Source organism: Thermobia domestica, chromosome 16 (assembly GCF_964235325.1).
Source record: "Thermobia domestica chromosome 16, izTheDome1.hap1.1, whole genome shotgun sequence".
NCBI lineage: Eukaryota > Metazoa > Arthropoda > Insecta > Zygentoma > Lepismatidae > Thermobia > Thermobia domestica.
The window spans coordinates 55,635,288-55,707,376 of record NC_137469.1 but is presented as its reverse complement, the minus strand read 5'-3'; positions in this window follow the sequence as shown (position 1 = coordinate 55,707,376).

The window sequence follows — 72,089 nt, the reverse complement described above, 5'->3', positions numbered from 1 at the left end:
AATTTAATTATCAATTAATTTGTAAATTTAATTGTTAGCTACAGTTAACAATTGAAGTAAGTAATGGTCAGTTGTTAATTGCAGTTGGCCATTAATAAATGAGAATCAGTTGCAATTAATCAATCAATTGAAAGTAATAGCTGTGGAAATCCAGTCATTCAATTGCAATAGGAATTAATTGACAATTAATTCAATTGCAATTAAGATCCACAACAATGATCAATTGCAATTGATTTTAATTAATTTTACCTAACACTGCCTACCGGCAAGAAATGATGACATCACTATTTAAATTTAAATTCCGAAGCAGACGTTGATTCAAGGGTCTATAGCCCCCTTCGCTTTGGAATCCAAATTTACATGGGACAAAATAACACTTGATGCTACCACTTTACAACTGACAAAGTGACACGTAGATGTGTTTATCCTCCCCCTCCAAACCAAATCCTAGAATCTTACATGAGTGGTCGAATTCTAGCGGAAAAAGGAGGTCCAATGATGTATTGTTCACCTTTGGTGTAAAGTATCCCTGGCTCGATTCCGGGTTATGTGAGATTAAGGTGGACAACATCACGTCCGTAAGTTTTCTCGTGTTTTTCCCGTTTTCTCCCACATTCTTGTTTCCTCTTTTCTTTTAAAATCATTCACTTTCATCAATCATCCGTTTCCTTTAGCCTAGATATATGTAAAACTAGAATATCTTTTAGCCTAAGTAGTAAAACTAGAATCTCTTTTAGCCTAAATATATGTAAAACTAGAATCTCTTTTAGCCTAAATATATGTAAAACTAGAATCTCTTTTAGCCTAAATATATGTAAAACTAGAATCTCTTTTAGCCTAAATATATGTAAAACTAGAATCTCTTTTAGACTAAATATATGTAAAACTAGAATCTCTTTTAGCCTAAGTATATGTAAAACTAGAATCTCTTTTAGACTAAATATATGTAAAACTAGAATCTCTTTTAGACTAAATATATGTAAAACTAGAATCTCTTTTAGACTAAATATATGTAAAACTAGAATCTCTTTTAGACTAAATATATGTAAAACTAGAATCTCTTTTAGACTAAATATATGTAAAACTAGAATCTCTTTTAGCCTAAGTATATGTAAAACTAGAATCTCTTTTAGCCTAAATATATGTAAAACTAGAATCTCTTTTAGCCTAAATAAATGTAAAACTACAATCTCTTTTAGCCTAAATATATGTAAAACTAGAATCTCTTTTAGCCTAAATATATGTAAAACTAGAATCTCTTTTAGCCTAAATATATGTAAAACTACAATCTCTTTTAGCCTAAATATATGTAAAACTACAATCTCTTTTAGCCTAAATATATGCAAAACTAGAATCTCTTTTAGACTAAATATATGTAAAACTAGAATCTCTTTTAGCCTAAATATATGTAAAACTACAATCTCTTTTAGCCTAAATATATGTAAAACTAGAATCTCTTTTAGCCTAAATATATGTAAAACTAGAATCTCTTTTAGCCTAAATATATGTAAAACTAGAATATCTTTTAGCCTAAATATATGTAAAACTAGAATCTCTTTTAGACTAAATATATGTAAAACTAGAATCTCTTTTAGCCTAAGTATATGTAAAACTATAATCTCTTTTAGCCTAAGTATATGTAAAACTAGAATCTCTTTTAGCCTAAATATATGCAAAACTAGAATCTCTTTTAGCCTAAATATATGCAAAACTAGAATCTCTTTTAGCCTAAATATATGTAAAACTAGAATCTCTTTTAGAGTAAATATATGCAAAACTAGAATCTCTTTTAGACTAAATATATGTAAAACTAGAATCTCTTTTAGCCTAAGTATATGTAAAACTAGAATCTCTTTTAGCCTAAGTATATGTAAAACTAGAATCTCTTTTAGCCTAAATATATGCAAAACTAGAATCTCTTTTAGCCTAAATATATGCAAAACTAGAATCTCTTTTAGCCTAAATATATGTAAAACTAGAATCTCTTTTAGCCTAAATATATGTAAAACTAGAATCTCTTTTAGCCTAAATATATGTAAAACTAGAATCTCTTTTAGACTAAATATATGCAAAACTAGAATCTCTTTTAGACTAAATATATGTAAAACTAGAATCTCTTTTATTCTAAATATATGTAAAACTAGAATCTCTTTTAGCCTAAATATATGTAAAACTAGAATCTCTTTTAGCCTAAATATATGTAAAACTAGAATCTCTTTTAGCCTAAATATATGTAAAACTAGAATCTCTTTTAGCCTAAATATATGTAAAACTAGAATCTCTTTTAGCCTAAATATATGCAAAACTAGAATCTCTTTTAGCCTAAATATATGTAAAACTAGAATCTCTTTTAGCCTAAATATATGTAAAACTAGAATCTCTTTTAGCCTAAATATATGTAAAACTAGAATCTCTTTTAGCCTAAATATATGTAAAACTAGAATCTCTTTTAGCCTAAATATATGTAAAACTAGAATCTGTTTTAGACTAAATATATGCAAAACTAGAATCTCTTTTAGCCTAAATAAATGTAAAACTAGAATCTCTTTTAGCCTAAATAAATGTAAAACTAGAATCTCTTTTAGCCTAAATAAATGTAAAACTAGAATCTCTTTTAGACTAAATATATGCAAAACTAGAATCTGTTTTAGACTAAATATATGCAAAACTAGAATCTGTTTTAGACTAAATATATGTAAAACTAGAATCTCTTTTAGCCTAAATAAATGTAAAACTAGAATCTCTTTTAGCCTAAATATATGTAAAACTAGAATCTCTTTTAGCCTAAATATATGTAAAACTAGAATCTCTTTTAGCCTAAATATATGTAAAACTAGAATCTCTTTTAGCCTAAGTATATGTAAAACTAGAATATCTTTTAGACTAAATATATGTAAAACTAGAATATCTTTTAGCCTAAATATATGTAAAACTAGAATATCTTTTATTCTAAATATATGCCAAACTAGAATCTATTTTAGCCTAAATATATGTAAAACTAGAATCTCTTTTAGCCTAAGTATATGTAAAACTGGAAATTTCATTTCATTTCTTTTTCTTTAGCTGGAAACGCCTACAGTAGTATAAATTCTTGATTTTACAGTCATGTTGCTGGAGTAAACATATATTCCGTGTTTATGCACTAAGAGTAACAAATTATATCCTCGCTGCTAGCCTAGTGGTTAGCGCGTGTGTCTTAGTGGGCAGGGTCCCGGTAAGACAGCATTGACAATTAAACGGAATACGGTGGTTCGGATTGGATTTTGAACTGTAGGGCCGCGTCTCATCAAGTCTCCATGTTCAAAAGTGACGATAAATTTCAACATATAATAACAACAGTAACAACAAGAGTTACTGTTGTCCATTCGGATCAGGGGCACACTCATGAGACGGTCCACAAGATTTGAACTCCCTCAAAACTTTGTAAGTCGACTAGTAAACTTTCTTAACAAACTACGTATACTTGTTTAACAGAAAAATGATCAATAACCTAAAGATTTGATTTCACACCTCATCTGTACTCTTCCTTTCCTTACAAAAATAATCCAATTGTATCAGATTTTCTGAGAATATACGTGGTATTTATTAACAATTACTTATCGTATTGTCGATTGAAAAATAACACAGGTTTAACATTACATAGAAGAATTGGACCAAAGGAAAAAACTTTGGACTTCTGCCAACAAAAAATTCTGGATGCGCTCCTGATTCAGACTTAAGATGATCAGCGTATAACAACAATAAAATACTAGCACGAGGCGGGGGGAGGACAAGCTCCTCCCATTCTGTCACTTTGCTGGGAGCCCATAAAAAGTAAATGAATTACGTGTATATAGTCTGAGAAGCATACCTTCTACCTTGTATAAGAAAATATTTGTTATATATTTTATTCAATATCCTTATTTCCCATAATTATATAGGAAAGAAACATACTAAACAAACCATAAAATTAATTTGTATCATAAACATAAAATTTAAGAAAAATAAAACAGAAGAATTTTTCAAGAAAATCATCCAGTAAATAAGTATGTAAAATTCCCTACTCTTTAATTAAAATAAATTCCGAGATGAACTTACAAGAAATTTCTGTTCAATTAAAAGATAATTATTGAATCTTAAAGGAAAGGACACTAATCGCAGAGTCATCCTCTTTTTGATTTCTTTACGACCAAACTTAATGCACATACTATAAACCAGCCCATTCTTGTTTCTTGGAGGTCGTTATATATGTACACACATGACACACGAGATCCGAAGATTTTTTAAAGATGTTATTTTGATCTCATAAAAGTAGTTGCTACTGCAATTAATAATACTAATATACAAATTCGATTTAGTTTACTTTCACTTAATTTTTATTTTATATTCTAAATATAGAATTATGTTGTGTAGTTAATAATTATATATTCAACCTAAATTAATTAGCCAGAATGATTGTAGTTTAATACTGTTATAGACAGTCACATATACGCCGAAGAAAAGTGTCATGCTTAGATTTTGTTTGTCAGAGGGGACATCGCTTGCCAGATTAAATACCTTTATTTTATGAAATACTCATTTTGACTAAATATCCTGGAAAATCTGGCCGAAAGGGCACTAGAGATTATTAAGTACTACGTTTCAATTTCTGCCACTACAAGTATCTACCCTTCCGTGAAATTCTCTGCTGTTAAGTATGTTAACATAAATGAAACAAATTCTATATTACAGTGGTAGAGAATTCAGCTTTGGTGCGTAGGGTCTCTGGTTCGATCCCAGCTCGCGCCAAATGGACTTTGTGGTAGACAAACACTTGTGCATGGGTTTTCTCGGGGTTCCCCCGTTTCCTCCTACTTTATTCATTCCAGCATTGCAATCATTTCTCATCATCACCATCTCCTTTAGCCTAACTGGCATAATCGTGAGACATAAAACTTAAAGAATTCTTTTCATTTTTATCTATTACAGTTTAACTACCAACAGGACAAGACAAGATATTACAGTTTATCTACCAACAGAACAAGACAAGATATTACAGTTTATCTACCGACAGAACAAGACAAGATATTACAGTTTATCTACCAACAGAACAAGACAAGATATTACAGTTTATCTACCGATAGAACAAGACAAGATATTACAGTTTATCTACCAACAGAACAAGACAAGATATTACAGTTTATCTACCAACAGAACAAGACAAGATATTACAGTTTATCTACCAACAGAACAAGACAAGATATTACAGTTTATCTACCGACAGAACAAGACAAGATATTACAGTTTATCTACCAACAGAACAAGACAAGATATTACAGTTTATCTACCAACAGAACAAGACAAGATATTACAGTTTATCTACCGACAGGCTTTCAATTCCTGATGGGCATGGAATTTATTCTTGATCCAAATATAGTTCAAGTGTTGACTTGAGAGGAGTTAGAAATGATGAATAAAGCTCAGAATTCCTTCCTGGGTTGACACCTGGCTTTACTAACGGTGGTTTCTTTATGCTTTATGACCTCATCACCCACACTAGGAATATGCACGAGACAAGATTTAAGGCTGTCTCGTCTCGAAAATGTGGTGTATCAATTCGAAAATTGAATATTTCTGTATTGGAAGAGCTGTGTCTCGACTAGAATTTTTGTTAGGAAAATTCTGTCTCGTCTCATCTGTTGCGCATCCTTAACCGATACCAAACTGAGGATTGAATGGATAATTAGGATAAGTGTGCCTGATTCTGGGGAGACTAATGTCCTCCTACAAGTTAATTACTGACTGAATCAATTTGTGACAAGCTCACAACCATTAACCACGAACAATGAAATAATGACACACCTTAAAGGGACTGCATGACACACCACTGTGTCGCGACACATCGGTTGAGAACCACAGGACTAAAGAAGATGAATGATTAATGAGAGTGAAAGACTAACAAAGAATTGGTTTAATGATAAAATGGGAAGAAATGAGAGAATCTACGGACACGATGTTTTGTCCACGACAAACTCACATGCTCTGGGATTGAACCCAGGACCCTTTACATCAGAAGTAAATGCTCTACCACTGACCCACCGTACTTCTTGAACCTGTACTGAAATTTGGACCTGAAAACTACAAATTAAGAAATTAGTTCACTAAATTTAAAACTGTAATACACTGTTTTGTTCGTTGTGTATGTATGTATATGTGTGTGTGTGTTTGTGTCAGTATGTGTGTTTGTGTCTTTGTATTTATAGTAGATAATTATCATTAATTATACTCAAACTACCAAAACACATTAGAAACCTAACCATGGTTCCTTTTACTATTTTTCAATGCTATTTGTTGTTATTCTGTCCCGTGCATATGTTGGATACACTTGTATCAAAGCAAGGTGGATGAATAACACAACGTCAAGATCTGAGCGCGAATAGTCTCAAAAGTAACCCCGCAAGCGTTGGGAGATTTGAGCGCCTGGTTACCACACCAACTCCCCACAGGGTAGACACGAAGCTCGGATTCGCGTGGCTAAGTACAAAACAGGCACGCGGCAAGCAATAGTCGTACGGAGTAGAAAAAAAGGAGAATGATCATTTTTTGATCTACCCCTCTTCTCTTTTTATCCGGAAGGAAGAACGCCCAAGGGTGACAACACTCCACAACCCAAACTGTTGTTAGTTGTGGGGTATGTAAACCTATATATCCGCAACGTAATAGTCATAGTGTGAGAGTGACAGAGGTAAAACTGGAAATAAGTGGAGTGTGAGGAAAGAAGATCCATTATATCTCGATACGATCCTGCACGCAATTTTTATTCCCTTTTTTTTCCGACCCTTATCTATCAATGCACGTATACAGGTAGGATCTTCGGTTTTTTCCTCTTTCTCTCCCCGTCCACCCATTTGGACGGCGTTTTGTTCCGTCTGCCAGAGCTCTGAAACGATCAGTTAAAGAGATAAAAATGATATAATTGCTGAATTAGCTGTCCTTTTTCTTTCTTTTCCATACCTGATCCTAAAAAATTGCTTCCAAACATATGCTTCTGTTCCCTTTTTGCGCTTTTAAATGTTGTAGTTTAGGTGAAGAACTACACATGCTTAAACAATACAACTGCAAAGATTCAAGAAAAATGTCTCCTGAAGACATTTCTTGTAGTCATAAAGTGTCAGCTTTAATATTTACTGGAAAAATTAGTATTAATTTATACAGTTTAGAACGCTGGCTTCAAATCTAAAAATAGTTGTCGAATGGTGCTATCCAAGTTTTTTGTAAGAGGTTACACTAATCCATTAAGACTGCAAAGAGAGATAGAAATAGTTGAGATACATATCATACACGAACCGTTGATTGATTGATTGAAGTTTAACTTTCCTTTGCAACACTAGTGGAACTTTGTGTGAGATAGGATTCTAGTTTAGCTTTGTGTGAGATAGGATTCTAGTTTAACTTTGTGTTAGATGGAAGTCTAGTTTAACTTTGTGTGAAGTAGGATTCTAGTTTAACTTTGTGTGAGATAGAAGTCTAGTTGAACTTTGTGTTATATTGTATTCTAGTTTAACTTTGTGTGAGATAGGATTTTAGTTTAACTTCGTGTTATATTGTATTTTAGTTTAACTTTGTGTGTGATAGGATTCTAGTATAACTTTTTGTGTGATTGGATTCTAGTTTAGCTTTGTGTGTGATAGGATTCTAGCTTAATTTTGTGTTAGATAAAATTCTAGTTTAACTTTGTGTGAGATAGGATTTTAGTTTAACTTTGTGTGAGATAGGATTCTAGTGTAACTTTGTGTGAGGTAGGGTTCTAGTTTGTGTGAGATAGGATTTTAGTTCAGCTTTTTGTGAGATAGGATTCTAGTTTAACTTTGTGTGAGATAGGAATCTATTTTAAGTTTGAGATAGATTTTAGTTTAACTTTGTGTGAGATATGTTTATAGTTTAACTTTGTGTGAGAAAGGATTGTTGCTTGAAGTGTGATCCGAACCAGCACTAGGGTATGTATGGAACCCAAACCATATGAGTCAGCCACTTTTCGACAAAGAGTCCAAAATGCACTATTGAGAGAGGGTGCAGAAGAGAAACATGTAAAGCTAATGTTCGTACACTTCATAAAGATATTCCTATCCACAAATTTGTTTCATGCAACAAAAAATGTATTTCTAGCAAATGAATTAATATAACAGATTGTTTATTATTATTGTTGTTTTTTGTTGTAGTTGAAGCGTCCCTTTCCAGCAGCGGTGATATACAAGACTTGATTCTACGGTTTAAAGTGGAATCCTAACTATCGCAATGCGTTTCAAATTTGAAGGCTCTCTCAACAAGAATCGAACTCAAAGTTCTGTGCACAAAATTCGCGGAATAGCCACTAGACCAACGATGAGGACATTTATTAATATTGAACACGATGTTAATATAATAATAATAATAATAATAATAATAATAATAATAATAATAATAATAATAATAATAATAATAATAATAATAATACTTTTGCTCCTAGAGATGATTTGCTTCTTAAGTAAAACTAATAATTGATTTACTTAGTTTCTGCATTAGTAAGATAAAACTCAGTTAAATGGTGGCTATTTCCTAAATGGGTGTCCCACACGAAAAACTTTTTCGTACAGAAGTTGTTTCTTTTTCTATGATCCTTTTAATGATGTATCAAATTATACACCTTATTATTTACAATTTTCGGATGTTCTTCCTCGCAGGAACCACATGATGGGATACTTAGTGCGTTAAGCAGAGCGCTTCATTCAACGCACTTTATTATATTTCTGTGTTTCACTTTCTGTTTGATTTTTTTTTTATCTTCAGCCATTAATGATTTATAGCGACTAGATGTTCTATGTGAAAGTGCAAGAACTTACATGTCATAAACAATTACCTATACGAAAAACTTATTCCTTCAGAACTTGGTTCCTTTTTCGTGATCTTTCCAATTATAAACAATTACACACATCTTATTGTTTAAAATTTTAGGGTAACCGTCAGGGTTCTGGGATAGTACTTTAGTCGATGCATCGCATAACATTTTCCTATCTCACTTTCTATTGTGATTTCTAAATACTGGCACACCAAAATCACATGATGGTTATACGAGCCAAATTATCAGTGACATTTTCACAGTGGGGGTTGTCAAATTCATCTCATCATAAATTTGACTTCGGTCCCTGTTCAATGGATGCCAAATTGTAAAGGTTTAAATGTTGATTTGATCAAGTTTAAATTAGATTTTGGGCTTGCCAAAAAAACCATTACCGCAGTATATGCTAATTGAACGTGCATACAAGTTCGTACTATTTCTTTGTGTCGCTTTCCCGAGTGTAAATGTGTGTTTTGACTTCGTATATCGGGCAGTTGGAAAAGATCCTGGGGAGAATTCTAAAAGTATTGAAAAATAAGAGAAAATATTTAAAGTCACACCGTTGTGTTCTTCTGCATAAAAGAGACGGAAGATTAATAAAAATAAATTGTTATGAAACAATTTTTGAAACTAAAATTTGAGAGAAAACGAGATAAGGGAACTTCGAGAATACTCACGAGCATGATGTTACCCACCACAAACTCTCATGATCTGGGAACGAACCAAGGATCTCTCACACCGGAGAGAGGGCTCTACACCAATTATCCTTCATGAAGTATTGTATTATCATCGAAAATAAGCATGTAATGCAACATTTAACGATAATATAAGTAGTTCTTTGAAAGACAAAAGCAAGAGTAAAAAGTTTGGTTTAGACAGAAGGAAGAGTTTAAAATAAAGTTGTCTAAAATGTTAAAAAAAAAAGACAGTGTAATACAATCAATACCGATAGATGACACAAATGTCAATTAATATAATCACGTTAAGCTGAACAAAATCACATGCTTCACGTTAAATTCTTCTGTGGCTAATATCAAGAAAATCAAGTTGTTTATTATTGTTTCTATTCTGCTAACAGTGAATCACATACTATTTATGGTTGTTTATTATTGTCTAAATTCTGCTAACAGTGAATCACATACTGTTTATGGTTGTTTATTATTGTCTAAATTCTGCTAACAGTGAATCACATACTGTTTATGGTTGTTTATTATTGTCTCAATTCTGCTAACAGTGAATCATATACTGTTTATGGTTGTTTATTATTGTCTCAATTCTGCTAACAGTGAATCATATACTGTTTATGGTTGTTTATTATTGTCTCAATTCTGCTAACAGTGAATCACATACTGTTTATAGTTGTTTATTATTGTTTGTATTCTGCTAACAGTGAATCACATACTGGTTATGGTTGTTTATTATTGTCTCAATTCTGCTAACAGTGAATCATATACTGTTTATGGTTGTTTATTATTGTCTCAATTCTGCTAACAGTGAATCATATACTGTTTATGGTTGTTTATTATTGTCTCAATTCTGCTAACATTGAATCACATACTTTTTATAGTTGTTTATTATTGTCTCAATTCTGCTAACAGTGAATCACATACTGTTTATTATTGTCTCAATTCTGCTAACAGTGAATCATATACTGTTTATGGTTGTTTATTATAGTCTCAATTCTGCTAACAGTGAATCATATACTGTTTATGGTTGTTTATTATTGTCTCAATTCTGCTAACAGTGAATCATATACTGTTTATGGTTGTTTATTATTGTCTCAATTCTGCTAACAGTGAATCACATACTGTTTATAGTTGTTTATTATTGTCTCAATTCTGCTAACAGTGAATCATATACTGTTTATGGTTGTTTATTATTGTCTCAATTCTGCTAACAGTGAATCATATACTGTTTATGGTTGTTTATTATTGTCTCAATTCTGCTAACAGTGAATCACATACTGTTTATGATTGTTTATTATTGTCTCAATTCTGCTAACAGTGAATCACATACTGTTTATAGTTGTTTATTATTGTCTCAATTCTGCGAACAGTGAATCATATACTGTTTATGGTTGTTTATTAATGTCTTAATTCTGCTAACAGTGAATCACATACTGTTTATGGTTGTTTATTATTGTTTGTATTCTGCTAACAGTGAATCACATACTGTTTATGGTTGTTTATTATTGTCTCAATTCTGCTAACAGTGAATCACATACTGTTTATAGTTGTTTATTATTGTCTCAATTCTGCTAACAGTGAATCATATACTGTTTATGGTTGTTTATTATTGTCTCAATTCTGCTAACAGTGAATCACATACTTTTTATAGTTGTTTATTATTGTCTCAATTCTGCTAACAGTGAATCATATACTGTTTATGGTTGTTTATTATTGTCTCAATTCTGCTAACAGTGAATCATATACTGTTTATGGTTGTTTATTATTGTCTCAATTCTGCTAACAGTGAATCATATACTGTTTATGGTTGTTTATTATTGTCTCAATTCTGCTAACAGTGAATCATATACTGTTTATGGTTGTTTATTATTGTCTCAATTCTGCTAACAGTGAATCACATACTGTTTATAGTTGTTTATTATTGTCTCAATTCTGCTAACAGTGAATCATATACTGTTTATGGTTGTTTATTATTGTCTCAATTCTGCTAACAGTGAATCATATACTGTTTATGGTTGTTTATTATTGTCTCAGTTCTGCTAACAGTGAATCGTATACTGTTTATAGTTGTTTATTATTGTCTCAATTCTGCTAACAGTGAATCACATACTGTTTATGGTTGTTTATTATTGTTTGTATTCTGCTAACAGGGAAGAACATACTGTTTATAGTTGTTTATTATTGTTTGCATTTTAACAGTGAATTACATACTATTTATAAGTGTTTATTATTGTTTATATTCTTCTAATAGTGAAATAAAAGCTATTCATAGTTGTTTATTACTGTTTGTATCCTTCTGACAGTGAAGGACATTCTGTTTATAGTTGTTCATTATTGTTTCCATACTTTTAACAGTGAATCGCAGTCTGATTATAGTTGTTTATCATTGTATGTGTTCTAATAGTGAACACCTACTGTTTATAGTTGTCTATTATTGTGTGTATTCTACCAGCAGCTAAACGGTTAGAGTACGAGCATTTGGCGTTTAGAGATCCGAGTTCGATTCCCGGTAAAGCTCATGTTTTTCGAATTCCACGTTAATGAGTAGGTCCACGTCTCGTATAACCTCAATGGCTGAACGGGACGTTAAATTCAAAATCAACTCTACTAACAGGGAAGCACATGCTGTTTATAGTTGTTTATTATTATTTGTATTCTGCTAACAGTTCTGTCTAAAAGCACAGATCTTCATTGTACGGTGTATAGATCTTCATTATTGCTTGTATTCAATTAACAGTGAAGCACATTCTATTTATAGTTGTTTATTATATTATTTGTTTTCTACTAACACTGACAGACGCCACTTTTTATGACGTCAACAATGTTTATTCACAGTTTCGGTTCTCCCTTTGCATCTCCCATGCACTGAACGTTCTTTTTTTCTGTCTTCTTTTACATTCACGTTCCATTCAACAACAAAAAAGGAGAAACAAATAGTTAATTAGTTGACTTTGCGCGGTCTTATCTATTCGTTTCCATTAAGCAATCCCGAAGTTGATCACAATTATAAAATGTCTACTTACTATTCCTACCCTACAATTAATTTGAAAAATTTTTACACAGACATTTTGTTGCTTACTCGCTTAACATATTATTTCATCCATTAAGTCATCAATTTTTTTGTTTGTCACAGAGAGCAGAATAATATCAACGTGGTAGGTTGATGAGTTTGTATCACTTCTAAATGAAAGTCGACGTATTCACATGCAAGTCATGTGTGTGTGTCAGACTTCTTCCTTCCCTCATACCCTACCTCCAAGATAGGAATTAGAAAAAAAAGGGTAAAATGAAATTATCACACAGGAACGAAATGCTGTAGAAATTTTAATGATAGAGTACAGAGTTGTATTAAAAAGGGAAAAAAAACATCCATTTTATTCAACTGTTGATCAATCAAGCGAGATGGTGTTCAATTATCTGTAATTAAAGCGTAGATAATTGTTCTTATGAGTGAGTAGTCATGAGTATTTTACCACTTACGAGTACCGGTAACTGAATATGCCCAATGCAAAAGAAAAAAGAATATTTGTATAAGAAAGGAAAGCAAATATTCCTTGGTTTCTCTAGTATATTTTAACTTTATTATATTTATTTTAATTCCTGTACATAAACGTATATAATTCAAGGAAAAGAAAATGGTTGAAAAACGAGTTCAGGGAGATTCTCCAGAAATTCTTCAAGATACGTTAATTACATTTCGGGTTCTTGTAATCGATATAATAACAATTTAAACGGTTTTACGATAAGGCGTAACAAACAAGTCTGAAGGTTGTTTTTAATGGGTATCCAATGAAAATTTTGTATGAACTACATCCGGATATTCTTTGGTGGTCCATGTTTTTGTTTGTGATTCGTCCAGATTTATAGTAGTAATGTCTTATTTGTTGTCTTATGCAAAAACTTAGACACAATCTGTTACTAAACATTGGAAAATTTATATATTATTTATTCTAGCAGAATAACAAATACGAGGTGTGTTTGAAAAGCATCAAAACTTTGATCGGCAAAAATACATTTACTGATTTGGAAATCCAAAAACTCTTCCCCTTCAAAGTAGTCCCCTCGGTAATGCACACACTTCTCCCAGAAATATCGCTACTGTTGGAAACACTTCTGGATCGCAGTTTTTGGAATGGTGAACAACCGTGCCGTCGCATTCCGCATGACGTCTTCTCTTGACTGAAGTCGGGTCCATCTTAGTGGCATTTTCAGATTGGGAAATAACCAAAACTTACACGGAGCCATGTCCGGTGAGTAGGGAGGGTGATTACACATATACCTATCCTATTGATTGGTTTCCGCTTAGGTATTAGGCCACAGCTTTTGGCAAAATTTGATGCAATATCTCTGCTCAAATTTTTCCGTTATTTTACAAAAATAAAATGAAATTCGACGACCGCTCACTACACATTTTCACTCGTTGGCTGACTGTGAGCGACTGCGACGCTTTCTGCGGATGAGAAAAAATCGCCACTGCTCATGAATGCTCCTTCTCTAAAGGAAGTCCCCCTCGCTTTATTAGTCTACGCGGGAAAAAAAATAAGGTTCCATACTTTCTGAATACACCGCGTATTTATTACACCAGATTCCCAAGGAACTACTATTTTTAGTTTCACTACTGATTTTCATAGAGCCAAAACGGTAAGAGATATCGAAAAGCTGTTTGGTATAGATTCCATCTTCTCCGTTGACACTCTATTCAAACCGGAAGTGATTACTGGGAGTATTTCAACATTTATCGCCATTGAACAGAAACAATAATGTATAGTGGGTAATACATTTTTCATGTGGATTCAGTGTCCGAGGAACAGATTGTATATTTGACTAGCCTTTGGCCCCAGACCCCCGAATCTGATCCACCTACGGCCTCGCATTTCTTATCTATCGGCCTTTTCATAAACAGTGAATTTCGTGAAATTGCTCTTCATATTTCCTTAGTCTGCCCATCCGGGGGCTTCGTCCCCACACACTGTTTCTGTTTGGCCTACGGCCTCGCACAAGGATCTTATAAAATAGAGGATCTGCCCATATATATATTCATCCTATTAAATAATGAAGCCAAAAAACAACCGACCATCGGCACGTCTGATTGGGTACTCTTGTTTCCGCTATCGTCTGATTGGCTACTTTTGTCTCTGCCATGTTTGTTGGCTCAAAACTTTGCGATCCTATTGGGTGGAGTGGGCAGAGTAGGGGTGGCGAAACTGTGAAGTATGGCTTCAAGATTTTGTTGTAAGGGCAGATTCTCTATTTTATAAGATCCTTGGTCTCGCACCTCTTGAACCCACAATTCTATTGTTTCATTTACTATTTCAAGATAAGATTTTGTATCTCAAGAAAACGCCCATTTAACTACCATGGGAATTTCTTCATCCCCCTTTATACCCCTAAAAAATTAAAAATATTAACGTTTGACGATTTTCCTGTCGGTTAATCCTGAAAGGCTACAATCATGCCAAATTTCATCATTCTAACATCAGATAAATGTTAGAAAGACAAAAACCATGGTGATTGGAACGAAGAGGTCTGTGCCAAATATAAAAGTGGGAGAGGAGCAAATAGAACAAGTGAATAGTTTTCGATATCTGGGTAGTATTCTTAATAATGACATGAAGTGCGAACGTGAAATAAATGCAAGGATAGGAATGGCGAAAGAATCCTATAGGAGGAAGAAAAGTTTTTTGTGGGTCCTTGAATAGAGAGTTGAGAAAAAGACTCATAAAATGCTTCGTGTGGAGTGTTGTACTGTATGGGGCGGAAACGTGGACATTACGTACAAGTGATGAAAAACGACTGGAAGTATTCGAAATGTAGGTGTGGAGAAGAATGGAAAGAATTAGTTGGGTCGAGCGGAAAACGAATGAGTGGGTGTTAGAAATGATGGGGAGAAAAGAACACTTGTAGATATTGTTAAGAAGAGGAAGAGAAACTGGTTGGGACATTACCTAAGAAGAAATTGTATCATGAGGGACGTCATAGACAGTATGGTGGCGGGAAAGAGAGGCAGAGGGAGAAGGAGACTACAATTAATGAATGATATAAAAACTGAAAGATACATGAAGACGAAGAGGTTAGCGGAGGACCGTGGAGCATGGAAGCTTCTCAGCTGCTGCAAGTGACCTGCCAGTAAGGGCAGAATACCTATGATGATGAATCTTGCCAGAACTGCCTAAACATTTTGGGATGTAGAAGACGGCTCATATAAATAACATGGGAAAGATTTTTCAGTTCTCCATATAACCACTCTACGGTTGGAAATTGTTATTTCTGATGATTCAGTTAGGTAATGATAATGAAAACGTACAAGCATACCGAATTTCAAGTTTTTATTCCAATTCTAAGTACCTAAAGCATGAGATTATAAGTCCAGAAAAAGTCCCATTTGAATAACATGGGGAAATTCTTCATCCCTTCTTTAGACCCTCTAAAAATTAAAAAGATTCACTTTTGGCAATTTTCCTGTGGGTTTGTCCCGAAAAGCTACAATCATGCTAAATTTAATCATTGTAACCCTACAGAAAGTGCTCAATAATTTATGTCAGCTCATGTAGTTTTATATATAGTTAGGATGTTGTTAGTCTATCTCAACCAATAGTTACCCAGTAGCTCAGTAATATAGTACTTACATAAAGTACGTGGGGTCCCTGGTTCGATTTTCGGCCAAGTAAAGTTTGTGGTAGACAACATCGTGCTAGTGGGTTTTCTCGGAGTACTACTGTTTCCTCCGTCTTTCTCGTAAGATCAACTCTTCCATTATCACCCACTTGCTTAAATCATCGTCTCCCTTAGCTAGCAGACATAATCGTAGGACATTAAACTCCAATATTTCATTTCATTTCATTTTTCAACCAATAACTACACATGAAGTACTTCAAGTTTGGGTATTGAATTCCCATAGTTTGAAAGTGTACCGTGGATACTGTGAAACGTAACTAACTTGTTTTTTTTTTTTTCGGTAAACACCAATAATGTTATACAATTTAAAAGCCAATAATTGTAGATTAACACATTAATGATGTAGGAAGATACATAATAATTTGAAATATATTAGGGATGATACGAATTGATAAATATAACATTTTTATTAGTAATCTTGTTGTTTTTAAATTTTACTTTTGAAAGTCTCTGTTTAAATGGTCATAAATAAACTCATAATAATAGGAATATTTAATTATTTAGTGAAATTTAGTTGTTTGATTTTTTTTTTATCTCATTGATTTATATGGCATTGGGAATTATTTTCTTTGAAATAAAATTGGAACTTTCATTTAATTAATTTCTTTTTGAATTCTATTGAAACATAAAATTTTAACTATCTAATAATAATTATATTTAATTTAACACGTTGACTGCCAAGAGTAATTTCGGATTATGGGTGGGTTCAGGCCAAACGTTCATTTTTCTTACTTTTTAAAGTAACAATAAACAAGGGCGCCCATGTTGTAGTTTCCAAGGGGAGCAAGTATAAACGACTTTTCAAATATAGTTTCAAATTTTGCTGTAACTAATGTAAAAATTCTATTGAGTTTTCAATATATCCAAGTAGAATTTCCTCTTAGGGGGGCGAGCGCCCCACCTTGCCCCCCTGATGGGCGCCCTTGACAATAAATATAATTTATTTTGCAAAATTAAGGGATATTTATTTAGAGTTGAAGAAGAAATCAGAAAAAAATCATGATTAAAATTCCAAAACAGAAAAATATTTTTCTATAGAAACTTACATATACATACATAAGTACTCAGCATCGTTCAATACAAGGTACAAAAAATACGTTAATATTATTTGAAAACCAGTTTTGTTTTCTATCAAAACCGGTTTAACTTTCGAAACAGAATCGGATTTCTATCAAAAACCAGTTTTGGTTTTAAAATCAGTCCAGTTTTCTATCAAAAACCTGTTTTAGTTTCTAAAACCGTTTACGATTTTCTATCAAAAACTGGTTTTGATGAGGAATCGAACCGGTCTTTTTTTTCGATTTTCTACAAATTTGGTTTTAAGATTTTATATATTAAAAAAAACACGGTTTCAACCATTCCCAGCAAATATTGGTGTGTCTAATTCATAAGAAGAGGGTTCACCTCGCCACCAACAGATGCGTTTCATCATGTTATTTTTCGTATTAGACCAATGAAGCATTAACGCCCAGGTTGACAAAAGGACATAGAATACTTAATGAGATTACAACACAAGAACAGATGCAGTATTTGAATTTAGCATAAGTACCCAGAAAATATCTTTCGCATATTTTAGGTACTTCACTAATATATCATCATTAATATTCTAGTATCTCAGTATAGGAAGCATTCATAATATTTTGCAAAGAATTCAGGTGAAAATAAAAATTACAAAACGAAGAGAATAAAAATATGACAACAAGGTATACAGCTATTAACAATATATAGTAAATAATAATAATAATAATAATAATAATAATAATAATAATAATAATAATAATAATAATAATAATAATAATAATAATAGAGTTGAATTTAAATTTCTTTGGTTTGCTTCCTTAGGCAACACCATGGTCATGAAGGATTAGACCTACTGTTAACGTGTGCTCTGAACTGAACTTGTGTGATAGCCTGTGCACCCGCCAACTCCATATGATTCAAAGCCCTGCCTATGACTCAGAGTATCTTAAATCCAATGCAGTTGAAAAATGGAGAGGCAATCATACAAGATCAACTTTCACAGTATAAGCCATTCTCTACTATAATTCTCCGTCTCTAAGAGAAATGGACAGTAGATCGCCATATTACTTCTTGTAATACAGCTGCGGAAGAGTTATGATCCGCAAAAGAGCTTTAATGCTTGGATAATATGTATTTATGTCAGCAGATTCTATTATCGTTACATTTCTGGCTTCCTGGCCCTGACTTCGGTACCTCTTAATTAGGATGCGCACGAGACGAGTCGAGACAGGATTTTCCTGACAAAATTCGAGTCGAGACACGGCTCTTCCAATAGAGAAATATATATTTTTCGAGTCGAGACATCACTTTTACGGCAAATTTTCGAGTCGAGACAGCCACAAATCTTGTCTCGTGCGCATCCCTACTCTTAATTCAAGAGACTGTCAACTACCCTATAATGCTGGATTAGCACAGGAAATTTTGCACCCATACCGAGAAGATTGCTCGATCACACACACTCACTCACACCGAAGTCACAAATTTCAACATGAAAATACTTAAATAATTTCCAGATACTATTAACTACATCTTAAGTTCGAAACATTAGTAAAGAAATAGAGAATTCAACTGAAGTTAGTAACTATGATCTACGTAGAGACCACAAGATAAATAGCGTATATGTTGTAATGACTTTTTATACGGAGACACAGTGAATGTAAAGAAAGAGAAAAAAATAGAGGGCAGGTGGAAACACAACCCTTAACAAAAGATCTATCTATCTATCCTTTGATGCTGCGGTGTACAACCCCTCTTGTCGTGCTACTTATCGGCACGTGAACCTAAATGTCCTTCATTAAATTACTGAATCCTTCCTTTATTGTATCATACAATGAATGTAGAGGGGAAAATCATGCCCGGAAGCAGGGACAAAATATGCTTCGTGTTAAAAAAGAAACAAAAAAACTAATTATTATATGTCACCCTAACTGTAAGCTGGAATCGTTAAGGTTAAATAACCGCTACGCTCACTGTATTTGTCTGAATCTAATGCGTTTGTTTATTTACAGAGTTAACGTATAGTTGGAAGGCTAATTTATTATTTAAGAGTATCCAGGGCATATATACTAAATACATCATCACTTTAGCGTTTATCTGGTGGAACTGAAGAAAACCATGGAAAAACGTCAGTTAGGATAATCAACTCCGTCATGATTATATGGTTAGTCTTCATGTCTTATGTATGAGAGTACTGGTTCAATTCTCGATAGGAGTACAAGTGGTTCGAATTCCACATTGATTTGAAGTCCATTTCTCATATGGCCTCTTAGAAAGGGATAGGAAGACTTCCACCATGCATGATATCTTGATTTCGATTCCCGGTGAGAGAATATCGATAGCACTACATTGATTCATATCCTACTTTAAATTATAGGTTTCTTCGGATCGCGCCAGAAACCTAAAGTGCAGAAGTCTTAAATTGTATTTAAGAATCCATGCACAAGTATGGTCCTAGAAACGATCAACAAGCACAAGTCTTCAAATATAATTGAGTAGCACAAGTCCTAAAGTGCAGAAGACCAAATACTTCAGAAAACCTATACAATTCAATACATGTGCTCAAATTTTTAGAACTTCTGCACTTTAGGACTTACGAACGTTAACCAATCTGGAGCTATACAGGGTGGATCAAAAGTCCGGTGCCATATGCTAACTTCATTATGACTAAAGATACGAAACAATGGAAAGAGGAGGAAGATGTTCGAAATAAGTGGTTTCCAAATGTAAAATATTGGAATTTTTTCAATCGTGCCAGCAGTTTGGTCTCCACACTAGTAAGGTGCCCCATGTTGAATGGAAAAGTAACGTTTCCAATTCACTACTATATTCAAAGCGAACGTGAGAGCACACTCAAGACTGACACAGAGAATGTGCACATTGTTGTGGAGGGAACCTAAAATACTTCGATTCTCTTTCCCAACAATTATTATTTTTTTTTTTAAAAAAAAAAAGGTACACATCCAAATTCACAGATTTGAGGGGTGTTATACGAACGATTACAATTTCACTGAAACTGGTATGCATATGCACAGCAGCATTTTCGATTCGTTACGTGATGTAGTACCTTAAGATGATAGTTTACACAGCATTCTGCTAATAGAGCACGGACAACCGAATAGGTAAAAATCACTGTACTATATTGACGTCAAAATCTCCACATGCAAACAGACGACTGTGTTCAGAAGGTTTCGCATGGTAGACCCCCGGCAATAGAAGGCAACTTCTTGCACAAATATATGCGTTCAGGGCATGCTTGTGGGACAGTGATGTCTTTGTACGTCCAATGGAAAACCAAGACACAAGAATACCATATGCATCGTGAATCGAGCAGTGAACCAAAGATGACACACATCTTGTCTGGATGCCTTGACGATCCGCACAGCGTGGTTGAGAGTGATCGCTCAACGGAACGGTTAGATGCGTCTGTAAAACGGGGGAGTGACACCTCGCATTCTTTTGTATCAGATTCCATTGACTTTCAATCACAAATACTTGAATCTACAATGGTAACATGAACATCGTCGCTGACGTACTGACTGTTTTCGAATGAGTCTTCCTTTAACTTATCTTACAATGGTTGCCACATATGACTTAGGTATTACGATGTACATTATAGAAGGTCATAGCGGCCAATGCCAGCTGCGATAGTGTGAGGCATCATTAGAAACAATACACATTACTGCCGCTACGCATTGAGGGTAACCTTACGAGTGATTGATATATAAGAAAAATTCTACAAGTTTTTCCTTCAGATAACGCCGGACACCATATTTCAGCATGACAGAGACCAGCCACACTTAATCTGAAATATGCATCTTCTATAAACAACAAATACCTCTGCTTTCTGGCCTTTGATACTGTATTATGCCATTTTTCAAATGGGTGCATTCATTTTCAATTGGGTTTTATTCACAATATCTTTTTTATTTCTTTTTAAATCGTTGCAGGGTTACCCATGAGGCGCGATGAGACTAACTTGTTGGAATAGAGACGATAAACTTTCCAAGACTAGATATAACTTTTTGAAACATTTTTTGAGACGAAACAACCTCAACTCTTGTCTTGTGGACAACCCTATACTCTTTCTTCAGCCAACAATCAGGAATATTTTTTTAAGAATTATTGAATTATAATTTCCGGGATATTTTTCGAAGGGGTCTTATTTTTACAAAATAAGGAGTGCTTTAAAACTTCTCTTTAGCCAGCTGTAGGTATAAAGAGACTTTTCATAAAAGTAATTATACGCTGTTCAGTAATCAGTGGCGGTTTTTGCATAGGGTGAACTGGGAAATTGCATAACGCTCCGCGCCTCAGAGCAATATTCCTTTAAAAAAAATACTTAAGAGTAACAGGTTATGAAACATAGAATAATATTCTAAAGCGCAGAAAATCCCGAATTGTGAAATTTTATAAGAGCTCCACGCAAGATTCCAGGCAAGTTAGAAGGCTTAGGTTAGGTTAGAATCTCTCAAAGTTCCAGGCAAGCTAGGAGGCTTAGGTTAGGTAAGGATCTCTCAAAGTTCCAGGCAAACTAGGAGGCTTGGGTTAGGTTAGAATCTCTCAAAGTTCCAGGCAATCTAGGAGGCTTAGGTTAGGTTAGAATCTCTCAAAGTTCCAGGCAAGCTAGGAGACTTAGGTTAAGTTAGGATCTCTGGAAGTTCCAGGGAAGCTAGGAGGCTTAGGTTAGGTAAGGCTCTCTCAAAGTTCCAGGCAAGCTAGGAGACTTAGGTTAGGTAAGAATCTCTGAAAGTTCCAGGCAATCTAGGAGGCTTGGGTTAGGTTAGGATCTCTCAAAGTTCCAGGCAAGCTAGAAGACTTAGGTTAGGTTAGAATCTCTCAAAGTTCCAGGCAAGCTAGAAGGCTTGGGTTAGGTTAGGATCTCTCAAAGTTCCAGGCAAGCTAGGAGACTTAGGTTAGGTAAGGATCTCTCAACGTTCCAGGCAAGCTAAGAAAGGATGTTGATCAGCCCAAACTGATGTTGTTTGAGGCGATGCGTGGAGTTTTATACCTTCTTCTGAGTAGCGGTGGCACTGATGTTCCTCTTCTATCACGTGAACAAGTGGTGATGATAATTCCTGTTGTCTGCTTCACGTGGTAACTTCTAGTGGAAGAACACGTAGTCTTGTTTATCACATGTTTATGTTTAATAAATATAAACAGATGCAGGATATTACAGTTTTAGAAAGAATACTTATTAGTCAACGTTTAGTTTCTAGCTTCATACAATATAGCATTCAGGAGTCATCTCGCAGAAAATATTCAATATTAATTTATAAAATTAAAACAAAAAAGTTGTTAAAAACCAAGTATTAGTCCATTATTCTTAGTTGTTCATGAGATATTGCTTATATTAAGGAGCTCTGTCTAATATTGGCATCTGTAAACAAACATCGCTGAAATCGGGAAAATAAATAAATATATATATATATATATATATATATATATATATATATATATATATATATATATACAGAGTGTCTCGAAAGTCCCCTGACATAGGGTAATTCTGTTATTATTAAGGTTACAAGAAATTGTAAGAGGAAAAACCGTCTCCAAATATGACGTTTTCAATCTAAAATGAAGGATTTTTTGGAGATGGTTTCCCCTCTTAATTGTCTTGTGATCGTTGAATTAATATTGAACCACCCTTAAAACTGTCATATACACCTTGAGCTCCGACATTTTGTTGTAACTCTGATAATAACAGTTACCCTATGTCAGGGGACTTTTGAGACACCATATATATGTACGGTATCTTAATAACATAATGTCATCCACACTTTTACTTTTAATATTATGTCATGCAACTGACGAAGGGCCTAACGAAGATTCCTCACCCTAAACCGCCCACAGAGGGTAAGGTCGCCTATGTCAGTAATATATTTATTATATATCACATTCACATATACATATCACATATACTTTCATGGCTTTACCAATATCAGCAGTACTACTGAAACCAAAATACTATAACTATACAATGAGAGTTTTGTAAGATAACATGTATTATTTTACACACATTAGTGCATCATATTGTTTATTGGCACAAATTACCTTGCACCGTAGCGAGTTCCTATAAGGTACTTGGTTACATCTAACATTAATGATGTTACCAAGTATTGCACAAAAACAAAGTATGTATACGTATACATCAATAGTAATAACACAATGTGTTGGTGACGGCAGAAAGCAAAACAAGAAAGAATGGAAAAACAAAAAGCGAAATGGCTACAAAGTTGTTTGTTTAACAACTGCCATCATTATTATGTGCTTCATACACAACACTTTAGTACTCTAAGCTCATAATCATTTGTGAAATGCTTTATTTATTTATTTCTGTGTTTTCTTTTCTTTCTTTGAAAAACAACAATGATGTCAATAGTAAAGAAGAAACAATGTCAGAAACCATTAACAACGTCAAGTTTGTGTTTGTGAACTCATTTTGTATCTTTTATCTGTATAGTTAATAATATGTACGTTATACCATTAAAATGCTCGTTAGCATTTTTATCTGACACTTCTATACGAGCACTGATAACTACGTTCCTCTGGTGACAATTACAGGTCATTTTTATATAGTATCTAATTCCAGTTTTAACAAATGTAACTTTTTTTTATATAAGTTCTTCCCGTCACAGAGTAAGGTATAATCGTGAGAAGTACATATTTTTAGAAAAAAAAAGATATTCCTTTATTTAGATGGAAAAACTGCATCTTTTACTTTTTTGTTGTGGTTGCTCACTATTAAACCCTTAGACTCATCATTATTGTCAAGTTATTTTCAACAAGATGTTAGCAGTTTTACCGACCTGGGAAACGTAATGGTAAAGTAATACATTCAGAAAATATTATTATTCCAGTTAGAGATAATAATATTTTCTTAATGCACTATTTTACCATTTTAGCGGTGGCTCAGGAGGAACTCCCCCTTCCGGAGGTACGAAACTACCCCAAGGACAAATCTCCGATCGTGCTCAGTAAAAGTTACTAGTATTTTTGCAGTACTAGTTTAACCCCCTGCGTATTGAAATTCCCTCCGGTAGAAAATCGTCTGACATCTCACTGATTTCAGTCATAATAGAAAGAAACAGCTCCTGTATTACAAGATACGTTACCTGCTAACAATAAGAAGCAAATGTAACACACGTTATATGTACACATGTAATAAAACTAGGTACAAATAATTGTGTTATAATTAAAGTTATGATATTTAAATGTTCGCCTTTTTCTTTTAGAGCAAAAGAGTTTTTAGGTAGTGGCCAACGTGTCAAATGTTGCCTCCAGACTGGATTAGAGATCATTGAATCATTCACAGAGACCTACTGAACTGTTCCCATAAGCAACCTGTACCAGTCTCAGAGATCACCTGTACCGTTCGTCTCCGTACCGCATTTATCGTAATTTCTTTCTATTGTATTGTATATATTGTTTCATTTATTATAATTCTATTTTAATATTCCAAGACATCTACTATATCATTTTCATATATTATCTAGTCTATTTTCTCAGAAATTTAATCTACCATTTCCAGAAGTCTATTCTACAATTCTCAGAACTCTAATCTACCATTCACATAAGCTTCCTACACTACTCTCAAAAATTTTCTGTACAGCTCATTTGCATTTACTGTATTTTCTCATAACTTCACTATTGTCACACATCTACTGTATCATTCTCATCAATTTACTCTTTTTTCTCAGAAATCTAATCTACTATTTTTAAAAGTCTGTGTACCATTCTCAAAAGCCTAATGTGTCATAAGCTTCCTGTACCATTCTCAGAGATCTTAGGTTCCATTTATATACGTTTACTGTATTTTCTCATAACTTTACTATTGTCACACATCTACTGTATCATTCTCATCCATTTACTCTCTTTTCTCAGAACTCTAATCTACTATTTTTAAAAGTCTGTGTACCATTCTCAAAAGCCTACTGTGTCATAAGCATCCTGTACCATTCTCAGAGATCTTAGGTTCCATTCATATACGTTTACTGTATTTTCTCATAACTTTACTATTGTCACACATCTATTGTATCATTCTCATCCATTTACTCTCTTTTCTCAGAAATCTAATCTACTATTTTTAGAAGTCTGTGTACCATTCTCAAAAGCCTACTGTGTCGTAAGCTTCCTGTACCATTCTCAGAGATCTTATGTTCTATTCATATGCGTTTACTGTATTTTCTCAGAAGCCATCTCTAGCATTCTCACATATTTACTGTATCATTCTCATGCATCTACTCTCTATACTGAGAAATCTAATCTACCATTTTTAGAAGTCTGTTGCACCGTTCTCAAAACCATACTGTCATTTACACAAGCCTCCTGTACCACTCTCGGAGATCTTATGTTTCATTCATATACGTTTACTGTATTTTCTCCGAAGACAACTCTGCTATTCTCAGAAATCTGTTCATGAATCTTCTCTATTTTCTCAGAAACTTAATCTGTCATTTTCAGAAGCTTATTTTGTCTTTCTCTGAACCGTATAATACCATGGTAAAAAGCTACTTATGTTCTCAGAAACCTATTTTGTCATCCTCAGAAACATTTTATATCAGTTTACATATCTTCTATATATTATCTCCTCTCTGGGTTCCTACTGCAATGTTAATTGTAAATGCATATTAAGCAGTAATTATTCAGAAAGTTTATTTGTATCAAGTTCATATCTATTGCAGCTTAGTACAAGATGCCGGAAAATTGCATAAAAATAAGGAATGAACCACACGTTACTTTATTTAATTGCTAAGATGCCATAAAAGGTTTACAATAGCAGCATTCGTTGGTAAGAGGTTTTTCGAGAATGTGTGGTCGACTACGCCTCATGATATAGCCATAACCTAATAAACTGATTATAAGTATCCATGTGAAAAAAAAAAAAGTAACAAATAAAAAAAGAAAGAGAAATACGGAAGCTTGAAATAAAACATAACTACAAGAATTGTGAGAAAATCCTCACTGTTAAGATAAATTTCTGAGGAACAATCAATTAAAAATTTACGTTTTTGAAGCCAAAAACAGGTGCCGATGTTAACACACGTATATATATATATATATATATATATATATATATATATATATATATATATATATATATATATATATATATATATATATATATATATATATATATATATATATAACATTTATAACCTAATTTAATTTAAAAGGGCAGAAATGATCTTTTTTCTTACTATCTGAGCTCAAAGAAAATTATACCTGATTACAAGGCCTAATTGGTCTGAATCTCTTCGTGCAATTCGTGACAACGGTGAAGGTAAAGGGTACTTATCCACTCCACACGAGATGTGTGTGTGTTCTCTTATAACGTAACTAATACCACTACCACATTGAAACACCTGCAACTTTAAATCTAATAGTGAGTGATATCTGAAAGAGAAAAAAGGACATATTACATTACATATAAATAAATAATAATAATAAAAAATGAAAGAAACAAAACATTATTTCGTTTTTTTTTCTTAAATTTAAGAAACAAGAAAAGAAGAACGACGACCGAAGTAAGAATTGAAAACAAAATGGAAGACGTCAGGACGAAATTAGGCAACAGGACATTTCAGTAATTAGACAGGAAATAAAAATATTTCCCTCTCTCATTTTTTTTTCTTCAGAAAACTATTTGATACAAGTTGCACGCTATTCATGCAATTGCTCAATTGTACTTTTTATACTTATTTACGATGTACTTTTGGTCCTGTTAAGTTTGTCCTGCTGATATTTCTCAGAATCAGTTGATGAAAAAAAAAATACAAGCAAAATGGCAGAATATATCCACAATTGTCGTGTTCTATTTATTTTGTTAGATGATTTTTGCAAAGTAGAATGATAATTATAATAAGAGTGCACAACAAACAAGTCTGTGACAAATAAATGAAAATGTGACCTTCAAAGAAGCGGAAATGGCATTCTTTTAAGACTAATGTAAAAATTAAAAAGAAAGAACGCAAACTGATATGCAAATTATACAGTTTTTCAAAGATAATTCTTGTTGTAAATAAGAAGTTTGCGTGTACTCGTCTGGTACATCGAGCAGTTTCAATTCGATTTTCCGAGGATATCTTTGACTACGTACGTACTCTTTCGACTTCAACATCACTTATTGTAGAAATTTTCGACTTCAACATCACAAATTAAACATCCCTAAACATATAGTGGCCAGAGATGGCGTGAGTCAATCAAAACTTGAGCCGTGGTAAACTAACCCACAATCTAATGTAATCCACTTTGACCCACGACCCACCATGACCCACTCTGACCCTTCACCCACTATAAAACATTCTGACCCACCACCCACAAATACCCATTGTCATCAACTCTGATTCATGGTCCACGGTCCGTCTCTGCTGACTAAAGAGTTTAGTCTTGTAATAAAACAAAGCTGTGAAATTACCACTGATCGAAGTTTGAATTTCTAAGATCAATCACTCAAGCATTGCTCTGTTGCAATACCGGTGGATCTGACCTTTATGATATAAAATGGTAAAGTGCTTGTCATGGGCCATATTACGATGAATTTCTAATGATATATGAATTATAATTCTTCCCTTTGAGTTCCTCTCTTTATTATTACAATTTTCATTTGGCTCCTTTTTGATTTGGTCCCTGTCTGGGCGGCAATTGCCGCCTAGCCACCTGGGCCAGTCCGAGCCTGAATGGAAAGAGTTGAGTTGATTTTACTGTAGTTTAGCGTCCCTTTCAGCAGCGAGGTTATATGAGACGTGGACCTACTGATTAACGTGGAATCCGAACCACATGAGCTCCCGCCGGGAATCGAACCCGGGTCTCCCACGCCAAAGGCGCGTACGCTAACCGCTTAGCCACGAAGGAGCTCTGTGAATGGAAAGATATGGATACTCAGAGCTTTTAATGTATCTTTCTCTGGATGTCTGTGTTAACTATTACACACACCTCAGAATCCATATATCTTTATGAGCCTTCTAGAATTGTTATATATATATGACAATTCCTAGATGTAAAAGTAAATATTTTTATTCGCACCTTGTTCTGTTTCTCGCAAAAATTCGCAAAATATCATCTCTCCATGACTTACAGTTCCCGAGATATGGCTCCTTAAATCTCCCAAAATTCGAACTTTTTTTGGCCAATATCTGGAGAACGGTGGCCAGTTGGCCAGTAGCCAGTTGATCAGTGGCCACCGATTACTATTTGGTACCAAAATGTTTACCATCCTCTTATGTATTGATCAACACCAATATGATCTCTCTGTGACTTACGTTTCCCGAGATATGGCTCCTTAAATCTCCCAAAATCGACTACTTTTGGCCAATATCTCGGGAACGGTAAGAGTGCCGCGAAAAATTTAATCACTTTCTCATATAGTTTTTGATGCTCTATCTAATGCAGTGTTCAAAATTGAAAAAAAGATCGCAAACAATAGACACACGGACAGGCAGACAGACACACAGACATAGAGAACTCAGTAACAAACTTTTTAAGTTCGTTGAAAATTGCCAAATAACTCATTTGGCGTTGTAGCTACACGTTAAACAATTATTCATCTATAAGATGAGAAATAAGATGCATATTAAATTTGTACACACCAAATCACACAACATAATCTCGAATGAAATCCATGGATGCAGCTTCTAGAAGTGCAGCATTAGAATTAACACAGACTAACATTAAAATTCAATAAGAATTGAACATTTCTTTCCAATCATAGACGATAAAGTAAAAGCTTTACTCCAACATGAAAAAGGAAAATTAGAACCGATCCGGGTTATTTTTACTGGAATATATCTGATCCACAAGAGTCATAGCCTTGGAGCAAAATATAAAAATGGTGAAGATTTAAAATTATAGATATATCTTAACGAAGCTTAGTCTTCATAGTAAATATAATTAAATCACACAATTCTTCAATGTAAACTCACTACAAAATGTAGAAATTGTTTAATGTAATCTATAAACACCAATCTAACGGCCAGGGGCGGATCCAAGGGGGGCGATTGCTCCCTCCAGAAGAGGAAACTTTCTTATTTTATATATAAATAAAACCCATTCCAGAGTTTGGAGCTCTTAAAAGTAGCTCTAAGTAGCAGTATTACAACCCACCGCCACTCCCCAGAAGTCCACCCTGGATCCGCCCCTGCTAACGACCCATATTGTATCAGAAGTTTATTATTAATAAATAACGGATAAATTAATAAAACACTGATTATGGCTCTTCAATATAACAACGTAAATATATTCTAAATATAAAAACAGTGGGGAAAAATATGTTAAGTTCGGTGGGTGTTAAGGTTCAGATCTACAGGAAAAAAAAACATTTATTACCAACCAACAAGAAAAAAAAATCAGGTGATTCAAACTCTCCGAAGAGAGGCACGGTAGCTCAATAGTAAAGCGCTTACCTCTGGTGCATGAGTTCTCTGGTTCGATCCACGCCTAAGTAAGTTTGTGTGGTGGACAACATCGTGTCTGTGTATTTACTCGCGGTCCTTCCGTTCTCTCCCAGATTCTCATTGCACCAATTCTGATGAACCCTCAAAATAATCTTCTGCATTGTCCACAGCACGTTGCCATCGATGTGAAAGACATCGTATATTATCGGCAGCACCATCCTCTGTACCATGCGTGAAGCGGTTGGTCTGTTGGCGCACAGCATTTTCAATATCCAGGGGCAGGTCGCATATCCTCTACAAGCAGAGGTTTCTTCACCTTGACTTGAGTGAATCCCGCACATTTGACACATTCACAATAAAGAATCGGCATTTGTATATACAACAGAAATTGACCCCTTTTCCCTATTTAAGAGCGGAATTTCATAAAAAATACTGAAACAGAATTTCAGTTATTTTTAATGGGAAGCTCATATGCCATGTTTTATCTCCCTAATGTGAGATACATCTTTCTTCGAAAACGAGATTTGAACCTCCTTTAACCTACCTTATCTTACATATTTTTAAAAATCCTTTCTTATAATTTGTTTTCATGGCAACAGACTTGCCTGTCGAAATGTTGTTTCTAGCTATAGTAGTGTGACTTTATGTTGATGAGTGAGTCATTTATATATAATAGTATACATGTAGATCTGAAAGATAAAAAAATTAAACAGCGTCAACACTTAATAATTACGAACTTCTCAAATGCAATAATTAGTACGATACTGATCAGTGGCATAGCTAGAAATATATCATGGAGACCCCTAATTATTTCTGTAACGAAGAAATTTGCATACACATACACATACACATATCCCAAGCCAGGAGCGGATCCAAGTGGGGAGGGCTATAGGGGCTATAGCCCCCCCCTTGACGCTCAGGTATACACTCGATAAAATGGGCTTCAATCCTGCTTTACACTGGATAAAGCGGCAAACTATGGTTTAGCCCCTCCCTTGATCATATTCTGAATCCACCACTGCCCCAAGTATTACGTGGCGTCACCGGTTGAAACGTGCGCCATCTGGTCGGCCAGAGCACTTAATGGGTTCTTCCCAGACAGCAATTTAAACTTGCTGCAAGTTTGCCCAAACTTGCTGTTGCAGGTCAATTTAGCTTGCCGCAAGCTATATTATGCAAGCGAATTAGCTTGTTACAAGCTTGGGGCAAGCTAGTTAGTTACATCAGGGCAAGGCTTGCTGCAAGCTTGTCTTCACAACTGAAACACAAGTCAAATTATCTCAAACGCAAGCCAAGTATAAGCGAAACTCATTAATGGCAAGCCTGATTAAGGTAAATGCAAGCGAAAGACACGCCAAACAAGCGATATGCAAGCTTGCGCAAGCGAATTTAGATATACTGAAAACTTAATGACAGATGTAAGTAGCGTAGTTTGACTTTGCACTTTGCTTGTCTTTAGCTAATTTAGGCTTGCCTTTGACTAAGATAGGCTTGTCTTTAGCTAACCTAAGCTTGCCTTTGGCTAATGTAGACTTGTCTTTGGCTAAAGTAAACTTGCCTTTGGCTAATGTAGGCTTGTCTTTGGCTAAGGTCAGCTTGCCGTTGGCTAATGTAGGTTTTTCTTTGGCTAAGCTAAGCTTGCCGTTGGTTTAACTACAGTTGTATTAGGCTTGCTTTTGGTTGGGTTAGAACTGCCTTTCGCTTCGTTTAGCTTGCCTTTGGTTTAGTTAGGGTTGTCTTTGGCTAGATTTCGCGTACTTTTGGCCAGGGGCGTACGCAGGTGTGAATCCTAGGGGTCCTGTTCCCCCCAAATCACTTTTCTATAATTTAGCATAAATTTAGGTGTATTTTTACTAATCCTAATATAATTGGACTTCATATTGAACTTGATTCCCCCCGAAAACATTTGAACCCTCTCCAAAATAAATTCCGACATAAAGTTTATTATTTCCTTTCAGTACATAGAGGTGAATGAATTTCAGGTGACAGATAAAGAAGTTAATTGTTTTTGGTTTTCTTTAGTTATACAGTATTGAAATACTGATGAAAATTGCTAATAACTAACAAATTGAACTTCCTGAAGCCACAACCACGAAAGATTATTACCAACCAGATGGCTTATGTTCAACTGAATGATAAGCAGCAGCAGCACATGGTTCCCAGGCGCCATTATTTCTGGCTTTCTGGATCGAAGTTCGTTACCTCTTAATTCATGCAGCTCCCCAATCACCGCACGATGCTAGGTCAATACCAGAAAATTTTAGTGTTCCCAGAGAGAACAGAACCAGGGACTATTCACAACCGAGGTCGCGCACACTAACAATGTGGCTAAACTGGAGCTAAGTAATAATAATAATAAAATCTAAATATCCACTTTGTTTGAATGAAATGGTGGAATGAAGGAAGTGGGAGGAAGTTGGAAAACTCCGAGAAAACCCCACACACGATGTTTGTCCAACACAAAGCTCACTTGGCGCGAGCATTTCTCAATTTAAAATTACCTTCGATGAACATAATTTTCACGTTGCAGACAGTACACTTTAAGTTTGACAATAAACTATACACATATTCTCAACTAATGTTTGACCGAAATAATAGTCACAGCGCAGTCGTTGAAATGGCAAAGTAGCAAACAAGACGTATAAATTAAACATCTATTCATTATAGCGTATCTTAAATCCACAAAAAATAATTTTCAGCAAGTGTTTACACTGTTCAGACAATAACTTTGATTGAAAATTTGCCTAATAAAACGAGTGTTTGGCAAACTGTTAATTAATAACAATGACTTCCTGTGGTGTTTTAACAAACCTACGGAGACCGCAAAAAATACGATATCCTTTTTGTTTGCAGTAAATGATTTGGTGATGAGCCGGAATCATTCTTATCCCATTTGTTCTATTATTCGCATTTGATAGAACGCGCACGTGTCTTTGTTATAAATGCAACTGTCCGGCAATTCCCCATTCTTCTTCCATATGAAAAAAAAATGGGGTTCCATACAATCACAGCGTATATACAGCAGCAGGTGTCACTATCGAACCGTGACCGTGTGAGGTTTGTCGCAACTCTTTTATAGTCGCTATAGGATGTAAACAAAACAAAACCGCTGGCATCGAGCTGTGAAATGATAGGTCGACATATAATCATGTTACAAGCAAGATATATTATATACTGCCAAGTATAGAAGTACAAAAGTGATGCAGTGATGCGTATCTCTCTGTGTAGAATGGGGGAAATATGGTTAAACAGACAAGTTAAACGGCATCTGGGTTGGCTTAGACTCTTTCTCAGCTCTCACATGCATTTGCTCGTTTACAGCACACATGAATCTCCACAAGGATGCGAAGATGTGGTCATGGAGTTAAGTGAATCCCATTTGTGTTAGTTGTTGTTGAACTAACTTTCCGGCCACGAGCAATATTTTCTAAATACTCTCCAATAGTTTCTTTATTTCTTCACGTTTCCAACTTCAATTGTAAAAGTACCTGTTGTATTATATTAGATGGTCAGCAAACTACAAAAGCATTTATCTTTTAGTTCAAACTATGCTGTGAATACCAGGATGGTACCATACAACGGGGCTTCAAGTTTCGCCTGTTCAAGATTCGCCTAATACCTTCTAGCTATGCAAACGTCAATTATAGCATTTCCTGTTGAAACTATTATCGTGCTCTTATTAAATAGTTCAGTATGTAGGACAAAATTTTGACAAACCCAGCAAAAATTAGTAGCTTAATGAAACCTTGTAGGATAATCTCCTTTCGTCAAGTATACAGTAGTTATATCTTAAAAGTTAGTCTCCGAACATCCCTCTTGAGCTTCATCCAATATGGCTGCTGCATCTAATTTGGCCGCCACCGTCTATAGAACAACTATATTTTCCTTGGTTTCTTACTTTAGGTTCAATTCTACGGTCTTGTAACTTATAACAAAATAATTTGTAAATAATATTTCCTTTCTTTGATATATTGTATAATTCATCTCTGTAGGTCAGGTAGATACAAAATTATTAATGATAGAGTAGGCTTGTATCTCTTAATCTTGTAGCTGTGTTTCTTTCAAGCGTATTTTTCTGATTTCCTTGGGACATTGTGCTGTGTTGGGAAATATTTTTTTTTTTAAATGGATAAAATAATTTGTGCTTAAGTAAATTTAAAAAAAAAACAAACTATTAAAATGTTTTTGTTAAAATAACTTAGCTTAAAAAACAAAATTCTTGAGTATTAGTAGACAGTATTCTACGCTGTCATACAATTATTTGGGGATTTGTTTTAATCTTTTCTCTATGGAAGTTAGTATAAGAACCTAATTTAGCAATATATATATATATATATATATAGTCTAAATTTTATTTACATAGAATGAATGATTAAGATATACAAAAAAATGAGAGAACATTCACAAAATATAAATTTTGGTCACAAAACTGATTTTGCAAGGAGACCTAACTTTCTTAGTGCTCAGAGTCTTTTTCAGCTAAGTTTTACAAATAGGAAGTGATCTTACATGAGTGTGTGGAGTCCTCTAACCCACGTGGCAGATGAACTTTTCCACTTGTTATGGCTGCCTCCGTTCCCCTTTGCCAGCTTAAATCCTCCTTATATTTTTAACTTTATTACGCTTTAAACAATTAAAAAGTTTTGCTCATTTGTTAATTTTGTTTTTTAGGCTAAGTTATTTTAACAAAAACATTTTAATAGTTTTTTTTTAAATTTACTTAAGCACAAATTATTTTATCCATTTTTTTCAAAAAAAAAAAAATGTTTCCCAACACAGTACGGAAGTTTCTGTAAATTTACTTAGCAAAATAGCCCGTAGAGGAAACGTTATTTAAGCGAAATTAAGTTTTTTTATAAACGATAGAAATAATTTATAGTACATAAAAGACACAAAAATTAACCCAACCCTGGCACGGGCACTGTTGGGATGGGAAATAAACGATACAATTGGGTTGGATCAGACCCACTGCTGTTTCGGATGAAAAAGGTCATTGAAACAACGAGTTTTAAGGAGAATGTTTATATTTTAATAATTTAGGTTTCATATAATAAACTCTGCTTCTTTCAGAACAGAAAAGGTACCTACTATGCTGGAAAACTAAAAAAAAAAAAAAAAAAAAAAAAAAAAAAAGAGAGAGAGAGAGAGAAAAGGAACTTCGAAAAATTCATAAATGTAACGTATTTTTCGAAGGTAGTTCAACACTAGATAACGCCAACATATCACTTTCATCCTGTTGTTTTATGATTCCCAAAATGTGATTTTCCTACAATTAATGAACATGTCTGGATAAAACAATCTCGAAGATGAACAGTTGGAGTTTTACATAGGAGTTTTACATTTGAAATACATCAACTTCAGAAAGGAGCTTAGTTCTGGCATGTCCAAACAAGTTATTGGGAAGCATTCTTCATTTTCTCCTCCGATCCCCAATCAGTTGGTGGGAATATCTTGCTCAAGCCAAGTTTGATTCTAATGGTACACCTTCAATACAGCTCACAGATGACGAGAAGAACCCTAGAACACGGGTAGCGGGGAAAGGTCAACGACACGGTCAAGTCCATTTTCGGTTTTTGAGGTGTGGTCTATACTTATTTGTCGTCTGCAACTCCGAGTAGTTATGTGTGTGCTATTCCGTGGTGTCATTTGAATCCCCGTGTGAAAAGTGGGCGAGCCCATACCTACGTCACACTGCTTGTGCTAGGATTCTTCTCGTCATCTGTGAGCTGTACGTGTAGTCTGCTCGCACTTGCTCTTATGGGTAAAACTGAGAAATGAGTGAAAAGTATGAAATAAATCTTCTGTATGTGCAATATCGACAGAAAGCCAGTGCGTCACAATCATACGATGCATAAAAGTGTAATTGGAAATGTTATTCCATATTTACTAGTTCTTCAAGATTTGTAGTAGATTTGTTAAATATCTTCACAACCTGTTGCAATTAACTCTCAATCTCTTGTGTAGTTTCTAACAAGACTTTTTTCCCTTTCTGAAACAGAGACAAAGTCTGGTCATTTCCTGTAAAGGTCATGTAAAAACAGTATCAAAATCATCCATGTTTCCTCCTATATTTTCATGTATTTAATAATTTTGGCTGGTTCTGCCTTCTTTATGAAAAAGTTTTCAAAAATCTGAAAAATACGCTTGAAAGAAATGTAGTATTTAGTAAAAATATACTATGATGTGGGAAGCAAATATATTTTGACAAGTATTTCCAAGAATTGAACATCTTTCGAAAATCCAGGGCTGGAAACCGCACCCCTTAGCCCTCCCCGCGGCAGCATGGCTACGGCAGTCTTATTCTAGGGAGCAGTGATGCCAACCTGGAACCTTATAAATCCTATCTTGAACGGCAAAAATTTCCATCTATATATTAACATGCAAGGTTTATATCTTTGTCTAGAAAGAAAACTTTATATGTTTGTCTCCAATCCTTTCGAGAATGAGATCTTGTAAACCACAAGTGCTAGAAACGTGCCATTTTCGCTGGTCGATTCCAAATTTTGTGTAGATTGTTCAGTTGTAATTGAATATTTAAAAGAACATCGCCGTTATCTTTTTTATTACATCTTTGGGGGTACACTGGAAGTGTTGAAATTTTAAAAAAGTAAAGCATCATATTCTATGAGTTATACATTCCAACACAACCATGCATACAAGAGTTGTATATCTCTCAGGCGTTTGTTTCATCACCAAATTATAATAAAAAACGAAGGATAACTATTTCTCCAGTCTAAGATGAATCCTTATTGTTTGAGGTGTTTTGCCCAATGAACACCACATATCATTGACATATAATTAATTGTGCATGTAATGTATTTGCTTATTACATATTGCATGCAAGAAGAAACGAAGTACTGATCATGATTATACATGAATTAAAAACTCCAATCGGAAGTGAGCTCATTCTTTCAAAGGATGCGAGATATTGAAAAATAATCGAAAAAATCTCCCCTTTATGGTACTCTTTGCCGATTTTTATCAAGACGTCTTTCACTTGTGTCTGTAAAGGGACATATACAGGTGTTGTGAGGAATGACAAGGAGATTCATGCTCATATGTAAATAATGCGCTGTGTAGAGAGCGTAGGTTCAGCTAGTTTTGCTCTTAAATTTCCCACGAACTATACTAATGATAAAATACTCAAAATTTACAATATGTATACCTCAGATGGGTTCGAAGTATGTAATTTGAAGCTCATGCTTGCATTGTGGCACATTGTAATAAATTAGCAAATTAAAAGATATAAGTAAAGTTTTCCCCGTAATGTGTTTTTTATATATACCGGTATCAATTTAATTATAAGATTGTATATGTTCTTGACATAACTATTTTGAACAAATATGCAATGTAAAAACTATTTTTCACACTTCTTCTTAATTTTCTTAACAACGAACATCTTCAAACTCTTTTGCTTTTCTCTAAAATTAAATAAAATGCGATGAATTGGCAAGTATTCATTGCCAATTAAATAAAATCAATGATTATTTATATACATCGTGTATAATGTACAAAAACTCAACACTTCAATAAACACAATCGTAATATTCAGAAAATTAAACTTAATGCAATTAAAATAAATCAGAGTTTGTGATACCGTTGGGAACGGTGCATTATAAACAAGGGCACCGATTTTTCTGTAACTTCGGGAGGAGGGATTCAGTTGTGTGTGGGTCTAAGAAGGCATATATGAGGATTTTAAGACAAATAGAATTCAAATTATGCCAAATTCATAAAAAATGCATGGGACCCACATGAGAATTGGGGGTCTGGGCCCCCTCGACCCCCAGGATCGACGCCCTTGATTACAAATCATGTATAATTGGAAAAATATAATTGAATGATAGAATAGTGAATGATTGGAAGATCGGATAATAAGTAATGGATAACCGAATGGTGGATGATTAGATAATGGATAATGGAATGGCCTGATAATGGATAGTGAGATAATTGGATGGTGGACCATTGCACAATGAAAGAATGGATAGTAGATGATGAACAATCGGGTGCTGTATAAATGAATTTAAGTGGATGAATAACAGATGAATGGATGCTAAAATGATGAATAATGGATAATTAAATGTTAAATGAATGAATGAGAGATTATGATTAATTGGGCAGTCAACAGGTAAATGTTTCATTGATAGAATCAGGGGCGGATCCAGGACGGACTTCTGGGGGGCGGTGGGTTGTAATACTGCTACTTAGAGCTACTTTTAAGAGCTCCAAACTTTGAGATGGGTTTTATTTATATATATAAAATAAGAAAGTTTCCTCTTCTGGGGGTGGCGATCGAACCCTGGATCCGCCATTGGATCGAATGGTGGATGTTTGAACGATAAATGGAGAGAGGAAGAGTGATTATATAGTAGGTGATTGAAGGAAGGATAGAGAATGATTGGATGACCGAATAGTAATCCAATTACGTATTTAAATCGTCTATTTGTTAAACCAATTAATCAAAGTTAATTCAAACTCATGTATTGTGAGTCTTTACAAAAAAAAAAAAAACTTTTGTAATATTCGAAAACAAACAAATCCATTTTATAACATAATTTCAAAATAGCAAAAACCAATAATATTATTTATTTCTATAACCTCTTTTCATTTAATATTAAGAAAATAGCAGGTAAAAAGAAGAAATAATCTCGGGTAAAGACAGAAAGAAGAACCACGCAAAAAGTAAAGGAAAAGCTCATTTTTCTTAATCTGTACGGGATTGCTTCCATTAAGGTTACTGTGCCCACCCCCTTGTCCGAGCACTTCGCCTTTTCGCCACCAGATGCTCACTTTTTCATTTAGCAATCACTGCTGGTACCTCTACTGGGAAGAACTGAAAGATCGTACCGCTCACTTTAAATGTGTCCAGGATATCCACAATTGAAGTGGGCGGGGAGAGGAATCCAACAGTTTTTTTTTCCTTCGTGCACCTGCAGTCAGTCAGCAAGCCGTGTTGTTCAGCCGCAGGGCAAAATCTCAACCATTGACGGGTAACAGAAATCTTTTCTTTTTGCAGGTAGGAATAGAGTTTTTGTACGAAAAACGTGAATTAGGTTGCAAAGAGCGTCATTCGCATCGCGTTGACAAATTTTCTTTCGTCCGTTTATCACATGAAGCTCTTTTTTTTTCGATTATTACCAGAATATGAGATAAAAAACCTAAATGGTTCTTTGTATACAGAAAACAAACAATACCAATATTTTCTTACATATCAGTATTATATGATTTTTTTTTTCATGAAGTGTATGATGCTTGAAAAATGGACAGAATGAATTTTAATTTTTCTATTTGTCCCTATCCTTCTGAGTAGAGAGAATGCTGTGGCGCAACTAAAGGGCCTGCAGGGCCCGCAACATTGAGAGGCCCAGAACAGAAAGAGGCCCATTTCAGTTTCGAAGTTAAACTTTATAATGTTAGGATGTTAAAAATTATGTGATGTTTCAACTATATATCATTTTTACCTGTGAAGACGGTAACACCTGAGCGATTATTTAGTAAATTAAATGCCAACAAAACTTATACTGACCAGCAAAAACATTATGACCACTCGCTACTTTTTGAACGAAATCATCGGGCTGAGATAAGAGCTACAAGGCATATCACAACCGCGCGCCAAACACGACAAGAATCTCACTCGATTAGTCAGTGTGGTGCTTGTGCCTTGAATGGGGAAGGACGACGATATATCAGGGTGAGTAAATGGCTGGGAGCTTCATTTCGGAAACAGCGCGACTTGTCGAGTTTTCGCGATCTGCAGTGCTTATGTATTTCAAAGATGGGAAAAGGACAGTGAAACCAGCATCGAACCAAACAACAAAAAGTGGGGCGACTACACCTCATTAAAAATGTCGTAGACTCTCGAGGTTGGTACAGAAGAGTAGACGAAAACTATAGCACAATAATAATAATAATAATAATAATAATAATAATAATAATAATAATAATAATAATAATAATAATAATAATGTGCTTTTTTTTGCATATGAGCAAGTTGTGACTCACTGATAGAACATAGAAAGTCAAAACTGTCTTCTGTAAATTTTACGTGACTCATGGATGTGGATAGAGGGGGTCCGTTTAACATTTTTGCGGGGAGGCCCATTCGTCCTTACTTACGCTACTGAGAGGTAAGGTAAAATAATAACACCAATATATACATATATATAAACTCCTGGCGCAACAGTCCCTTCTGATCTGAGTCTGCAGCGGGCTTATGTTAGTGGTCAGCACAACTACACCCAACGTAGCCGGCTGTCTAGATTGAAGTCCGCTATCTTTTAGTTTCCCAACTTTTCTCTCGATGTTTGGTCAACACAGCAATGTTTGAGTGCCACACCGGGAATTAAACTCTGGACGACGCACACCGTATCACTTTCGCTAATCTTTTGGTAAAATTCAGGTTAGGGTGGTACTGAATTATTTTTGGAATATGCCATTTCTCATAAGGTAAAGTTCAAAAGTATTGTGACATAATTAAAAAGCTCATTATCAACCACGTATTCTTGCCTCTAATATCACTAAAAGTTTTCGAGATGTGTGTCAAAAATGGTTGAAACACTTGACGTTAGTTTAGTAACTTGAAGAAGATAGTGGCCTTATACATACACAATTGCTCCAATTTTTATTTTTATTCTTCTCTCTCGTAAAGAAATACAAAATCATAATTTCAACCATTTTGGTACATTTTTCATAATTTGAAGGGCGAACAGCCGGTTTCTTTCCTTACGTTTTGAACTTGGGATTTATATTCTTCTTGTCACTTATCGTGAAAGTCATATAATGACATAGGTCCCAAAGCTAGAATATATTATGCGACAGAGGTATTGACAATTTCATCTTTAAGATCTATTAAATTTGACATTTATTGAACGATAGCGGTTTTATAATACGAATAAATTTTTAGCAATAAGGTGCATATAGTGGTCGTAAGAAATGACAAAAGCTACCATTGACCTTTATAGATTGACTGATGCTTTTTCGATCATGGTCTTCCCCTTAAATTTTGTAAAGGACAGTATCATTTTAATTATCTTGGCCTAATTTCCTAAAGCCTCTCATTCGTACGCTAAAAGAAAAAATTCTATTTTTTATGTATAAGAATTCAGGGAATGCAAATTTATTCAAAATTCGTTTACAATTAAAGTCGGCTAAACAGATATTCCTTCGAGATTTCTGTATTTTGAAAACAAATTCACGATTTCAGTTCTTTGTCTTTACTTGTTTCCATGTTTTTTTTTATATCAATACTGTATGATCAATTCCAAGAATTATTTTAGTTCCCCGGTACATCCATTTATAACAAGCTCCAAATACTGCTACAATTTTAATGTGGTTTCAGGAGAATCTGCATATCTCATCCTTTTGTTACTCTCTATATATTCATCTACTATGTAAACAAACATCAGTGAAAGAAAGAGGCTGAGAGCTAACACGTGCTCCGTGAGGAACGTTGTCATTCCTTTTACTGACATATCTAGAGAGTCTAGTGTTGCCACGAGACAAGACGAGATTTCTGGCTGTGTCGTCTCGTCTCATATCGAATGGTTCTGTCTCGTCTCGTGGCAACACCAGAAAGGCTGAGACCCACAAAAAGAGCTGTTATACCAAGTGGTTAAAATTACAACTTTTAACCAAGTTTTGTTTGGTAGCACAACACACAACACGACTGCAATCTTCCAGCAACGGCTGCTTAGATTCGACTGAACCAGTAATTACTTCGATAGGAACATTTGTCAATACCGTCAGTACAGTCGAAAGGCAAGATTTCCCCATTTATTCTGATATCCTTTTTTCAGAACCCCTGGCGCCACTTCAACAAATAAGGAGGCCTATGTAACTTTCCCATTTAAAAAATGGTTTAGCTTCGAATAACATCATAAAACAATAAAAAAGATAAATTTTGTTGTCAAATCAGCATCTTTTCAAAACTCAGTATCGAGAAAGGCTGACACGTTTCTGTCTTGGTTCGGAACGAGAAAGACAATGAAACAATAGTTAGTTGCTGATAAAATTGCCACTTCTACTTGTACTTCTATAACAGGATTTTTATACGTAGATATCTCCATCAGCCCCCGGAATAAAATCTTCTGAAACACTGATCTCAATGAACGCTTTACATTTGTATTTGAATCTAGAGCACTATCACAAAATAATTAAACTTGAATCGATTGAAAAATGGAAGTGAAAGCTGTTTGTAAGAATCATTTTTAAAAAATTCTTTAGGTATTCCCTGTTCATTGTAGGATTTGAAACATTGAATGATTTGGATCATTTGAAATAATAAAAGATGGTATACATTTCGAAGGCAAATAATTTATTCCGGGTTAATAAATTTTTAAGCAAATTCAGAAACTGTGTTTGTATTTTTCGAGACACGAGACGAGACATTTCACAAAAAGTGGGCATAGTCACTGATGTGTAGAAGGTGACACAGGCGGAATTTGTTCTTATGGAGCCCTTGGCGAGTTGGAGCCGTGGGGCTCTATTATTTGGATTGGAAACATTGGTTCAAAAATATTTTACATTTAGCATACATATATACACACATATATATACATACATACACACACACACACACGTACATGTGTGTTACATATACTTTAATTAATGTGTGGACCTGCGGACAAGGTATAGTTCGCCCGCCCAAAAAACCGCCTCTGGGGGGTGGGTTCGAAGCGCACTCCTGAAACATAGAATTATGCTAATCGTAATTTTCTGAGATAGACTACCCCCCGAGGAATAAGTAAATAAATAAATAAATAAAAATAGTTTCGTAATGTTTATCTTCCGTATACGAGTAATTGAAAAATTTTAGTGTCTCAACAATGAGAGCTGTATACAGGTGATTCTGGCCCAAATTTTCGGCTCTCTCCCCCACGGATGTTTTAAGAATTTTTATCTATTATCTACTCCCTTGGAGTAACTGTTGCTCTGTATTTTCATGGGCTTGCAACCGTCAGAATGAATATCCTGGCTGCTTTCCCAGCTACTCATTCAGCATGCAATAGATACATGCAATAATAATCAAATCCCACACAAACTACTCTACCCATCAAATATTTTAACATGGAAAATTCTTTTACGCAACGTATTTCGTTTGTTTAAAATGGAATAGACCTAAATACAACTTTTTTTTAATGTTCTTCTGGAAATTCGATAGCAAGATCGCTCACATAAAAAAATAAGATAATTAGTGCTCTGACAATCTGGTAGAAATACAACATGCCATATATACACATTACTGTGATTACATTGCTATTTATTCAATGATTATTTTGCTTAGAGCTTTCTTACTCTCCAGGGTACTCTTCAAGGGTATATAATTACTCTTCACTTATGTCGCGAAAAAATATTCAGCTTGCAAATTTATTTCGAGAACTTCTCATTCCCTAATACATGTTTGTCGGCTGTACGTACAAATTCAGAGAATAAACTTACATAGAATCTCAACAGAGTTCAAATGTGAGGTGTCTGCTGGGAAGCACAGGTCAGTTGTATGGGAGGGGCTTTTAGAGTGCAATTCTAGGAACACTGTGGGCTTTTAGAGTGTAATTCTAGGAACGCTGTAGGAGGCCATCCCGCTCCACCTGAGACAAAAAAAATCTGGAGGCACACAACTAGTTCACACTGGCTATAAACAAGTTCTGGCGCAACAAAGTTCTGAATGAAATATATATATATATATATATATATATATATATATATATATATATATATATATATATATATATTATTTACTATTCCATTTTCCGAACAATAACATTTACCGATGACCTGTTAGCCCCTCCACCACAGCCACCATGAAAACAAATTCAATCGGAATTTGTTCAGCTCGTTTGATCACGAATAATTATCGTTTGATCCCAACGCATACTGATGTATTACACACAATTTGGCTAGAGCTTGTTAGCCCTTGATAATCGACATGTATCATTCCATAGATATTTCAATCGTAAATAGGTAAGCAAAGTTTGCTTAGTTTCTGGTAGCAAGTATGGAAAATAGTTTACTGTTTATTTAAAAATGGAGGCCTCCAACAATGAAACTAACAACAATATGAGAAATCGACATGTACCACTCTAGATATCTGAATTGTAAATATGACAAGTTTGGTCATGGTAAAAAGTATGGAAAATAAAGTGAATCGTTTATTTAAGAATGGTAGTCTCCAACAACGTAATTAAAACAATATGTGAAATCGACATGAACCATAGGATAGATATTTCAATCTTACATAGGTACGCAAAGTTTGGTCAGTTTCTGGCAGAAAGTATGACAGATAAAGTTTATTGTTTATTTAACAATGGTGGCCTCTAACAATGCAACTAACAAAAACAAGTGAAATCGACAAGTACCATTTCATAGATATCTAAATCGTAAAGGAGTGTGCTAAGTTTGGTTAATCTGTGGTAAAAAGTATGGCAGATAAAGTTGATTGTTTATTTAACAATGGAGAAATCCAACAATTATTTATTGAACAATTGTGGCGGCCTTAAACGATAAAACTAACAATAATATGTGAAATCGACAAGTACCATTCCCTAGATATCTCAGTGGTAATCCGATTGGTGTGCCAAGTTTGGTCAGTTTCTGGTACAAAATATAGCAAATAAAGTTGATTCTTTATTTAACAATGGTGGCCTCCAACAATGAAACTAAGAACAATATGTGAAATCAACACGTACTATTTCCTACATATTTCAATCTTAAATGGGTGTGCAAAGTTTGGTTAGTCTGTGGTAGAAAGTATGGCAGATAAAGTTGATCGTTTATTTCACAATGTAGAAATCCAAGGATTGTGTATTTAACAATGGTGGTCTTCAACAATGAAGCTAACAACAATATGAGAAATCGACACATATCTTTCCCTAGATATTTCAATCTTAAATGAGTGTGTAAGGTTTGGTCAGTTTCTGCTAGAAAGTATGGCATATAAAGTTGATTCTTTATTTAATAATGGTGGCCTCTAACAATGAAATTAACAACAATAAGTAAAATCGACACGTACTGTTCCATAGATGTCTCAATTGTAAATGAGTGCGCCAAATTTGGTTAGTTGTGGTAGAAAGAGTGTAAGATAAAGTTGATTGTTTAGGTAACAATTTAGAAATTCAACGATTGTTTATTTAACAATGGTGGCCTTCAACAATGAAAGAACAACAATATGTGAAATCGACACATACCATTCCATAGATATCACAATCGTTCATGAGTGTGCAAAGTTTGCTTAGTTTGTGGTAGAAAGTATGGCAGATAAAGTTGATCGTTTATTTAACAATGGAGAAATCCAACGAATGTTTATTTAACAATGGTGATCTTTACAATGAAACTAACAACAATATGAGAAATCGACACATATGTTTCCCTAGATATTTCAATCTTAAATATGTGTGCAATGTTTGGCCAATTTCTGGTAGAAAGTATGGCACATATAGTTGATTGTTCATTTAACAAACCTGGCCTCTAACAATGAAACTAACAACAATAAGTGAAATCGACACGTACCATTCCATAGATATCTCAATCCTAAATGAGTGTGCCAAGTTTGGTTAGTTTGTGGTTGAAAGTGTGGCAGATAAAGTTGATTGTTTATTTAACCATGGGGAAATCCAACGATTGCTTATTTAATATTGGTGGCCTCGAACAATGAAACTAAAAACAATATGTGAAATCGACTAGTAGATATCTCTGTGTAAATCCGATGGGTGTGCCAAATTTGGTCAGTTTGTTTTAGAAAGTATGGCAGATAAAGTTGATTGTTTATTTAAGAATAGTGGCCTTCAACAATGAAACTAACAACAATATGTGGAATCCACACGTACCATTCCCTAGATACTGCAATCTTAAATGGGTGTGCAAAGTTTCTTCATTTCTCGTAGAAAGTACGAAAGATAAAGTTGATTGTTTACTTAACAACGGTGGCCTTCAACAATGAAACTAACAACAATATGTGAAATCGGCACGAACCATTCCATTGATATCTCAATCGTAAATGAGTGTGCCACGTTTGGTTAGTTTCTGGTAGAAAATATGGCAGACAAAAGTTGACTGTATACTTAACACTGGAGAAATCCAACGATTCTGTATTTAAAAATGGTGGCCATCAATCATGAACCTAACAACAACATGTGAAATCGACACATAGCATTCCGTAGATATTTCAACTTTAAATGGGTGTGCAAAGTTTGGTCAGTTTCTGGTAGAACGTATGGCCATTAATGTTGATTGTTTGTTTAACAATGGTGGCCTCTAACAATGAAACAAACAACAATATGTGAAATCGACCCATACCATTCCATAGATATCTTAATCTTAAATGATTCTGCAAATTTTGGTTAGTTTGTGGTAGAAAGTGTGGCAGAAAAACTTGATTGTTTATTTAACAATGGTGGCATCTAACAATGAAAGAACAACAATATGTGAAATCGACACGTACCATTCCCAAGATACTTCAATCTTAAATGCGTGTGCAAAGTTTGGTCAGTTTCTGGTAGAAAGTGTGGCAGATAAAGTTGATTGTTTTTTTTAAAAATGGTGGCCTCTAAGAATGAAACTAACAGCAATAAGTGAAATCGGCACGTACCGTTCCATCGACATCTCAATCGTAAATGATTGTGCAAGTTTGGTCAGTTTGTGGTAGAAAGTATGGCAGATAAAGTTGATTGTTTATTTAATAATGGAGAAATCCAACGATTGTTTAACAATGGTGGCCTCGAAGAATAAAGCTAACAACAATATGAGAAATTGATTGGTACCATTCAGTATATATCTCTTTGGTAATCCGATGGGTGCGCCAAGTTTGGTCAGTTTGTGTTAGAAAGTATGGCAGATGAAGATGATCGTTTATTTAACAATGTAGAAATCCAACGCTTGTGTATTTAACAATGATGGTCTTGAACAATGAAACTAACAACAATATGAGAAACCGACACATATCTTTCCCTAGATATTTCAATCTTAAATGAGTGTGCAAGGTTTTGTCAGTTTCTGGTAGAAAGTGTGGCAGATAAAGTTGATTCTTTATTTAACAATGATGTCCTCTAACAATGAAACTAACAACAATAAGTGAAATAGACACGTACGGTTCCATAGATGTCTCAATTGTAAATGAGTATGCCAAGTTTGGTTAGTTTGTAGTATAAAGTATGGCAGATAAAGTTAATTGTTTGTTTAACAATGGAAAAATCCAGCAATTGTTTGTTTAACAATGGTTTCCTCGAACAATGAAACCTGTCAAACATTCGACAGGTACCATTCGCTAGATATATCTGTGCTAATCGGATGGGTGTGCCAAGTTTGGTCAGTTTGTTTTAGAAAGTGTGGCACATAAAGTTGATTGTTTATTTAACAATGGTGGTCTTCAACAATGAAACTAACAACAATATGTGAAATCGACACGTACCATTCCCTAGATATTTCAATCTTAAATGGCTGTGTAAAGTTTGGTCAGTTTCTGGTAAAAAGTACGGCAGATAAAGTTGATTGTTTACTTAACAATGGTGGCCTCTAACAATGAAACTAATAACAATAAGTGAAATCGACACGTATCATTCCCTAGATTTTGTAACGTCCATTAACCAGATTATATCCGTTTTTGCTTAATTTTTGAATTGTTCATTTTATTTTTGATTGTTTTAATTTTATTAGTTGCATATGTTAACATTGGTGACGGTGGCGCCATCTACCGTTTTAGACACAAACTATTTGGACGTAATGAATAACCTTAAGAAACTCGACCGAAATAATCACTCTAGCTGTCTACTGCAAAGAACAAAATTCAAAAATTCGTTTTCGATTAAGAGTTATCATGAGAAGTAACCGAAGTAAAGAGTGGGGAATCCATATTTTAAACTAGGCGAGATTGACTCCATTAATGAACTCATTGGAGATAATTGATTTAACTATCCATTGCAAAAAACAGAATTGAAAAATTCGATTTCGTTCAGGAGCTATCGTGTAGACTACCGGACATAAAGCAATGCCCCCCTTAGGGGTCGTCCCCATATTACGTAACGCGGCAATGGGGGGAGGAGGTTCGGCCTTGCGTTGCGAACTTTGACAAGGAGGGAGGAGTGGCTTTATATTTCCGTTACGTAACGCATATTTTTTTGTTATAATTTTTATTTTTATTCTCAGATTTATATGCAATCTTTTAAACAAATAACTTTATTCAGTTCTTTTCCTTTTTGTAAATAAACTAGTAGAATACCCGTTCTTTGCATGGAGAGAATACCTTTCATTTTGGACATAAAGGGCACAAAAGACTGCCACCAATCAACTTAGGGACCCCCAAAACTATGAATTCGACACTAATATCAGTCATTTTCAATTATTTTTACATGTCACCATCCCCCTTTAGGAGTACTAATAGGGGCTGAATTTGGACTTTTAAACGGCATCGGAAGTGTCACTGTTAATCTCATCTATCCAGAAAGCTATGAATTCGACACTAATATCGATCACTTTCGATCATTCTTATATATCTCCCCCTCCCCCAAGTTGCACTTTCAAAGTGAAATGATAAAAACCATTCCAGGTCCGAATTTCATCTATGTTGAAATTTTGATCGTGATCAGTCGGGTGGTTCAAGAGTTATTAAGTTACAAACATAGTTACTTTCATTTATATATATATATATAAATTGAATCCTACAGAAGGGATTCGAAGACGCGCTAGACACCAGCATAACTGGTGACGAACACTTCGTATGTTACAATACAATAAAATTCCGTATTTTAACTATCACAGCATTGCATTTACGGCACACAGTTTTCTGGAATTAGTTGTTAGTAATCGTAACCACCGCTTGAAAGTGCCCTTGCGTTTCCATTCGTATCAGTGTTTCTGAGAATATTATTTAAAACTTTTGATTTGAATCATTACCCACCATTTTCTTCTAACAAGGGATTTCACATGTGAAATAAAAGAAAATACTTCTTTTCGTGAAGTAATATTTTTCGCGACGGAACAATCCACGATTTGAATACCAAAATAAGGTATTAAGAACCTAATTCGATATTCATTTCATACTATTTATTATAATTTTTGGATTTGAATATTTCTGAAGAAATCGAGTTTATTCGCATTCCAGCACTGACATAGGACAAGAAGAATTTGAAAAGGAGTAAAGTGAAGTCCAAAACCCAAAGAAGATGCTCGAAAGATTGTTCACAAACGAGATGTCTCTGGTCCTTCACGTGTGTCGTTCCTTCGAATCTGCGGTCAACGAAGATTAGAACTTTGCATCACCGACGTTGACGAACTTCAAATCCACGAAGCATCCTGGATCCCTAAAAATAGAGATCCTTTTTTTTTTTTTTTTTTTTTTTAAGATCCTGTTTCACGTGCATCTTCCGACAGTATTTCCTCCTTGCCATCATCGGTGACCTAAAGGGATGGGTGAGATCTCCTTGGGAAAAAGAGAGTATGCAGTTTTGAAGAATTAGGACTGGTTAATTAAATAAGCTTATGGGGTTAAAATATTATTACTATTCCTACCATTTCCTAATACTTTGATTTGTTGGCGAAAAATACTACAAACTTATTCAGAATACAAGCATTTCGTAGTAAAAAAAAAGTCCTACCGTTAAAAAGTTTTTTTTATTGCAGTAACCCTCAAAATAAGCAAAATTAGTGAAGAAATGAAAATCAAAAAGTGTTACGTAACGAAAAGGGTTGGGGTTCGGCTTTGCGTTACGAAGTGTTACAAAGAAGAAAGAGGGGGTAAAAATTGGTCAAAAATAGCGTTACGTAATATGTGGACGGCCCCTTATTCTTAATCTGAACAGAATTGATTCTATTTTTAAACACAGCCGAGACGATTAATCTAGCTATACATTGTAAAAGCAGAATTTGAAAATTCGGTTTCGTTCAACGGTTATCGTGCAGAGTAATATACTAACAGCATGATCTTACAAGTCTCATTTGCGTGATTCTAGTAATTGAGGGCTCGATCAGAGGACAGAATGTTGTGCCCATTATAATTTTAGTTTAGTCCAGGCCCGCAACCAGAGGGGAGCTGTCCCTTCTTTAAACTTTTCGTGGCTCCTTCAGACCTTAACACAAAATGCCATTAATAATATAAAAAAACACAATTTAGCTATTTGTAAGAGAAATTTTAATGACTTGGCCCCCCTAACATATTCATGGCTCGCCCCAAACCTCTGTGGCTGATTGCGGGCCCGGTTTAGTCCCATGTGAAGAATGGAAATTTAAAGCAATTTAAGCTTTAGCAAGAAATTAAAATTCTAAAGGCGTTTTTCCCTACAGAAACTGGGTTGTCCTTTATAAATCATTTATAGGGTATATGAAGATGTCTGCAAATGAAACAAGAAGTCTCAGCGCTCTCTCTCTATGGCTATATGGTTAACGGGAGATTCAGGTTCGATTCTCTGTTTTAATTCGTGTAGTTAGACCCCGTGTTAAGCTGTTAAGCTGTACGCGTCCATGTTTCATATATCCTAAATGCTGAAACAGTTTCCAAACCAACTAACAAAGAAGTAGTACTGACAACTAAAAAAAATATCAAATCTGATACACTAGTACAGTAGAAAGAAATAATTTATTTTTGCCAAACGAAAAAAAAAAAAAAAAGAGAGAAAAAGATCAAAAGTCTGAAATCAACTCCAGCTTTGATAAGACTAATTGATAATGTCTATAATTACATGCATCAACTGTAATAAATATGATTTGTTTCCTTGTACTCAACTTGAACTGATTTCAGCAGAAACCATATAACATTTACAGCTCCCTCTGGCAACTTCAGAAACTTGTCTCGGCTTGAAGGTCTTCTGCTTCAGAAATTTGACTGCAACTTCTCCTGAAGTGATAAAGGAAAAATCAGTTCCAAAGTAGCTGTACATACACATAATTCGATTCATGCGACATCTGCCACTAATTTTTAACCGAGGACATTATTAGACCGTATGTATGCATGGGACATATCCGAAGAACTGGTTTAACTGTGTAATTATTTTCTTGTCACAAAAATTAGCTTAAAAGTAAACATAAAATTAAATGGAAGCCATGTACGAAAAATCGTTAAGAAGCTTCATGTCGGGACTTGAGGCTGTTTCTGTTAGTTTCTTTCGTGTGTGTATGTTGTTATTTTTTTTAAACAGGTGATGTGTGTCTTAAGGACCTCATGTCTTCATTGTTGTTATCAGGACACACTTCAGGGGTGGTCGATGACAACGAATGACAATATAATTACAATCTTTAACCCCGTCTTGTATCAATATCTATCTGCTTTTGTGTTTGTTGTTATATATATACTTTTGCAGAGATGTTGGAGGTCCTCAGCAATTGTCTACTTGTCCCATTAAGCTTTCAGTTGAAAATGATTATGGAATTTGTTCAGGTAATAAGAGGCGTATAGCTTGTGCCAATGCCGCTAGCTATCTGTGAAGGTAAAATTCCAGCAAAGTATACGTTACAGAAGCTGTGGCAATGGCGTGGTTTATACTGTGCCTCGGGTTATTGTAATAAAATATGGCGTAGTATCAACACCACGCGTTTAGTAATTTTATTTGTAGTTCTTTGTGACAGTCTTTCAGTTTTTTTCTTTATTTTTTGAAATATAACTGTAATTGAAAAACCTTGTACAGTTACCAGCAAAAGTACGTGCTCTAATTATCTTTGTACGTAACTTGGGAAGGGTACCGTAGTATTGCCCGCGAGATGAGTATCAAGACGAGAAGTACGCGTACCTTTATAATTTCAGGATGAGATGAAGATGACGCGACAATTCCCCTTTTGTTTTTAAAGAAAGAAGACGAGACACCTCAGAACGCCAAAATGATGACCCTTATACTCAAAAAATGGTGATTTAAAAAAAAAAAAAGAATTTGGTTTACCAAAAGTTCTTTACAAATGAGGGCTGTTACAAAAAAATTCTAATCCTACCTATAAACTGAGCACCAGAGAGTTTATGGATGGGGTTACTTTCCAACATATTCTCCTGACAACAGGGCCGGATCCAGGGGGGGCGATCGGGGCGATCGCCCCCCCCCCCCCGCAGAAAAGGAAGCTTTTTATATATATATAAATAAAATCCATCCCAAAGTTTGGAGCCCTTAAAAGTAGCAGTATGACAACCCACCGCTCCCCCAGAAGTCGGTCCTGGGTCCGCCCCTGCCTGACAAGTCAACACATTTTGTCTATCGATGTTCACATGCGTTAATGCTGCTGGTAAAAATGATTTGACGAAGGCGTGTAAAATTTTATCTCCGGCACCCATGACGTCATCACCAGTGTCAAAATAAGTACCTTCGAACTTCTTTTTGAGCTTTTGGAAAGAGATGAAAGTCAAAAGGTGCCAAATCAGGCAAATAAGATGGGTGCGGAACCAATCCGTAGCCGCAATCGTAAATTGCTGTCATTACGATGACTGACTTGTGTCTAGGGGCATTGTCTGAATAGAGAAGCACACCTGCTGTCAGTTTACCACAACGCTTCTGCCGAATATTATCACGCAGCTGTCGTAGAAGATTTGCAGAGTACTCCCCAATCAGTGACCAATTTCTCCGTTTGGTCACACTTTGTTCACCCTTCTGTGTTTCTGGACCTGTAACAACAGAACAAGAATCGACATTAATACCAAATTTGGAACGACATCGTAGAAAGGTTTAATAAAAACGACCTAAAAGTATTACATATCTAGTTCTAATATTTCTTGGTTAGGCTTAGAACTTATATAACAACTCTCGTGTTTACCTGTGTGTTCGCTCTGGAGACAAGAAATATCAAGAAGTACTTGATGAATCATCATCAAATTTGACCAGAATATAGGGGGTCAAAGGTTAGGAATACTCGTTAATCGAGATAATATTCAAACCGGAAGTGATAGAAATCAACAACTTCCGGTTTTAATGTTGATCACTATAGAGTAAAAATGGTCACGAAGCGTGTAGTGGTTTTCTGGAATTACTTAAGCATCGCAAGAATATGTTTCACTTCCATTCCAATCTCTCTCTCCACTAAAATCAGAAGTGATAGAAATCTACTATCACTTCCGGTTTCAACATTACTTAAGAAAATATCGCGCCATATAAACAAAACTGCTTCACGTGGTTGTACATCTGATACTGCTGCTTGTTATATATATATATATATATAAACAATTAAATTTTGAAGAACATTTGTTTTTTTTTTTCCTCCATAGTCCCAATTGGGATTTGTTACTGTTTACACTAACACCCCGTGTACCTATACAATGATAGTATGAAATAACAAAAATATATACATCGCTGTTGAAACAGCATTTGTTGATCTGGGTTGTCTGTGTTACTTAGAATTTCCATTCCTTCATTTTTAAAGGTATACGGTCACGGTATATATCGTTTTAAGCCCGTCACATGTGAAGGATGATGCCCATCGGCGAGCATACTATCCGGGGAAGGAGGAAAGAAGGAAGTTGCTTGAGTTCTTTATGTTAGATACAATTCCAGTACTTGCCTGGTGTGAATAAGGAAAACCCAGGAAAAATCTCATTCAGAAGGGCTAACAGGATATAGCTATTACACCTTTTCGACCGAGTGTCCCCAGAGAGAGAGAGAGAGAGAGAAATAAAATAAATCTTTAATTGAACATCCCAGGTTATCCTCTTACTGGGCCTACATCCTAAACGAGATTAGAGATTAATCAAAATGAATGATTGTGAAAGATTTGGTGGAATAAGAATGTGGGAGAAAACGCACGGGCACAGCTTTTACCCACCATCAACTCACAAGGCCTGTGGCCAAACCAGGGAAGATTCTTGTACACTCCTGCAACAGAGAAGAGAGTTCTATTACTTCTTTTTTTTTTTTAAAAAAAAAAAAACACATTCAGACCCAGGCCTATATGAGTAAAGTTTACCTGGGAACCAAAATACAGTTCAGCCTGGGCAGTTCAATATGTAACAATAAAGGCGTGGAACGTGTATAACAATAAATGCCTGCCACTTGTTGAAATTTTCATGACCCAAGTCAATTTTTACTTTTCGAGGGACAAAGCTTCCAGTTGAACCGTTTAGTCAAATGAAAACTGTGAGCCTAGCAAATACACAGGTCGTAGAAGACAACCAATATGTGTGGGGAAAATATATACACATAGTCCATCTGGACCTCCCCCCAGGGGCGGATCCAGGACGGACTTCTGGGGGGGGGGGAACGGTGGTTTGTAATACTGCTACTTAGAGCTATTTTTAAGAGCTCCAAACTCTGGGATGGGTTTTATTTATATAAAAATAAAATAAGAAAGTTTCCTCTCCTGGGAGGGCGATCGTCCCGATCGCCCCCTCCTGGATCCGCCCCTGCCTCCCCCTCAAGATAGCTTCATATCTCGACATATAGACTAACTTGGGTAAAGATGCCCCAGTTTTTCATACCCATTTTTCACTTCTGCAATTGAGGTGAGGTGGTTGAATTTATGATCAATTAGAAGATTGATGTCTTGTTTGTAATATCTCGAAATACAATTTTATTTCAGTAAATTTAAGAACTTAAAATAAACTATTTACAAAAACCTTCAAGTAGGGCATCTTCGGCATGCATATGGGGAAAAGATGCCCTAGTTTCACAATTTTTGAAAATGTATTCATAAACATCATAGAAACAAGCAACTACGTTTTTGTACCACTAATACTACTAACTTTAATTTCTACTTACTATTTATCTAATTATAAAAAAAAATTTCAAGAAAATGACAAGTATTCTCCATGTATATTTTCTAAATCCGTTTGTAAGCAATGGATAAAAATAAGGGAGAAAAAAGAATTGTGAACCTTACAATTTATTATTATTTGTTCATTTTTTTTTTCAAATTTGGATTCTTGCAATGCGGTGGCATGCAGTGAACCTACAGTTTAAATCCAAACTACCGTAATTGTTCAAATTTTCCAAAGCGTTCACACCGGGAATCGAACGCGGAACCTCGTGAATCAAAGGGACACGTACTAGCCACTAGAACAGAGGGGAGGACGGCTTTTTTTTAAAAAAAATATGTATAACCTTGCTCCCTGAAAAAGTAATGCCTCCCCTTATAACAACTTGCTAGCTACAACACTGGTACACCTATGATGATATCTGATTTATTAGTAGAAATGCTCTTCATTTTGCAATGAAGGAATATTTGATTCACCCAGAGATTTACCTTTTCAAAATAATTCAACCAGATAAAGAAAGTTGTGACAAAATCAAGTGTGTCACAGAATCCCTCCCCCAAGGATATTTCTTTTAGTATTTTGAACAACCCTCATACATATTCAACTCTCATAAATGGCTTAAAACTCAATCCATGCACATTCCTTTGATTCAGCTTGCTACCCAACTAGTGTCATATACAATAGCCCTATGTGAACTCTATTCAGTGTAGTGTTGATCACATAAGGAGCGAAAAGAATAAAGGTTATAAATAGAATATTATGTCATTGAAAGAGCAACCCAGTCAGGAAACCAAGCCACTACTCCAAATGTTAAATCCCCGTTTGTTTCTGAGTGAACAATTAATTATAGGTTATTACAGAACAATAAGTGTTTCATATTCAAAGCAAACATTGTTTAAAACATAACGAACGTACATATCCTTCCACGTCGTAAACGTTTTGTCCCGAACAGAAATCTTAAACCTTTAAGTGTTAAAAAGTGGGGGCATCTTTGCTTCGATTTCACTGGGGCAACTTTCCCAATTTTGAAGTAAAGACGATCCAGTCGATCACGTGACATACTCATGGTCGCACAAAGCATATTAGCGTTTGTAAAAGACTGAAGTTCTTAAGCAATTATGTTTTATTCGTGTATTTCTATTAGCATTAGTACATTTCACTCTTTAAAATTATAGACACTGAAATAAAAGTGACTTAGCTTTGTGAACAGGCCTGAATAAAAGCAGCATCTTTCTCCGATGCAACTTCCACATATATTTACTCAAGACTGTGTACCCTTTCACGTGCATGGCAAGTCCTGTCACCACGAGTCACAGGCTTTGAGCAATTCGAGCTGGGGCGTCTTCACTCAGTGGGACATCTTTGCATAAGATACTATATTTGTACACGTTTTTAATAAAATTATACTTGTTTAGCAGGGTAATGATTTGTGTGGTACAAACGTTTGATGTTACACTTATCTATACACTTTTTTTTTCTTATAAAAAGATTCTAGCTCTATCACTTTTTAGACAATATAGATTCCCGAACGTAACGATTAGGCTTATCGTGTTTTCGCGTGCAGAATAACATTGGTTCAATACTTCATAGACGTAATGTTTTGAATTAATTTTTTTCATCCTTATCCCCTCCCCCAAATCTTTGGACCCCTATCCAGTGTTCGAAGTGGAAAAAAAAAAAACAGAAGCGATATGTTTATTTCGATTTTGACTCGACATACCGGCTACCTAAATGTTGAAATACAGTGATGGTATGTTGCCTAAAAGATTGCATTTCTATTTACATAATGACTCAAAACCATGGGAAAGTTTCTTAGTATAGTTACGGGAGGGAGTATTGGGCCTAGTTGAACGCTGTAGATCACTCGGGTGTTGTAACTAGTGGTGGGCAGAAAAACCAGTTATTCGGAAAACCGAAACCGGCTTTGAGGATTTTCAAATAAAAAAAAACTTTTTCACCAAAACCGGTTTCGGTTTTATTCAGAATCTAGTCGGTTTTCAATGGATCCGGTTTTGGTTTTCTTCAAAACCGGTTCCGTTTTTTTCAATATTGGTTCTATTTCTGACAAGAATAGTGTGTTGTCCTTCAGAAAACGATTCCGTTTCCACAGAAATACGTAGTTTTATGTGTTTTCCAAAAGTTTTTACCGAATCCGGTTTCGGTGAAAAAACCGAACTGGTTTTGGAGAACACCGAAACCTGTTTTGGAGAAAAGCGAACTGGATTTGGAGAAAACCGAAAAGTCGGTTTTTGGGATTTCGGTTTTTCTAGAAACCGGTTTCCGGTTTTTATAAAACCCAGTTTTGTCCATCCCTAGTTGTATCCGGCATGATTGCGTTATCGTACTTTCCTATACAGTTTGTGCTTTCTCTGAAGACTGCTGATACATTATACAGTATATTTCCTATGACATTGAAAGCTGTCACTTGTATATACCCTATCTTTGTATGTAGCTCCTACCTAAAACTGAAATACCTGATCGAATTGGACCGTATTAGATCTTAATTCATAAACTGATCTGGTGTTATACAAGATCTCAGTTGAAAATCGACTTATATTAAAAAGGACCTAAAATGATAAGCTTTTTTATTTTAAAAAAGCCTTACTAGTTTTTTCAATGTATTTCATATAACTAGTTCCCCCGCAGCCATTAGTATTTACGATTCCTGCCGTTTTACATAAATGCAGTGATCACGTGGATATACCTCACGATCACCTACAGTCAATAAATCAGTCATATAGAAGCACCTGCCTCCCATAGGCTAACTTTTAATTTTTTTCTTTCTTTTAAAAACACTGTCAGTAATATTTTGTTTACTTATTTTCCCTACTCCTCCTCTACCAACTTAAACTTTGGTGTCCCCAAAGGTTCCCTTCGAGTAATGGTTAGCATGTAACACGGAGTAAGCACAAAGTCATTTGTATTCATTACAATAATGCAAATTGACTTAATTGGTGAATATTTATTAACTTAAATGTTTACAGTCAAGCAAAATTCATTACAATGTTTAAACGTTACATATTTTAATGTTTCTTCTACTTCAACTTTTTTCTACAAAACAACGTTACTAATTATAGTTAACTGTTATTCTTTCTTCTTTCATATATACCTGTATACGTATAGTACAATAGTACATTTATTTATAATCTATATCATACTCAATTATATTTAATACTTTTATATACCTTCTATGTATTGTTCAACCAAATTATTCATATACGGGGTCTATTCAGAAAGTAATGACCCTGGCCGTCGTGCGGCGTTCCAGTTGCCAGCAGCGCGCTACCCGGCAAGGGAATTTGTAGTGGGGGTTTAAGCTAAGCAACGCATTGGACACCAGTCGCGTCCGAGCTCTGATGCAGTAAAGGTCACGCGTGGCGCAAAAGCTGTTTTTGAGTTTCTGTCATGACAGAAAACGTAACAAATAGAGCATTCGTATTAAAACTTGCTTTCACCTGGGCAAAAATGCTTCCGAGACACTTGCCTTGGTCAAGAAAGCTTTCAAAGAAACGTCTGTCAAGGGCCCAGGTTTTTCCAGTGCTTTAGTAAGTTCAAGAACGGACGGGGAAACCATTGAAGACATGGAGCGATCTGAACGCCCTCCAACGAGTGGTTTGGACAAAAATGGGGCAAAGTGAAATATCTTCTGAACTCCGACCGTCGTTTGAGTGTAAGGTTAATCGCTGAAGACCTCAACATGTGGAAAACAAAGGTTCACAAAATTATTTCTGAAAATCTGCCATAACAAAAACTCTAAAACAGCTTTTGCGCCATGCGTGATCCTTACTGCATCAGGGCTCGGACGGCGACTGATATCCAGTGCGTTGCTGGTCCCTCACTAGAAATTCTCTTGCCGTGGAACGCGCTGCTGGCGACTGGAGGGCCGCGCAACGGCCAGCCTCATTACTTTCTGCACAGACCCTGTCTACACGTAGTAGATCTTTCATATTGAAAACAAAAATTGAATTTTTCCTGGTGATGTATTTTAGTAAGTGTTCTCGGAATATCAGCCAGGATATCTTACGTTTCGAATGCAGACATTACATTCATCTTCAGAGATCGTGATCATACTGTAACACTTGAGGATATTTGTCATTTTTTTTTTCTAACAATGGACTGAGCTAAACAAGTTATTGGTCTAATATATTGATACAAAATACTTTAGTCATCTCATCTCATTGAAATAACACTAACGAGGTTGTAATAACCTACAATAACACAAATATACAGTGTTTGAAAACAACACCGACGACGTTTGGCAGGTGATTCTTGACACCAAGATAAGGCAAAAATTATAGACCAACCTCAGTGCACAAATCCGTCATTTCGGAGTTATAGGCTGCCGAAAACATGAAAAAATTAACTTTAAAGGTCCATAGCTCCCAATAATATGGCACCTACCGTAGTCGGATCAAGACTTCACTTAGGAACTAGTGCGTGTGTGCCCTATCGAATTATCCATGTTTCGGAATCCTGTGGAATTGGAACTGACGATATTTGGCGGACAACTATTCCTAGACCGTTGTACCTATTTTAATGATTCTTAATATGATTTATAAGTGGAGGTGGACCATCACCCAACTTAGGTTTCTATCATATTGGTTTCCCTTAAGGGGGCCATAGACGCATACATTTGCATGACCAACTTGCATGAAAGATTTGTTTCATCATGCATGTCGCAAGAATGTTTTACACACACACGTACCAATTTGCTGTTCAACTTACTAGAAGAATTAATCGGATTTTAGTTTGAGAAAAGAGTCACATGATTTCTTCCATTGTCGTGATTGGCGAACCTCAACATAAAACAACCAACTTGTATTAACGAGCATGTACACGATAAACTTGCATGGAGAACGGCAAAACCATGCAAATTTACAGAAGATTTTGAAAACTTTCAACAAGCATGAACGAGGTACCCACGATCAACTTGTCTGTGGTTTTATCATTTTTTATGCAAGTTGAACTGTATCTTCATGCATGTGTGTGCGTGAATGGGCCCCTTTAGAGGGAGAAAACGGCAATGGTAAAAGGAATTTTAATACTAACATGTGGGATAAAATTTAATGTCAATGAGTTAATTTTTTGTTTCGATAGCAACCAGTTTTCTTAACTGCATCAACAGTGAAAAATTTCTCTAAAATATCTCAGTTTCGATAATATAGAACGGTGTGAGGGAGTGTTTCTTCCAGATCTGTTTTTGGGGGTACTGCCCCCCCCCCGAGCTCTGAAAGTGTCCACGAAGAAAACCAAAAGAATACGTCTTTAATACAGGGTGGCCCAAAACTAAGTATACACTCCTGCATTGATGAAGTATAACATTCTAGTGTGTGAGTTTATTTGCTTCGGCTGTTCCGAGCTTAAGATGTAACTAAAAATATATTAAGAAAAAATAATAAAGAAACTAAGTCTACCTAATGGATAACAATAAGAAATTATATAAAAAGCAATGAGTTGATCAGTACGGAACTATATATATCTAGTTTTGGGCCACCCTGTATAATAATAAATAGAATAGTACCATGTGAAAATAATATGTGCCCCTCCGAATACTATGTGTTCCCCCCGGAATTTTTTTTCTGAAAGAAACACTGGAGTGAAGATGGGAATTGAAATATTTTTCGTAGACTTCTCACCGTGCAGAGAACGGGCATTGAAGCTAGTACTATTATACTTCAATGTTACATGATACATAAACCTTAATAATATATGAAAAAAAAACTTACCAATAATTTGTCTAGACATTGCTTGCAAATAACAGTAGCAGTTCCGGACACGTTTAACTCGCCTATTTTTAAGTATTTAAATGCGGTTTCTCTTTCTGAAGAACGAATAATAACTATTATTTTCAACATGCTGTTTCATTAAGTACAATGTTTTGCGTGAGATTTTTTCACTAAAAATGTTTATTTTCAATTCCGACATATAATTATGTAATAATCCTGGTTTAACCTCAGTTACCAAATTGCAATTTCTTTAACTCTCAATACCATAATTATTTTGAAATGTTTTGGACCATTGCATTTTTTTTTCTAAATATGTAACATGTGAACCTGTCACAAAACATATCATTTGAATATCAATGTACATTTAATTTTTTGTATGTCTCATTTAAGGATTTATGTGCACGAAAGATGTTGATCATTTAAATACTTTGCATCACACAATTATAAATATGTATTGTTTTATTTTAATATAAATAATGCATTTAAATACACTTTTTTTAACATCTTACAGAGCATAGGGCGTGTCTTTCTATTGGTTGTTTGCTCTGAGGTTTTAAAAACTTTATTACAAGCATACAACGTGCGTAATTTCGTTGAGTACTCCATCTGACTATTTAAACACTCTCCGCCTTATGCAGAGTCGTTAGGACATATGATTAGCATTATACTAAAAACCTGACTACTACAGAAAACATATGTTAGTCGATTTCTTTAGTATTTCACTAATCAAGCTCCAGAACGACTCTGCATAAGGCCCTCTATCGCTAGCATACTAGGCGTGTCTCTCTCTATTGACAAGTTGCTTTGACTATTCTAAAATTCCCACAAGCATGCAAGGCGTGCCATTCTGTCGACTGCTCGTTATGACTACTCAAAAATTATATCACTACAGGGCATATCTCTCTACATCTTGCTCAGACTATGCAAAAACTCTACGAGTAAAATGCAAGGAATATCTCTCTACAACATCTTGCTCTGACTTTTTAAAAATTCTACGAAAAGAATACAAGGCATATCTCTACAACGTCTCGCTCTGACTATTCAAAAACTCTACGAAAAGAATATAAGGCATATCTCTCTACAACGTCTCGCTCTGACTATTCAAAAACTCTACGAAAAGAATACAAGGCATATCTCTCTACAACGTCTCGCTCTGACTATTCAAAACCTCTACGTGTAGAATATAAGTCATATCTCTCTACAACTCTCACTCTGATTTTTTAAAAACTCTACGAGTAGAATACAATGCATATCTCTCTACACTGAGAAAAATCCATTATCCGGACAGCGGTATATTGTACAAATACAAGGATTCGTTACGTTTACTAAGGAAATCTGTACGGAGCGTACTTTATCCATATACTACATAGGTACTGCCTTTTACTCGCTTAGATATTACATCATGTCGCTGCAGGATGTCTGACATCTCACAATCTTCCGTATTTTACATACGAATACGTATGTTAAATACTTCAGCTATATGTTATATACGTCCATCTGTGTGTGAGATCCAGACCGCCTATAGACACTCTTTCTTTCGAAATGGCTGACGTCATTGAACTACCGTCTTTTGCTTGCGAAACGAGGTTGTTTACAAACGGAAAAGAAGAGAGGAAGGAAACAAGTGCTTGGGTAAGTACACTAGTTAACTATTACTTTAGTTAAATATTCCATTAATTATATATTCTTTTAGTGTAACTTGCTTTAATATAGTACTAAGTAAGTAATGTAGTTTATGAATACAATTCTTACTATTGTAAAACTCGTTAATGATTGAGGACAATGGAATGGGTGAATCTGAATTTTGAGAAATCTTTGAATATTAATGTTTTGAAACATTTTACATTTCAAGGTAGCAAAATGAATGTTATGTGTTTATTCATTCCGTTTTATATGTGACGATTTATTACTTGGAGCAGTTTTACTACAGGGCTGCTTAACATAATTGCATAACTAAAGGAAGAAAACGGCCTGGGACCTATATGTTATTTACCACTCCGGCATTTGCCTGCTGTGAATGAGGAAAAGCCAAGGAAACCTCATTCAGGATGGCTGGACTTAAAATCTTTTGATACTTTTTCGACCGAGTTCCCCCACCGGGATCGAACCCGGGACCGTTCGCACCGAAGGCGAGAGCGTTAACGAATACGCTACGCGGGGCCACTAGTGTAGTTTAGAAAACTCATTTTTACTAGGATATTTGCAAGATTTTTTTTTCTTTTAGTTTAACGCCCCATGATTGTACATCAATGTAAGAGAGAAGGTGACGATGAGATACATGATAATGGTGGAATCAAGAAAATGTAAGGAAACTGGAAAGTCTTAAGAATAACCACAACTACAGTGTTCACCAAAAGCCTATTTGTCGGGAGCAGGAATCGAACCAGGGACCTACCGCGTCAGAGGTAAGCGCTCTCAGAGCTTTCTTTTGTTTAAAGAACTTGTTTACAATGAAATATATATATATATATATATATATATATATATATATATATATATATATATAACGAAGATATTGACATATTTTACAGCCTCACTGAAATTTAAAAAAAAAAAGTAGTCAGGGAGAGCTTACTTGTCAGGTTTTTATTTTTTAATTTAATTTATTTTTATTTATTTATTTTTGCTTTGTTATGTTCCCTAGTTAATTAATGTTTGGGTTACTGAAAATTAAAACCTTTTTAGTATTATTGTTATGTCATCACTTTGGAACCAAAACGTTAGATTTTTTTCTTGTGTTTTCATATAGGAAGTTGGTGAGTTTGTGCCTTAGCACTGGTTTGGTTTCTAGAACGTAATTGAAGGTCATGTTGAGTTGAGTCTTGGTGGGTTTGAGTTCGTGAAGTGTCAGGCACTGCTTGTGCCCCTGTCTTCTGTTTGTGATGTTTCCTGGCTTTGGGCTGTGACGTATTTATGTTGAGGAGTACCAACGCAGGCCGCGTGATATACAGGTAGCTACAACACAGCTTCAACAGTTAACGAGTGCCAGGTCTTTGAATTTCAGCTTTCGTTACGGCGTGACTAATGCAGTATAGTGCTAGATTGAAATTCTATGGGTGGTAAAAACGGTATGGTAAGAAATACAACGTAATTGTTATTAGTTTAATTAGTGTTTCTTCATAGTATTGTTTCACTATTTCTAGAAGGAATTAAGTATTAACGAAGTAATGAATAAGCAAAAGCACACATTGATTGACGTTTACTATTTCTCATACTCCATTGAGAATGTTTTGATCCTCAATTGCGCAAACATCCAGTGTGCGTTTATTTTCTTTCTTTTTTGGGGGGTTTACACTGCCTCACAGATGAGCTCCCTCGTGGCTAAGTGGTTAATGAACACGCCTTTGGCGTGGGACACCCGGGTTCGATTCCCGGCCGGGGGCCGCGGTGGCTCAGTGGTAGAGCGTTCACCTCTGGTGCTTGGGGTCCCGGATTCGATCCTAGCCCCGCCAAGTGAACCTTGTGGTGGACAAACACCGTGTGCGTGGGTTTTCTCGGGGTTCTCCCATTTCCTCCCACTTACTTCATTCCACCATTTAATTCATTGCTCATCATCAGCGTCTCCCTTAGCCTAACCGGCATAACTGTGGGACGTAAAACTCAAAGGTTTCATTTCATTTTTTCTTAATCTCTTGCACCGACCGACCGATCTCGATCAAATTTCCAACGTAGATGTGGTTCTGGCCTGGGAGTGTTTTTAGCTATTTACTTTGACAGAACTTAGGGGAGGGGGAGGAGGGGGACAGAAAAAATAAATGACTTAATTTACTTTGAAGTGTAAAAGTGCGAGCGTTTTCTTCTCTCTCTCTCTCTCTCTCTCTCTTCACTCCTCCAGTCTCCTCTCACTTTTAGGGCCGCGGTGGCTCAGTGGTAGAGCGTTCACCTCTGGTGCTTGGGATCACGGATTCGATCCTAGCCCCGCCAAGTGAACCTTGTGGTGGACAAACACCGTGTGCGTGGATTTTCTCGGGGTTCTCCCATTTCCTCCCACTTACTTCATTCCACCATTTCATTCATTTCTCATAATCACCGTCTCCTTTAGCCTAACCGGCATAACCGTGGGACGTAAAACTCAAAGATTTCATTTCATTTTTTCCTCTCACTTTGATTTCATGATTTCGCACTCTGATGAAAAGTATTAAATACCGCCAGGAAAAGTACTAATATATAACCTCTCTTTTAGGCGCCCCTCCAACCACGCGCCCGGGACACGTGCTTTGCTTGCTCGCCCATAGCTGCGGCTCTGTGAGCTACATAAGTAACATACAATGCTTACGTAATACTTTGGGTCATAAGTACTATTAAGAAAGGAAGAATTGCATTTTTTTAACTTTGGGAAAGGAGCTACTATGGGATTAAAGATAAGGTAGGAAAGGCAACACATTCCAGTCTATGCTTTCACCCAGCAGACATATTGTTTGGAACCAAAAAAATGTGACTTTTGGAATCTTGTACTTAGGTTCACAGCGGAAGCGACGAAATAACTTGAATCATCCATTGTAGCTCTCCCCGCAACCAGTTTCTAAAATGTTGGCAATAAGTTTGCGAAACGAGAGGTGACGACTCCAATTTTGGGTGAAAAGTCGCTATAAGAAATAATCGAGAAATTCATTGTCTATAAGCATTGTAAAAGTTGTAGATGTAAACTAAACAATATGTTCTACTCACTGGCGCAAATCCAGGGGGGGGGATGACGGATACATGTCCCCTCCAATCTTGGAACTGAGGGGAACTTCTCCCAAATAATCCGATTTGAAATGTGTTTTTTGGGAGAAATTTGATGATTTTTGTCCGATTGCTACAAAGGAACGTGAGATGTCCCCCAGAATAAGCCTCAAATCTGCAGCCTCCTAACGCTAAAGACAACTCTGATCCTCCACAACATTGTTTTTCAACTTCATAAGTATTTTGGACATCGCCAAAAAAAGTATGGTAACGGTCTTACCCCCCCCTCCCCCCCAATGTTGAAGACAGATTTGCGCCGCTGGTTCTATTCACATCTTTGTAAACAGGGCGCAACCAATCCTTTAATTCAGGGATCATTTCAGGTTGTTTCGGGTACTTTTGTTCATGTTGTGGTCAAAATAGTTCCGAAATAATTAACACTACAGTACTTACGTTAAGCAATTTTTTGTAAAAGAAAAAGTGCAGAATAATTAAAAGACCCCAGAGGACAAATATAACAAACACCTTCTTCGCCTTTTTTCACGCATCTATAGCTAATCTTGTTGCTATCGGTAATGATGTATTACGTGTGTCTCTCAACGGAAACTCTGCGAACTAAAGGACATCAAGTTTGTAGTTGTTCTTCGTTAGAGGGCAAGGGTAACATAACAATGCAGGATTGTGGAGTAGTGAGTACGCTGTATTTCCAAACTCTTCATCACTTGCGCTGATTAAAACAAACAAACAGAAAAAAAGAACGTAAAAACTGTTTTGAACTAATAATGCTTCTCTACAGATGAACATTTTGTTTGCAGCAAAAAGTCGCTAAATGTGTAAGTAGGTAAATCGTTATTTAAAAATCACCCAAAAAAGTCTCCAATCGGAATTTTTTTTTTGTCGTTATCGTAGGGCGACCATACGTCCCGTTTTGACCGGGACAGTCCCGTTTTAGGGGCGTGTCGCGGCCGTCCCGTCAGTAGATGGAAAAAAGTAGTATTCGTCCCGTTTTATGTAAATGAAAGAAGTAAATAACAAACCCAGTACCTTTACTCCTTTTAAAAGTATTAATAATAACAAAGCGACAAAAATTGAACTGAAAATCCCTATATTAAACATACTCTATAGTTCGCAGTACTGCTCGAAAGGCAGCAGAGGTTTTAGCAGTTGGTTGTGTGTTAAACAAACTTCAACGTGTCTTTCCTTTTTCATAAGTACCCGCTCTGTAACGAAGAGAGAGAGGGGGAACTCTGATATCAAGGCACTGATAAGAACAAAGGTAGATCTAAAAGTCTAGTGTTGCAAGAACCTGTCTCGTTTTTAACTGAAAATTTTATGGTCACCCTGCGCTATCGTTGAGGTCGAATTCCCCTTATTTAGCGACTTTACCCAAAATTGGCAACATTGACCCCCACCGAACAACACCCCGTCATCTTGAGCCTAGCCAGCATAATAGTGGGACGTAAAACTTAAAGATTTCATTTCGAACAACACTCCCAGAAACCTACTGTTATACTATTCTCAAACCACCCTTTCGTACAGTTCTCCCTATTCGAAAAAAAAAAAAAAAAAAATGTAAATAGCAGTGTTCATACATAAATATGGAACTCAATTTCCCTGAATTTTGCAGGTTTTCCAGGTATTAATTTTGCAATTTCCAGGTCTAGTGGAAGAAACTAATAGTACGAGAACACATAAATTTTAAGAATACTATATTTATATGTTTGAGAATGGCCACCCTTCTCCCCAATGAACGATTGCAATTAAATATTGAGTCACAAGAAAATAAATAATTAAAATAAATAAAATTTAAGTTGAAAAATATTAAGTTGAGAAGCCTACTAAGGGAATTATATAATACTTTTGTTCCATACTTGAATACATTCAAAATATACAAAAAAATATTGGCTTGGGGAAGAAAAAAGGGCCCGCGAGATTTTAACTGATTCTTGTAGTACTCGACGACAGAAATAGATTACTGAAAGAATTTTCAAAATCGGCACAGGCAAACATGAAGAAAATCGCATTTTCAGGTACCGGTTCAAAATGAGAAGAAAAAAGGACCGCGAGATTTTAACTGATTCTTGTAGTACTCGACGAGAGAAATCGATTAGTGAAGGAATGTTCAAAATCGGCGCAGGCAAGCATGAAAAAAAAATCCCACTTTCATATACCGGTTCAAAATGGGGAAGAAAAAAGGACCGCGAGATTTTAACTGATTCTTGTAGTACTCGACGACAGAAATAGATTACTGAAAGAATTTTCAAAATCGGCACAGGCAAACATGAAGAAAATCGCATTTTCAGGTACCGGTTCAAAATGGGAAGAAAAAAGGGCCCGCGAGATTTTAACTGATTCTTGTAGTACTCGTCGAGAGAAATCGACTAGTGAAGGAATTTTCAAAATCGGCGCAGGCAAGCATGAAGAAAATTGCATTTTCATGTACCGGTTCAAAATGGGGAAGAAAAAAGGACCGCGAGATTTTAACTGATTCTTGTAGTACTCGACGAGAGAAATCGATTAGTGAAGGAATGTTCAAAATCGGCGCAGGCAAGCATGAAGAAAATCGCATTTTCATGTACCGGTTCAAAATGGGGAAGAAAAAAGGGCCCGCGAGATTTTAACTGATTCTTGTAGTACTCGAAGACAGAAATAGATTACTGAAAGAATTTTCAAAATCGGCACAGGCAAACATGAAGAAAATCGCATTTTCAGGTACCGGTTCAAAATGGGAAGAAAAAAGGACCGCGAGATTTTAACTGATTCTTGTATTACTCGTCGAGAGAAATCGACTAGTGAAGGAATTTTCAAAATCGGCGCAGGCAAGCATGAAAAAAAATCGCACTTTCATGTACCGGTTCGAAATGGGGAAGAATAAAGGGCCCGCGAGATTTTAACTGGTTCTTGTAGTACTCAACGGGAGAAATATCGATTAGTGAAGGAATTTTCAAAATCGGCGCAGGCAAACATGGAGTAAATGGCATTTTCATGTACCGGTTCAAAATGGGGAAGGAACAAGGTCCCGCGAGTTTGAACCGCTACGATGTATGTTCACGAATGTGCCCGTCTTCTCAAATTTAGTTAATTACTGTGACACTGAAACATGTGACACAGAGTCACATTGTGGATGACTCTGCAATCGGCAACCACTGCACATATACTCCTCCCGCCCCACAGTTTGATTATTTCGATCCATTCCTCACGTGCTAACGGCATGGTTCAACATCTGCAAGAAAGAGGTAAATGTAACGTTCAATTGGCAATAGCTTTTCACCAAATTAAGCTGCATGAAATCTGATTGCATATTTGACATACTGAGAAAATTCTAGCCCGTGGCCATATGTATCACATATCCCACCAGTTCATAAAAATTTTGAACACAAAATTACGGTCGTCCGTGTGACGTACTCCCAAAAGGCCTAATGTGTATCACCCACCTCACATTCAATGAAACCACATCCGTGTAGAATTAAGAAAGGAACCTCTTATGATGTATACAGGATGTCTCAAACGTTCCCTGACATAGGGTAACTCTGTTATTATCAGAGTTACGACAAAATGTAAGAGGAAAAACATCTCGAAATATGACGTTTTCAATCTAAAGTGAACACTTTTTTAAAAAATCGGACAAGATGAATGTGCTGTATACTCTTTATGCACCCAATTTTAAATGAAAATGCAACGTTGTCATTTACCTGGACCCACGACATAAGTGAATGAAGTTACTGTTTGAAACGGGGGCTGGCCATCGACATGTTAGCGTAAAAGACAGTAACTTCACTCACTTCTGTTGTGGGTCCAGGTAAATGGCAACGTTGCATTTTCATTTCACATTGGGCGCATAGAGAGTGTACAGCGCAAACGGGTCATCCGATTTTAAAAATTCCTTCACTTTAGATTGAAAACATCATAATTGGATATGCTTTTCCCTCCTACATTCTGTTGTAACTCTGATAATAACAGAGTTACCCTATGTCAGGGGACTTTTGAGACACCCTGTATACCTTATTTAATGTATGTTTGATGTCACTATAACTGTAGTATAATTTAGTTTGTTTAAATTTACAATTTAATACAAGTAGATTCGGATTTACATGCGTAGGATTTTGTATGCATCTAACTAATGAATTCTTTTATTTTTATGCTTAACTTAGTGACTTGGCTTTGGACTGCAACTGATTATTGTAACCCATTATTGCTTGAGAAGAAACAAGATATCCGAATCTTCATTTGGAGAAATCAAAGGTCTATTGGAAAGCTGGGGATTACAATAATTAATTTCTACATTTCAAGGTGCGTAGTAAATTATATATTGTGTTTATTGTTAAATTACTATTATTGGGTTTAGAATCAATGAAGCACTTCATGATATTTTATGGGGATCAAGATGGGTGCCGGATAGATAAGTATTTGAGCGTCAGGCTCTTATTTCTTTTCAATTTAATATTTAATCAATGATTATTTTTCTCCCTCATTATTCCACCAAATCGTATTCCAAGATCATATATCCATTTTTGTTCGATATATCCATATTTTTGATCTCTTTCATATTTCTATATTTTCGATTTTTGATATTGTTTATATTTCGATATTGCTGTATTTTTCGATATTTCGAACAAGTTTCGATAGTTTGTCGACATCGATTATCTATATCTAAATTCGGATATCCCAAAGCCCTATCGAGCACCCTCCGAAATGAAGTTTTTGGCTATGGACCTGATTAGGGATGCGCACGAGACAAGACGAGACAATTTTTGTTACGAAATTCGAGACAAGATAGAGCTTTTCCAATAGAAACGGATCCAGTTTTCGAGACGAGACAACTTTCGCGGCACCTTTTCGAGAGGAGACAACCTCAAATCTTTTCTCTTGCGCATCCCTAGACTTGATCATGAGTTATCAAAAAAAAAAATGTTAATGAGAAATAACATGTAAATACAATATAGGTAGCTAAAACATTTTTGTTTTCATTCTTCAGTAATGCATTGTTATTAATCTCAGGGGGGGGGCGGTGGCTCAGTGGTAGAGCGTTCACCTCCGGTGCTTGGGGTCCCTGGTTCGATCCCAACTCGCGCCGTGTGGACTTTGTGGTGGACAAACACCTTGCTCGTGGGTTTTCTCGGGGTTCTCCCGTTTCCTCCCACTTTGTTCATTCCACCATTTCACTCATTTCTCATTATCACCGTCTCCTTATCCTAACCGGCATAACCGTGGGACGTTAAACTTAAAGATTTCATTTTTTATTAATCTCAGCATTTTATAGTGTATTCTTAAGCTTAAGGTGATGTATAATTAAATTTTGAATTCAGTTAACTTATTTTGTTTCTCAGATTGTTTTTAAAATGTATGTACAATTGTTTATGTTCATTCTCGAGAGTTTAAAGTGACGTATAGTTATTAATCATAGTATTTAATATTGTACTCTTAACGTGGAAGTGATATACAGTTAACTTTTGTATTCAGTTAACATTTTTCTTTCTGAAATTGCTTTAAAAAGTATGTAAAAACGTTTTTATTTTCTTTCTTGAGTGCTAAAAGTGATGCAAAGTTATTAAGCTTAATACTTTATATTGTATTCTCAACCCTAAACTGATACACAGTGCGTTTTTGAATAAATTGTCAAGTTATTTGAGTGATGAACACTGGTAGAAAATCCTGACTACTACTGGAACATTTTGATTTTAAGGTGACGACTACTGGTGCAAGGATTTTAAAATATTGTTTTTCCTTCAAGGGCTACTCCTTTTTGAATTCTGACTACATGGTCACTATAGGAAGGATCAGTGAGTCTTTCCAACTATGGTACAGCTCCGACAGATTCACGATGCTCAGAGAAGAGACAAAATAGTATGTTTTCAAACTTAAAGTGAGAACCACTGGCGTTTTTACCTTGCTATGCAAAAGTAAGTGAGTACTCCAATGGGGTTCCAATGCGGTACCTAATTTCTGCATTTTAGATATATGGAAATACATGTCTCTAAAATGTAAAGAACTGATTTTTTTAGGGGGGGGGAATAAACTATAGGTATGTGGGGCTTGCATACTTGACGCTACAATTCGGAAATTGAATTAAAATATGACTAACGGCTATCAAGATGTTGTCAAATAAAGGGAGGACCAACACAGTTAAGGGGTTTTCGTGTTAGATGCTAAAATTTCCGAAATCGGTCATGGAAAGTTAATAAACACCAGTAGCAATTTCATCTTAAAGTAATTAGATATCTTCATGGGGTGTTAGAACATCATGGAGTCTACCAAAATTAAATTTTAAAAGCTTTTGAAAATATAATCTGACATTTGTAAACAGTATTTGAAATATGTATTTACCCAAAACTTCCAGCTAGTACATCTAACATCTGGAGAAACACTGTGAAATAAAAGCTTGAAATTTCGGAAACAATTATTGGTCGCAACAAAATTAAATAAGATGGTACTTCTATGGGTTAAATCAGTACCTCAGTACAATTTCGATCGAAAGATTAGTTCAGTCCTAGGTTTTCTTCAGGCAATTCCAAGGGTTCATCGAGCTGTGCAAAAGAATGAAAATTCCTTGTCAATATCTAAGATAGTAAATAAGATATAAGGAATTATATATTTTATGACGTGAAAATAGAGATCTTTATGGATTTGTACTTTTGGGTCTTTCCTAAAAGAAAAAAATTCAGAAAACTACTGTATATACCTTAATAGACAATTCAGTGGGCGGGGACACAGTAGCTTAGTGGTAGGGTATTTAACTAATCTTTTTTTTTTTTTTTGCAGAAACTATTGGAGTATTCACTTAACCCATAGAAATACGATCATACTTAACTCCCTATTTAATTTTAAAATTAAATAAAAGGAAATATTTCAGTGTAGCGACCCACGATTATGCATTTTAGTCTCAGGGAGATTATGATTAAAGCAAGTGAATGTTGTTGACAGAATTGATGGAATGCAAAGGTGGGAGGAGAGTACCCCGAGAAAACCCACGAATACGATGTCCACTACAAACTGACTTGGCCGTGGATCGAACCAAGAACCCAATACACCAGAGGTAAGCACTCTACCACTAAGCCACTGTGCCCCCGCCCATTTAATTGTCTATTAAGGTATATACGGTTGTTTTCTGAAATTTCTTCTTCTTACAGCAAATACTCAAAAGTACAAATCCATGTGGGTCTCTATTTTTACGACGTCATAAAATACATAATTCCTTATATCTCGCTTGCTATATTAGATATTGACAAAAAATGTTCACTTTATTTCAGAGCCCGATGAACGCTTGGAATTGTCCAAAGAAAATTTAGAGCTGAATTAATCTTTCGATCGAAATTGTACTGACGAGTCTGAGGTTCTCACTTAACCCATATAAGTACCATCTTATTTAACTTTTGTTAGGATCAATAATTGTTTTCTGAAATTTCAAGATCTAATACGCTTTTATTGTATGGTGTCTCTCTAGCTGCTAGA